Source organism: Ranitomeya imitator, chromosome 1 (genome assembly GCF_032444005.1).
Source record: "Ranitomeya imitator isolate aRanImi1 chromosome 1, aRanImi1.pri, whole genome shotgun sequence".
NCBI classification, from domain to species: domain Eukaryota; kingdom Metazoa; phylum Chordata; class Amphibia; order Anura; family Dendrobatidae; genus Ranitomeya; species Ranitomeya imitator.
Window position 1 is genome coordinate 630,775,947 of NC_091282.1, and position 72,089 is coordinate 630,848,035.

Genomic DNA, 72,089 nt, shown 5'->3' on the forward strand with positions numbered 1-72,089 from the left:
TTTTCAACTTTAACCCCTTAGCGACCGCCGATACGCCTTTTAACGGTGGCCGCTAAGGGTACTGAAAAAGTAAATAGCGCCCCCCAGAGTCGGATTTTCTCCGGGGTCTCGGCTGCCAGGGGTAGCCGAGACCCCAGAGAACATGATTCGGGGTTTTTTTTACCCACCCCGCATTTGCGATCGCCGGTAATTAACCGTTTACCGGCGATCGCAAAAAAAAAAAACGCGATCTCTTTTTAATTTCTCTGTCCTCCGATGTGATCGCACATCTGAGGACAGAGAAAAGGGGTCCCAGGTAGCCCCCCAATACTTACCTATCTCCCCCGGTGCTCCTCGTGGCTCCGGGTGGGCGCCGCCATCTTCAAAATGGCGGGCACATGCGCAGTGCGCCCGCCGGCCGGCCCCGCGAGAATCTTTGGGGTCTCGGCTGCCGGGGGTAGCCGAGACCCCAAAGAGCATGATCGGGGTCGGTTTTACCGACCCCTGTTTTGCGATCGCTGGTAATTAACTGTTTACCGGCGACCGCAAAAAAAAAAAAAGTAAAGTGTAATTCTCCGTCCTCTGATGTGATCGCACATCAGAGGACAGACAATTGGGGGATTCGGGGACCCTATTATACTCACCTGTGTCCCTGGATCCTCCTGCTGCTCCTTCTGGCCGCCTGCAAAAGAAAATGGCGGGCGCATGCGCAGTGCGCCCGCCATCTGTCTCCATCTGCTGGCCGGCAGGAGAACAGCAGTTGGGGCTAAAATTAGGGTTAGGGTTAGGGCTAGGGTTAGGGCTAAGGTTACGGTTAGGGTTAGGGCTAGGGTTAGGGCTAGGGTTAGGGTTAGGGCTAGGGCTAGGGTTAGGGCTAGGGTTAGGGCTAGAGTTAGGGCTAGGGTTAGGGCTAAGGTTAGGGTTAGGGCTAGGGTTAGGGCTAGGGCTAAGGCTAGGGTTAGGGCTAGGGCTAGGGCTAGGGTTAGGGCTAGGGTTAGGGCTAGGGTTAGGGTTAGGGCTAGGGTTAGGGTTAGGGCTAGGGTTAGGGCTAGGGCTAAGGCTAGGGTTAGGGCTAGGGTTAGGGCTAGGGTTAGGGTTAGGGCTAGGGTTGGGGCTAAATTTAGGGTTAGGGTTAGGGCTAAATTTAGGGTTAGGGTTGGGGCTAAATTTAGGGTTAGGCTTCTTTCACACTTACGTCGGTACAGGGCCGTCGCAATGCGTCGGCCCGACATACCGACGCACGTTGTGAAAATTGTGCACAACGTGGGCAGCGGCTGTAGTTTTTCAACGCATCTGCTGCCCAATCTATGTCCTGGGGAGGAGGGGGCGGAGTTACGGCCACGTATGTGTGGTCAGAAATGGCGGATGCGACGTACAAAAAAACGTTTCATTGAACGTTTTTTTGTGCTGACGGTCCGCCAAAACACAATTGATCCAGTGCACGACGGACGCGACGTGTGGCCATCCGTCACGATCCGTCGGCAATACAAGTCTATGGTATGGGCAAAAAACGCATCCTGCGGGCACATTTGCAGGATCCGTTTCTTGTCCAAAACGACGGATTGCGACGGATGCCAAACGACGCAAGTGTGAAAGTAGCCTTAGGGCTAGGGTTAGGGTTGGGGCTAAAGTTAGGGCTAGGGTTGGGGCTAAAGTTAGGGTTAGAGTTGGGATTAGGGTTAGGGTTTGGATTAGGGTTGGTATTAGGGTTAGGGTTGGCATTAGGGTTACGCTTGGGATTAGGGTTAGGTTTGGGATTAGGGTTAAGGTTAGGGTTGTGATTAGGGGTGTATTGGGATTAGGGTTAGGTTTGAGGTTAGAGTTGAGATTAGGATTAGGGGTGTGTTGGATTTAGGGTTTTGATTAGGGTTATGGTTAGGGTTGACATTAGGGTTGTTTTGGGGTAAGGGTTGTGATTATGGTTATGGTTAGTGATTAGGATTATGGATCAGGTTGGGATTAGGGTTAGGGGTGTGTTGGGGTTAGGGTTGGAGCTAGAATTGGGGGGTTTCCACTGTTTAGGTACATCAGGGGGTCTCCAAACACGACAGCCAATTTTGCCCTCAAAAAGTCAAATGGTGCTCCCTCCCTTCTGAGCTCTGCCGTGCGCCCAAACAGTGGGTTACCCCCACATATGGGGCGTCAGCGTACTCGGGATAAATTGGACAACAACTTCAGGGGTCCAATTTCTCTTGTTACCCTTGTGAAAATAAAAACTTGGGGGCTACAAAATCTTTTTTGTGGAAAAATATATATATATATTTTTTTTATGACTCTGCATTATAAACTTCTGTGAAGCACTTGGGCATTCAAAGTTCTCACCACACATCTATATAAGTTCCTTGGGGGGTCTAGTTTCCAAAACGGGTTCACTTGTGGGGGGTTACTACTGTTTAGGTACATCAGGGGCTCTGCAAACGCAACATAACGCCCACAGACCATTCTATCTAAGTCTGCATTCCAAAACGGCGCTCCTTCCCTTCTGAGCTCTGCCGTGCGCCCAAACAGTGGTTTACCCCCACATATGGGGCATCAGCATACTCAGGATAAATTGGACAACAACTTTAGTGGTCCAATTTCTCCTGTTACCCTTGTGAAAATAAAAACTTGGGGGCTACAATATCTTTTTTGTGAAAAAAAAAATATTTTTTATTTTCACGACTCTGCATTCTAAACTTCTGTGAAGCACTTGGGCATTCAAAGTTCTCACCACACATCTAGATAAGTTCCTTGGGGGGTCTAGTTTCCAAAATTGGGTCACTTGTGGGGGGTTACTACAGTTTAGGTACATCAGGGGCTCTGCAATCGCAACATAATGCCCACAGACCATTCTATCAAAGTCTGCATTCCAAAAAGGCGCTCCTTCCCTTCCGAGCTCTGCCGTGCGCCCAAACAGTGGTTTACCCCCACATATCGCGCATCAGCGTACTCGGGATAAATTGGACAACAACTATTGCAGTCCAATTTCTCCTGTTACCCTTGTGAAAATAAAAACTTGGGGGCTACAATATCTTTTTTGTGGAAAAAAAAATATTTTTTATTTTCACGACTCTGCATTCTAAACTTCTGTGAAGCACTTGGGCATTCAAAGTTCTCACCACACATCTAGATAAGTTCCTTGGGGGGTCTAGTTTCCAAAATAAGGTCACTTGTGGAGGGTTTCTACTGGTTAGGTACATCGGGGCTCTGCAAACGCAACATAATGACCGCAGACCATTCTAATAAAGTCTGCATTCCAAAACGGCGCTCCTTCCTTCCGAGCTCTGCCGTGCGCCCAAACAGTGGTTTACCTCCACATATGGGGTACCAGCATACTCAGCACAAATTGGACAGCAACTTTTGGGGTCCAATTTCTCTTGTTACCCTTGTGAAAATAAAAACTTGGGGGCTAAAAATCTTTTTTGTGGAAAAAAAAAATATTTTTTATTTTCACGACTCTGCATTACAAACTTCTGTGAAGCACTTGGGCATTCAAAGTTCTCACCACACATCTAGATAAGTTCCATGGGGGGTCTAGTTTCCAAAATGGGGTCACTTGTGAGGGATTTCTACTGTTTAGGCACATCAGGGGCTCTCCAAACGCGACATGGCGTCCGATCTCAATTCCAGTTAATTCTACATTGAAAAAGTAAAAACGCACTCTTTCTCTTCCAAGCTCTGCGGTGCGCCCAAACAGTGGTTTACCCCCACATATTGGGTATCGACGTACTCAGGAGAAATTGCACAACAACTTTAGTGGTCTAATTTCTCCTGTTACCCTTGTGAAAATAAAAATTTGTGGGCAAAAAGATCATTTTTGTAGAAAAAATTCGATTTTTTTTTTCACGGCTCTACGCTATAAACTTCTGTGAAGCACATGGGGGTTCAAAGTGCTCACCACACATCTAGATAAGTTCCTTAAGGGGTCTAGTTTCCAAAATTGGGTCACTTGTGGGGGGTTTCCACTGTTTAGGCACATCAGGGGCTCTCCAAACGCGACATGGTGTCCAATCTCAATTCCAGCCAATTCTACATTGAAAAAGTAAAACGGCACTCCTTCTCTTCCAAGCTCTGCGGTGCGCCCTAACAGTGGTTTACCCCCATATATTGGGTATCAGCGTACTCAGGAGAAATTGCACAACAACTTTTGTGGTCTAATTTCTCTTGTTACCCTTGTAAAAATAAAAATTTGTGGGCAAAAAGATCATTTTTGTAGAAAAAATGCGATTTTTTATTTTCACGGCTCAACGTTATAAACTTCTGTGAAGCACATGGGGGTTAAAAGTGCTCACCACACATCTAGATAAGTTCCTTAAGGGGTCTAGTTTCCAAAATTGGGTCACTTGTGGGGGGTTTCCACTGTTTAGGCACATCAGGGGCTCTCCAAACGCGACATGGCGTCCAATCTCAATTCCAGCCAATTCTACATTGAAAAAGTAAAACGGCGCTCCTTCACTTCCAAGCTCTGCGGTGCGCCCAAACAGTTGTTTACCCTCACATATGGGGTATCGACGTATTCAGGAGAAATCGCACAACAACTTTTGTGGTCTAATTTCTCCTGTTACCCTTGTGAAAATAAGAATTTGTGGGCGAAAAGATCATTTTTGTGTAAACAAAAGCGATTTTTTATTTTCACGGCTCAACGTTATAAACTTCTGTGAAGCACATGGGGGTTAAAAGTGCTCACCACACATCTAGATAAGTTCCTTAAGGGGTCTAGTTTACAAAATGGTGTCACTTGTGGGGAGTTTCCACTGTTTAGGCACATCAGGGGCTCTCTAAACGTGACATGGCGTCCGATCTCAATTCCAGCCAATTCTGCATTGAAAAAGTCAAACGGCGCTCCTTCACTTCTAAGTTCTGCGGTGCGCCCAAAAAGTGGTTTACCCCACATATGGGGTATTGGCGTATTCAGGAGAAACTGCATAACAAAATTTATGGTTACATTTCTGTTTTTACACTTGTGAAAATAAAAAAAATGGTTCTGAATTAAGATGTTTACAAAAAAAAGTTAAATGTTCATTTTTTCCTTCCACATTGTTTCAGTTCCTGTGAAGCACATAAAGGGTTAATAAACTTCTTGAATGTGGTTTTGAGAACCTTGAGGGGTGTAGTTTTTAGAATGGTGTCACACTTCATTATTTTCTATCATATAGACCCCTCAAAATGACTTCAAATTGATGTGGTCCCTAAAAAAAAATGGTGTTGTAAAAATGAGAAATTGCTGGTCAACTTTTAACCCTTATAACTCCCTAACAAAAAAAAATTTTGGTTCCAAAATTGTGCTGATGTAAAGTAGACATGTGAGAAATGTTATTTATTAACTATTTTTCATGACATATCTCTCTGATTTAAGGGCATAAAAATACAAAGTTTGAAAATTGCAAAATTTTAAAAATTTTCGCCATATTTCTGTTTTTTTCATAAATAATCGCAAGTAATATCGAAGAAATGTTACCACTAACATGAAGTACAATATGTCACGAAAAAACAATCTCAGAATCAGCGGGATCCGTTGAAGCGTTCCAGAGTTATAACCTCATAAAGTGACAGTGGTCAGAATTGCAAAAATTGGCTCGGTCATTAAGTACCAAATTGGCTCTGTCACTAAGGGGTTAACATTGCTTTCAACCACTACAAATGCATTCACTGGGAAATGTCATTGTAACATTTAACAACCCTAGCTGGCCATGTGGTGTGTGACACATAAGCAGAGCCATCTTGTTTCATTTATGAAGGAAGGACTCTTAAAGTCACAGAGCCTATTTTTACTGGCGCATCAGGCGGCATTAATCTTCTTAAAGGGCCATTATTAAACAGTGGGTCTCCTAAACTGTTGTAGCCTATGCTGCTGTGAGTGGATGGGCTGCCAAGAATTACGATGCACCACAATACCCCTTTCACAAGATGTCCAGGAGGGCCTCCTGAAAATGTGTTGCATTGAATGCAAGGCCTGCCCTGCTACCAATTCATATGAACCCCAATAAGCCTTTGAACCCACATACTGGATGGGCCCATGAAAATCCAGTTGTATTTTTTAATGGTATGATTATTATTATTAGTTATTGTTATAGCGGCATTTATTCCATGGCACTTTACATGTAAGGAGGGGTTTACATAATAAAAACAAGTACAATAATCTTAAACAATGCAAGTCATAACTGGTACAGGAGGAGAGAGGACCCTGCCCGCGAAGGCTCACAATCTACAAGGGATGGGTGAGAATACAGTAGGTGAGGGTAGAGATGGTCATGCAGCGGTTTGGTCGATCGGTGGTTACTGCAGTTTATAGGCTTGTCGGAAGAGGTAGGTCTTCAGGCTCTTTTTGAAGGTTTCGATGGTAGGCGAGAGTCTGATGTGTTGTGGTAGAGGGTTCCAGAGTAGGGTTGATACGCGAGAGAAATCTTGTATACGATTGTGGGAAGAGGAGATAAGAGTATGATGGTATGATGGTTCCCTCTTTGCAGAAATATTTACAGGAGAATTTGGCAATTTTATTTGCCATGTTTTTAACACTAAAGTTCATATATGGCTTTAAAGAAGGTTAATACTTGCAATACAACACAATTTTATTGCAAAGTACAAAATTCAAGGAATAGTATGATTGAATAGTATGTGTGCGTACACTTTTGTATATGTACTTAACATACAAAGGTTAATAAGTACATATAAGGATTATATACATATAATGATTACGTATATATAAAGATTAACTACATACAGTATACTTACATCATCAACACGAGGCTTTTAAACATCATCAGTCTGGAATATCAGAGAAGCAACACCAAGACAGAGAACCCCTGGGAGATTACCTACACTGCATGGGCGTCCCCCATTATGCAGGTATGAGCACACTGTCCATGTACAGGTACCCCAGTTTTGGCATCTGTCTTAGTCATGTTTCTCTGGTCTTATATAATGATTTACACTATGCAGTAACTCTAGTTTCACCCAGCCCTTCAAGTGGCCAGCTTTCAATGTTTTATGAAACTGAGATATCATGGAGTCATCAGACGAGGGGCCATAAAAGCCTCAAGGATTTACATCAAACCACCACAGGCAGAGTTTCAGTAAACCTTAATGTTTTACAATGACAAACAGCAAACATGTAGAGGCTTAGATTTGTTTGTGAAGTGAATAAACAAACATTTCTCAAGATTGTGTCTGTCACATTTGTAAATGTTTTACAAGAAATGCAGCTATGTAATTGTCTGAATGCATTCGCTATACAGTATTTTAATCTGGATTCCAAATCACTATTTGTATATTCGCCATTTGTACATTTGATGCAGCCAAGGTTATGGCTCTCAAGGAGAGAAACTAATATAGTGGACAAAGAAATATTTGTAATGAACTACTGAGCCATACTAACAGAATTATTTAATCAAATTTTTATGAAGTGTATTGTGTCCAATGTGAGCAACCAGGCAGCACAAAAAGGAGCTTTTCAAGTGAGCTCTTTAAGGTACACAAATGCTATGAAGTCTTTGCCAACAAGGATGTGGTTTCACCAATGGGGGGTACCTTTTTTAAAAACATACTATTGCCATCACAGCCCACCTTGCTCAAAATTGTGTGGCCTATAATAGCACAGAACACGTTCACCCAGTTCATGTCAGAGATAAGCAGTGTCGGATTTTTTCATTGTAGAGATAAGCAAGAGACATTGCAGGAAACCGAGTTAAGAAGTAAGCCCAATGAAGGGGTGTGGGTCTCTGAGACTTGTAATGGAGGGCATGAGCTGACAAACAATTCCCCAATGGGGGTGCCTTTTTTTAAAATATACTATTGCCATCACAGCCCATCTTGCCCAACGTTCACCGGCCTATATCAGTACAGAACACGTACACCCAGGTCATGTAGTTCGAGTTAAGGAAGAGACATTGCAGGAAACCTAGTTAAGAAGTAGGCCCAATGTAGGGGTGTGGGTTTCAGAGACTTGTAATGGAGGGCATGAGCTGACAAACAATTCCCCAATGGGGGTATCTTTTTTAATAAATAAACTAGTGCCATCACAACCCCCTTGCCCAAAATTCAGTGGCCTATAACAGTACAGATTGCGTTAACCCTGGTGATCTAGTGGCAGGTAAGGAAGAGACATTGCAGGTGACAGAGTTAAGAAGTAGGCCCAATGTAGGGATGTGTGTCTCTGAGACTTGTAATAGAGGGCATGAGCTGACAAACAATTCCCCAATGGGGGGGTCCTTTATTTAATAAATAAAATAGTGCCATCACAGCCCCCTTGCCCAAAATTCACCAGCCTATAACAGTACAGAGCACGTTCACCCTGGTCATCTATCTAGTGGCAGTTAAAGAAGAGACATTGCAGGAGACAGAGTTAAGAAGTAGGCCCAATGTAGGGGTGTGGGTCTCTGAGACTTGTAATGGAGGGCATGAGCTGACAAACAATTCCCCAATGGGGGGTCTTTTTTTATAAACTTAAATAGTACCATCACAGCCCCCTTGCCCAAAATTCACCAGCCTATAACAGTACAGAGCACATTCACCCTGGTCATCTAATGGTTCTGATGATGAGGAAGAGGATAAGGAGGATAAGAACAAACAGACCAAATCTCGAAGCGTATACCCATGTGTGGTTGTGAAGAGGTGAATGAGAATACATCTCCCCACAACAGAGAATGTATTTGAGGTTATGTTGCACTGTTTTCACTTGGTGGTATACAGAAGTCTTTTCCAATCCAGCCCTTGCTCATTTTTATAGGAGTCAGCCTGTCAGCATTTTCAGTTGACAGGCGGATGCGCTTATCTGTTATAATTCCAACAGCGGCACTGAAAACCCGCTCTGACAGAATGCTAGCAGCAGGGCTGGCCAGGACCTCCAAGGCATAGAGAACAGTTCATGCCACGTGTCCAGCTTGGATACCCAATAATTAAAAGGCACAGAGGAATCACGGAGGACGTTTGTACGATCTGCAAGGTACTCCCTCACCAGCTTCCCAAACATTGCACTTCTTGTGACAGCACCCCTTGCCTCTGTGCTGTCACGATGGGAGGGTCTGAAAAAACTGTCCCGGAACTTTGCCATTGTTCCTCTGCCTGAGCTGGATTGTACTTCTGTCTCTCTTGATTGATCTCCTTGGTTGTACAACAAACTCTGATGTCTGCTGCAAGCATTCTCACATGGGAATTTTCTAAGTAATTCCGTTACAAGGGCCCTCTGGTACTGCAACATTTTAGTACACCTCTCTGCCTCTGGCAGAAGAGATTGAAAGTTCTCCTTGTAGCATGGGTCTAGAAGTGTCACCAACCAGTAATGAGTGTCACCCAAAATTTTTATAATGCGAGGGTCACGTGAAACGCAGAGCAACATAAAGTCAGCCATGCATGCCAGACTGCTAACAGGCAAGACTTCCATGTCCTCACCAACAGGACAACTGACCATGCTGTCGTCCTCATCCTCATCCTCCTCTTCCCTGTCCTCAGACCATCCCCGCTGAACAGACAGTATGACAGCTGTGCTTGTAGTACCGTATACAGTGCAGGAAAGTAGCTCCTGTTCTTCCTCCTCATTACCTACCAATCCACATTGAGAAGAGATGAAGCTGTGCTGAGTGTAATCCCCCTGTATGGTTCCTTTCTCCATGTCTTTGTGCTCTGCCTACAGTGCATCCTCTTTAATTGTGAGCAGAAAGGTTTTCAGAATGCTGAGAAGCGGGTTGGTGACGCTAATTATGGCGTCATCGCCGCTCACCATCTTGGAGCAGTCCTTAAAGTTTTGGAGGATGGTACATATGTCTGACATCATTGTCCACTCCTGAGGTCTTATGTGTGGAGTCTGAACTGAATATCGATGGCCTTGTTGAAGTTGGTAGTCAACAACTGCCTCTTCTGCTCACAAATCCTTTCCAACATGTGCAGCGTAGAGTTCCAGCATTTGGGGGCATCACACACCAGTCAGTGAGCTGGAAGCTGCAAACGCTGCTGAAGCACCGCAAAGGCGGCTGAAGCTGTAGCTGACTTTCTAAAATGGGCAGAAAGATAGCAGATCCGGCAGCTCCAGGTAGCTTTTCAGAAAACGTTGAACCACGAGATTAAGCACATGGGACAAGCAAGGTACGTGTGTGAGCTCACCTTGCCTCAGAGCCGCCACCAGGTTACGGCCATTGTCACACATGACCATGCCTGGCTGTAGGTTCAGCGGAGTCATCCAAATATCTGACTGCTCTTACAGCACTGTCTACAACTCTTCTGCATTGTGCGGTTAGGGTGGTTTCACACTTGCGTTTTTGTCTGCAGCGTTTTTTTTCAAAAAAATGCTTGCGTTTTTTTTCCCTATCTTTAACATTGAAAACGCATGTGTTTTTTTGTGTACGCGTTTGGTCGCGTTTTTTGACGCATGCGTTTTTTTACTGCATGCGTTCATTTTCTGAAATGCTACTTGTAGTATTTTTAGAAGCGTTTTTTGGACCAAAAAAAAACGCATGCGTTTTCATGCGTTTTTTTGGGGTCAAAAAATACATTGGAGTCAATGGGGACGCATGGTTTTTTGGTGCATGCGTTTTTTGCGGTAAAAAACGCATGCGTTTTTTTATTAAAAAACCAGAAAACACACTGATATGCCACCCCCCAACATAAAGGTGATAAAGGGAACCTAACCCTACCCCTAACCCTACCCCTAACCCTAACCCTACCCCTAACCCTAAGGGATCCTAACTCTAACCCTACCCCTACCCCTAACCCTACCTCTAACCCTAACCCTAAGGGATCCTAACCCTAACCCTACCCCTAACCCTAACCCTACCCCTAACCCTAACCCTACCCCTAACCCTAAGGGATCCTAACCCTAACCCTAATCCCTTTATGGTTAGGGTTAGGGGTAGGGTTAGGGGTAGGGTTAGGGTTAGGATCCCTTAGGGTTAGGGTTAGGGGTAGGGTTAGGATCCCTTAGGGTTAGGGGTAGGGTTAGGGGTAGGATCCCTTTAGGGTTAGGGTTAGGGTTATGATCCCTACCCCTACCCCTAACCCTAACCCTAACTGTTTCTGTTTATAGTGGGTTTTTTACTTTTTTTTGATGATTGGCAGCTGTCACACATTTCTCAGCATGCATTTAAAAAACGCAAACGCATGTAAAAACGCATGTTAATGCGTCAAAACGCTGCGTTTTTTTCACCACATGCAAAAACGCATGCGTCAAAAAAATGCAGCGTTTACACGCGTTTACATGCGTTTTTTCACCATGCGTTTTTTTGCGTTTTTTACCGCGAAAACGCACCCCAAAAAACGCCAATGTGAAACCAGCCTTAGTCACCTATGTAGATTAGCTTCAGCACAGCCTGTTGCTGCTTTGCTGAGGCAGTGCTGCAGTGTTTCCAGCTTCTGACTTATATGTTGATTTCAGAGATGGAGGATGAAGAAGAAGAGGAGGTGCAGGAGCTGTAGGCTGTGGGGGCAACCCTGATTAATGTAGGGTCGGCAATCCTCAGTGTGAGGAGGATGTGTTCCATCCCAGCTTCCACTATGGGTCCCGACTGGGTCCCGGCTTGCACTATGTTAACCCAGTGTGCCGTCAGTGAGATGTACCGTCCCTGCCCACAAGCATTTGTCCACGTGTCCATTGTTAGGTGGACTTTCCTTGTAACAGCATTGTTGAGAGCACAGGTAATGTTGTGGGACACATGCTGGTGTAATGCCGGTATGGCACACCGTGAGAAATAGTGGTAACTGAGGACCGAGTACCTTGGGATGGCTGCCGCCATCAGGTTGCGGAAAGCTTCTGTCTCAATTAGACTAAAAGGCAACATTTCTAGTGCAAGCAGAAGAGAAATTATAGAATTTAGGATTGTGGCCTGTGGGGCATTGGCTGGGTATTTCCGCTTCCGTTCCAAAGGCTGGGGTATAGACAACTGAAGGCTGTGCTGGGTCAAGGACGTGGACGGGCTTGATGATGGTGCTGCTTGACTGTGGACAACAACAGGTGCAGGGCTAGAGGCATCTTCACATGCACGGTGTACTGGGGATTGGCTTCGCCTTCTACGCAAAACAGTTGAAGAAGCAGTGGTGTAACCCGCGGACAGTGTTCTTGGAGCCTAGGGTTTGGCCCACAAAGTCGGGTGCTTGCTGCCGTGTGCCTGATCATGCTGGTAGTGGTCAGGCTGGTTGTTTTGCTACCCTTGCTGATGCGGGCATGGCAGGTGCTGCAAATGGCCTGTTTGGGGTTATTGGCATAGTTTTTTAAAAAATATTTGGGAAGATCTAACTGTTGGAATGGCAACTTCCCTCATGTTGGTGTTACGGCGAACGGATGCACAACTTCTGTCTGTGGCCACCACACTGCTTCTTCCTGCCTGTTGGGGGATATGCCTCCTTCACCATGTGTGCTGCTGCCCTTGCTCTGCATGTCCTGCTGCCAGGTTGGGTCAGTCACTATGTCATTCACCACCTCGTCTTTCACATCCGCACCCTGCTCCTCCTCCTGACTTTCTGGCAATTGTGTCTCATCATTGTCCACCTCTTGTGACACTTTCCCACCATCGTGTGACTGTGGCTGTTCAAAGATTTGGGCATCGCTACATGCGATCTCATCTGGCCCCACTTCAAGTTGACCAGCCGAGAGTTCGGAATCTTGAAATGGAAAACTGAACAGCTCTTCAGAGTGTCCAAGTGTGGGATCAGTTGTCTCAGGGCACTTGACATGGTGGGAGGAAGGAGGATCAGGGTGATAAATATCTGGGCCACACTCACGGCTACTCAGACTTGACCGTGTGGAAGATATGATGGTGGTGGCTATGTGACTGGAAGCATTATCCGCTATCCAACCAACAACCGTTTCACACTGCTCTGGCTTCAATAGTGGTGTGCTCTGGTGTCCGAGAAACTGGGACAGGAAGTTTGAGCGAGAACATGTGGGTCTTTGTTGTGGCCCACTTTCACCTTGGCCACGGCCTCGTCCTCTGTATGCACCATCAGCATCACGTCCACTTCCCGACTCTTGCCTTGCAGATTTAAATGGACAACTGCACTATTTCTGAAGCTCAACACAAATGTATTTCTTTGGAGATAAATTATATCTGATCAGTATGCCTGCAAAGCTACGATTTTTCAAACACAGAAACACCAGGCCTCAGCCTGTCATAACATACTGTATTAAAATTTTGTTTGGGGTTTTGTAGAATTTTTTTAATGCAAAATAGTGCTGTATATAAGTAGAGTAACAGAGAGCAAAAAAAGTGGGAAACAGGCCTGCAATTCCCAAACTTAGAGCACGCAGATATATGAGGCCTGTCATGGAAATATCACACTGCCAAATATGTGGACTGTATTTTTTTAATGCAAAATAGTACTGTGTATAAGTAGAGTAACAGACAGCAAAAAACAATGGGAAACTGGCCTACAATGCCCAAACTTGGAGCACGCAGATATATGAGGCCTGTCACGGAAATATCACACTGCCAAATATGTGGCCTGTATTTTTTTTAATGCAAACTAGTGCTGTGTATAAGTAGAGTAACAGACAAAAAAAAAAGGTTGGAAAGCGGCCAAAAATGCCCAAACTTGGTGCATGCAGATTTATGAGGCCTGTCACGAAAATACAGCACTGCCAAATATGTGGCCTGTAGTTTTTGTAATGCATAATAGTGCTGTATATAAGTAGAGTAAGTGACAGCAAAAACAGTGGAAAACCAGCCAAAAATGTTCATACTTTGAGAACGTAAATATGTGAGGCCTGTCACAGAAATACCACACTGCCAAATATGTGGCCTGTATTTTTTTTATGCAAACTAGTGCTGTATGTAAGTAGAGTAGCAGACAGCAAAAAAGGTGGGAAACTGGCCTACAATGCCCAAACTTGGAGCATGCAGATATATGAGGCCTGTCATGGAAATACCACACTACCAAATATGTGGCCTGTATTTTTTAAATGAGGCCTTTTTTGTTTTTTGGTGAAGGCTACCACACAACTATGCTACTGGAGAAATGCGATTTAAAAAAAAAAACACCAGGACTGACAGAACAGAATGTATTAATTTTTGGGGGGGCTTTGGGTGAATTTATATCCACTATATAATTGTCTAAGGGTCACTTCCGTCTTTCTGTCTGTCTGTCTGTCTGTCTGTCTTTCTGTCACAGATATTCATTGGTCGCGGCCTCTGTCTGTCATGGAATCCAAGTCGCTGATTGGTCGTGGCAAAACGCCCACGACCATTGCCACGACCAATCAGCGACGCCCGCTGTCTGGCGGCAACATGGCCGCTCCTTCCTCCCCACAGTCAGTCAGTGCCCGTTCCATACTCCCCTCCAGTCAGCCCTCACACAGGGTTAATGCCAGCGTTACCGGACCGCGGTGTAACGCACTCCGGTTACGCAGCTATTAACCCTGTGTGACTAACTTTTTACTATTGATGCTGCTTATGCAGCATCAATAGTAAAACGATCTAATGTTAAAAATAATAATAATAATAAAAAAAACGTTATTCTCACCCTCCGTCGTCGCGTCCTGTCCTCTGCACTGCAAGCGGCAGGTTCCGCTTCCAAAGATGCTATGGGAGAAGTACCTTCCATGACATCACGGTCATGTGACCGCGACGTCATCACAGGTCCTGCGCTCATACCAATCCTGGGACCGGAAGCTGCCGCGTGCACCACACACATGCGCCTGGACTACAAGGGGCCCCTCGGAATGTGAGTATATGTTTATTTTTTATTTTAAGTCTTTTTTAAACTGTTACATACGTGTCTGGGCAATATACTATGTGACTGGGCAATATACTATGTGGCTGTGCAATATACTACGTGGCTGTGCAATATACTACGTGACTGGGCAATATAGTACGTGACTGGGCAATATACTACGTGTCTGTGCTATATACTACGTGGCTCTGTGCTGTACACTACGTCGCTGTACAATATACTACGTGACTGTGCAATATACTACGTGTGGGCAATATACTACGTGGCTCTGTGCTGTATACTATGTCGCTGTGCAATATACTACATGACTGGGCAATATACTACGTCGCTGGGCAATATACTACGTCGCTGTGCAATATACTACGTGACTGGGCAATATACTACGTGACTGGGCAATATACTACGTGGCTGGGCAATATACTACGTGACTGGGCAATATACTACGTGGCTGGGGAATATACTACGTGTGGGCAATATACTATGTCGCTGTGCAATATACTACGTGGCTCTGTGCTGTATACTACGTTGCTATGCAATATACTACGTGTGGGCAATATACTACGTGGCTCTGTGTTGTATACTACATCGCTGTGCAATATACTACGTGACTGGGCAATATACTACGTCGCTGGGCAATATACTACCTCGCTGTGCAATATACTACGTGACTGGGCAATATACAACGTGACTGGGCAATATACTACGTGACTGGGCAATATACTACGTGACTGGCCAATATACTACATGGGCTGTGCAATATACTACGTGGCTGGGCAATATACTACGTGGCTGGCCAATATAGTACGTGGCTGGCCAATATAGTATGTGGCTGGGCAATATAGTACGTGGCTGGGCAATATAGTACGTGGCTGGGCAATATACTACGGGGCTGGGCAATATACTACATGACTGGGCAATATACTACATAGCTGGGCAATATACTACGTGACTGGGCAATATACTACATGACTGGGCAATATACTACGTGGCTGGGCAATATAGTACGTGGCTGGCCAATATAGTACATGGCTGGCCAATATAGTACGTGGCTGGGCAATATAGTACATGGCTGGGCAATATAGTACGTGGCTGGGCAATATACTACGTGGCTGGGCAATATACTACGTGACTGGGCGATATACTACGTGGACATGCATATTCTAGAATACCCGATGCGTTAGAATCGGGCCACCATCTAGTAAAAAATAAAAATAGTAGAACAAGGCTAGCACACATATCTATGCTATGTATGCCTGACAAACTATGATTTTTCTACAGATGCACCAGGACTCAGTCTGACATAACAGACTGTATTTATTTTTGGGTGGGGGGTGAATTTTTGGAAAAAAAAATGAAAACTTCAACTAGGTATATAGTAAATAAACAGCAGCAGGCAGTTATGGAGCTTTGGGAGGGATGCAGTGGGAGCAATGGACGCACATACAGTGCCTGCAAGCCTTGCACTGATGTGGATATGCTGTGCCCTGTCTTCCTAGTGCAGCAATCTTGGGACCAAGGAATTATCCCTAAAAAGGACTGTTGTTTTCTCAGGAGTTGTGGAATTAACAGTTGCAGACCTACACTAACTATTAAAACCAGGATTCTGACCCTATCTCGGCAGCAGCTCTCCCTACACTAGCTAAGTCCGGAGCAGAATGTGGCGAGCAGGGCGGTGCCAGGTCTCTTATACTCGGGATGATGCTGTGCGGCCCAGCCAATCACTGCGCAACCACAACAAAGATGGCTGCGGCGTTCCATGGCCTGGCAGACAATCCCTGCAGCGTGATTGGGTCTCTAAAGTCCGCCAAAAATGCTGGCTGGAGACACCAATTACCGCCGAATAATCCCGGAAATGCTCGGTGCTCGCTGAGTACACCGAGTACACTGATACTTGGGTGAGTAACGAGTAGTGGCGAGCATGTTCACTCATCACTAATGGTTGCCTTTGTTACGGTGGTCCCAGCTCTATGCAACTCATTCACTAGGTCCCCCATGTGGCTATGGGATTTTTGCTCACTGTTCTTGTGATCATTTTGACCCTACGGGGTGAGATCTTGTGTTAATCCCCAGATCGAGGGAGATTATTAGTGGTCTTCCATTTTCTTATTGTTGCTCCCACAGTTGATTTCATCACACCAAGCTGCTTACCTATTGCAGAATCAGTCTTCCCAACCTGGTGCAGGGCTACAATTTTGTTTCTGGTGTCCTTCGACAGCTCTTTGGTCTTCACCACAGTGGAGTTTGGAGTGTAACTGTTTGAGGTTGTGGACAGGTGTCTTTTATACTGATAAGTAAACCTATAGGGAGGGCAAATAAAGTCAATACTCTGCCATAATGTATATATAAGAAAACCAATAAAGAATGGACACACGAGCTAAAATGAACAATTTTATTGAAGACAAAAATCTAAAAGGGTATATAAATACAACAATACAAACAACAATAAAACAGATGCAATGAAAAAAGAAAGGCAACACTAGTGCCACGCACAAGCAAAATGGTCAGGTAAGCCATACAAAGGATACATATATGTATATGCCTATAAATGACCAAAATAGGTGAGCTGATTACTCCACATGCATACAGATCCGGTTGAATAATTGTGCCAATAGCTAATAGAGCATAGGAGCAGCTATACCAACAATAGAAGGCTCCATGGCATACCACATCAATTAGGAGGTTCAGGGTATAGACATACAAGCAATTACTTTAATACAATCCTAGTACGATAAGGAAACCCATACAGACTATTGGAAATGGTATGTACCGATATTTTTCCGGGGACGTCCCATAAATGTATAGTAGGTAAGGCCAGAATAAATCCTTAATGGTAGCAAAGACTAGAGGTGGAGAGTAAGAAATAAAACTGAAAACAATGAACCAACCTGCTGCTTGTGCGTGGAAAGAGGGGCCCCGACGCGCGTTTCGCATACGTTGCTTCCTCGGGGGGCACCCCCCCGCCAATAGGCTGTATGGGTTTCCTTATAGTACTAGGATTGTATTAAAGTAATTGCTTGTATGTCTATACCCTGAACCTCCTAATTGATGTGGTACGCCATGGAGCCTTCTATTGTTGGTATAGCTGCTCCTATGCTCTATTAGCTATTGGCACAATTATTCAACCGGATCTGTATGCATGTGGAGTAATCAGCTCACCTATTTTGGTCATTTATAGGCATATACATATATGTATCCTTTGTATGGCTTACCTGACCATTTTGCTTGTGCGTGGCACTAGTGTTGCCTTTCTTTTTTCATTGCATCTGTTTTATTGTTGTTTGTATTGTTGTATTTATATACCCTTTTAGATTTTTGTCTTCAATAAAATTGTTCATTTTAGCTCGTGTGTCCATTCTTTATTGGTTTTCTTTTATACTGATAACAAGTTCAAATAGTTTCCATTACTACAGGTAAGGCCTCTTTCACACTTCCGTCATTTAGCTCCTGTTGAGATCCGTCGATTTTTTAAAAAACAGGATCCTGCAAATTTTTCTGCAGGATCTTGTTTTTTCTCATAGACTTGTATTAGCGATGGATTGTGACGGATGGCCATCCGTTTCATCCGTCGTGCACTGGATCCATCGAAAAATTGCTGCCCGTCGGGCGGAGAAAACGTTCAGAAGAACGTTTTTTCTGCATGTTGGAAAATCGGTCAGTGACGGGTCCTGCGCTGTCCGTCGTTGGCTATAATGGAAGCCTATGGACGCTTAATCCGTCGCTGACCATCAAAAACTGGAATCCAGCGATGTATCCCTTTTTTTATTCTGAGCATGTCAGGAAGGATTTTCTAGTCATGGGAATCTCTCTCTCTCTCTGCGCTACATTTGTTTTTCACAATTTTTATGACATCCGTCGATACGTCCCATTGACATATTCTGACGGCCGCCTACCGACGGAAGTGTGAAAGAAGCCTAATAAGTGAAGGGCAAAGGAGTCTCTTAAAGTTACAGGTCTGTGAGAGATAGAAGTCTTGCATGTTTTTAGGTGACCAAATACTTATGTTCCTCCACCATATTTTGCAAAATAAATATTGCCAAATCAGACAAGGTGATTTTCTGGATTTGTTTTCTCATTTTGACTCTCATAGTTGTGGTCTACCTATGATGTCAATTACAGGCCGTCAGTACCAGGTGTCAGTAGGAGAGAAGTAAAGCAGAACCTGGGGAGTGGAGCTGTGATTAAACCCAAGAGCTGAGCGCTAGGAACCAGATACCAGAGTCCGTGGTTGCGTGGGTACTGAAGTCCTGGCAGCTAAATTCGGAGAGTAGGGGAATGCAGGTCTCCTGGTCGATCTAATACCCGGCGCACAGTAGCAAACCAGAGACTGGAGCTGACACAAAGGAGCAGCACCTGTGATAGGCTCGAGCTGCCCTCCATGCAGGCAACAGTTAGTTTTTAAAAACAGAAAGAGACAGTTATTTAGGAGCAGGAAGGTGAGCTGTTGAGCAGAAAGACAAAAGGGAGGACGGTGCAGAAGGAAGGCGTCTGTACCTACCTGGCCAGGTGTATCCAAAAATTACTTCAAGGCTGCCCCGCTCTCCATTACGATCTGTTACCAGTCTGTGCTATTAACCATCAAGTAAAGGAAAAGAAAACTACAGCCCTTGTGTCACTCAGTGATCTCTTGCGCCATTAGTCCTGCACCACAAGGTACATGAAGCCTGACATAAACAGGTATCCCTGGGGCCCTGCTCCACCTGTGGGGAGAGGAACCATCCCAGCTGAATCACCATCAGCCCCAGCGGTTTCCTTTAGCAGCGTCGGACATCTGTTGCCGAACACCACAGGTGACGTCACGTTAAATCCCATATACATATTCCTCATTTTACGCCGCACCCAGGGCCACAGAGTCGGGTCACGGCCCTGTGACTTCCCCAAAGAAGTGTCCGACCTGGTTCTGACTACCCCACGGCCCTAGTGGGCATGTGATATGTATCTCAACCCGGCCTTCGTGGCAGTTTTGGTCTGTTTTATGAGGTTCTGGAGCACTGTAGCAAGTCCTACTGAGGACCTTGGAGCTGCTTGGTGATTGTCAGAAGACTTTGGCATCATGTGCACTTAGTAAAACCATCAACATCGCTTGGTCACTTCTTTACACCCCTTAAAATGACTATTACCAATAAATAAAGCTTTTAATGATAGGCTTAGTGCCAACCATTATTGTGGTAAATTGAATAGCATATTTGAATCTCCAGGTTCGATTTGGTGCTATTTGTAAGTGCATGAGTTATGAATGCAAATGATAGACTCGACCATAGATTGTTTTTTGTATTTTAGGACTGTAAACATTGCATTTGGCACCAGATATCCCTACACCCTTTCACAATGGATGCGGATGCCTGGCACGAGCAGTACAGAAGCTTTTAGGATGGCAGGAAGCAATAATTTAACATTTTCGTGATGCTCGTTAGATCAAAGAGCAGAACCCTGTTGACCATCAAATTGATATCATAAATAAAGTGAAACTCCAGTTTTGAACATACTTCAACTTCTTGGGGGCTCTCGGCTAATTTTTTTCAGAATATATTTTTATTGGGGTTGAAATTATTTGATATACAGGTTAAATGACATTGTTTTTGTTGTTGTGCAGAACATAAAGTCCAAGGGGTTGTCTCAGGAGAGAAATTTATGGCATAGTCATTGGATCTTTTGGCTACATGCAGGTATGTCCACAATGGTGGGTCCCCGATACCTCATTCCTGGTGGTTTCTGACCTCTAGTGAGTGGAGATGTGATGATGAATGTGACGGCTTTCTACATTCATTGCTTTGGGAGTTGCGAATAAAGCCAATAGTATTTGTTTAGCTGTGTTCAGAACTCCTCGATTTACATCACATTGACAGTGTGAGTAGAACATCCTTTATTTAACTGTTGATCAAGAACAGAAACCGTCTTGTGTGGCCGAAGAAGTTGTCCAAAAAGGAGGCCAGCTATGTCCTGTAGCCACGTCCAGGGCCCACGTTTCATACGGGTTCCCCTATATTGCTTTAAGGATAGTTAGTGAGATGGACACCCTGGTTCAGGATCTCACAACCTGTTGAACTTAAATGGAAGAAAAATGTTATTTAAAGTACTGTAAAATGGTGTTATAGTGATGTCATCTTTTGCGCTTTAATATTTTAAATGTAACGTTCAAGAAAAAGTACCTCCCATAAAGGGAAGAAGAGTTAATGCTTTACCTGTTTACCTGCTGAAGTGCATTTCACAAAATTTTTTGTATGTTGTTCACCTGTTTGTGCTTTGTTCCAGCCTGGGACGTGCTGTGTTTAACGGGGGGGGGGGGGATGTATGTGGCACCCCTGAGGGTCCAGTCGCCACAGTGATCCAGCACCTCAGCCAGAGGTGTGGTGCCCCAACTCTCTGGTAAGGATGGGACCCTATACGGAACCCTGACACTACCACCTATTACTAGACCTCTCCAGGCCAGGGAGGGATTAGGTAGAAGGTGTGGGTAGAGAAAGTGGAGAAGGGAACAGAGGAGAAGACAGTCTGAAGTGAAGAGAGAGAAGCTCCCAGAAGGAACGAAGGGGTCCTAGGGGCACAGGAAGTGTGGAAACCACCCATGGTGCCTGCATCCATGCTGACTGTCATCAGGTGGAGGGAGCAGGTCACAGTAGGGGACCGGCCCCGAAATAGTGCCAGAACTACAACTCCCAGCTAGAGATCCGGAGACTATCGTGTCTGCATGTGCGACAGCCAGATCCACACATATCACGCTAAAAAGGGAGCCATAAGAGGGTCAAGGGGACAGTGAGGACGTCACCCGACAGGACCCGCAGCGTCTGGCTTAGGACATTGTGTGTGAGGCGCAGGGCAGGAATGGTGGAAGCCATTGCAGTGAGTCGGCCAGTAAAGGAAACACAAAAAGGGGTCCTGGACAAGTGCCCCAAGCTACCGGAGAGTTGGCTGGACCACTGACCGGGAGGACACAGCACCCAGCTGAGTTCCGTACTCTGAGAACTGTGAGTAAAATGTGAAGACTGCACCCTATTGTGCCCTCTCAATTCTTTCCTGAGACACATGCCCTGCACTGCTACCATCCATCAGTGATCTTACTTAACACCTTTATTTGCCTTAGGGTCTAGCTCTATCCGTGGAGAGCTGTAACAACTCAGCTGTGTCACCATCTGCCCCAGTGGATCTGAACTGCAGTGTCGGCTATTCTTGGCCAAACATCACGGGTGGTGTCATGAACAATTCCCTTATCCCCTATAGACTTTAATCTCATACACAAATTTACCTTTAAATATTTCATTGCATGCCCAGGGCCACTGACCGAGTCACCGCTGCCATGACCACCCCTTTAAGAGTCCGTCCGACCCAGTTCTGAGTACCCCACGACCCTAGTGGGTGTTGCAGACCCATAGAAGTGAATGGAGGAGTGGTAACATCACCACTTTCATAAGACCAGAGAAATGTATAAAGTCATGGTCATGCATGCAAGATCAATGGAAGTGAACGGAGCATTGGTGGCATATACGCTCTATCACAGCATTCAATGAAGGAAACAAAAGGTCCATTTTTGGATAAAACAATGGTGCAGATTCCAGCATTCAGAAGAATCATTCAGTGCTCAGATATTATGGGAAAGTGATTAGTTTCACCAGTGACATACAACAATCATTTCACGCATCATCGTAACAGGAGAATCTGCACACAAATGCACCACAAAAGTCACACAGTACAGGCAAGAGAGGGCCTAAATTGACACAAACTAAAACAATTAACAGTGCCTTCTACGGTACTTGCAACAAAGTCCCTCTACAACATAAGCCTATAGCTGTTATATCCTCCAGCTGAGAAGAGGTACCAAAGGTTGGACCCCAGACCAATCATACATTTATCATCTGTTCTGAAAACAGCTTCTACCAAATTACCCTTCTGAAAATATCAGCCAATCACCTGTTGTGTGCACAACTGTTTTCTTGTGAGAGCTATTGATCTCCGATGACCCAGTAGTGTAGTGACCACCACTGTAAAAGTCATCATAATACTCTTGATAAACTGGTATGTAATGCCATACCTGCAGGGCATTAAGGAGAAGCCAGCTTGGTCGCACAAACTACTTTAGTCCCCTCTCTGACACTTCACCAGTGTAGGAAATGGTGCTGGTGAGTTTTTTTTTCCGCGCATTCTGAAACGAAGCGTTCAAATTAACATGGAACAATTAATTTCAGGAAATTTGACTCAAACATATCGAATTAACATGGAACAATTAATTTCAGGAAATTTGACTCAAAACATAATCCTCAATGGATTGTTTTGCTCAACTCTAGATGTATGGTTCAGTTTCACGTTAAAACTACTTTCCCCTGGGATGGTGGCTGCACGGCAGATGAATGGTTGGGCATAATTCCTCTGGAGGTGGTATATACATGGATTTTTGAGCATTTGATCCCCAGCTTATAGACGTCTGCAGACCTCTTGTAAGCAACAGCAGAACCCCCTTCTTTGGTTGTGTGTCACTTTCAAATTATAGCTGCTTTCCCCTGTGACACTGGCCAAAGTGCAGATCAACGGTTGGCCATCAATTCTGCAGTGGCAGTGTAATAGTTGGATTTTTGGGATTTGGATTCCCTACCTGCTGTGGGTTTTGCCTTGCTTACAGTTGGTGCAGTTCATTATTAACCATATGTTAGGGAATGATTCCATGATGAAATGTACATAGTGAAATCCCCTAATACATTAGCCAAAGTACCTCCAAATGTGAAGGTAGGCTTTAGATGAGACACATGAGGAGGGGGTAGAGTATTGCCTTTGGGGGTCAAAATCCATTCCTTCTGACTTGAGGATTCGTGTACCACCAGGCGGGGGTTGGTTTACGCATAGAAAACACACTTGGCCTCATGAAAGTAATGAAGAAATTAAAGACTAGTGACAGCATCTGCCATCAGCTCAATATTACAATACAAGTGGGATTCTACAGCAGCATATTTCATCTCTCGGTGCAGAGGAAACATTAGAAATAAACACACAGAAATGATGTGCCCGTGATACAGCCTGACTCTTAAAGCCGCTTCGCTCTGATCTTAAGATGCACCTCTAGGGCAATCACATTTTTCACCAATTTCTTTAGCGTTGGGAAGCTGAAGATGTGAAGACACAGGGAGGGGAATAGCTGTGTGACTGATATAACAGTACCACGCAGGCAGCCATTAGGCAAGATTGGAACTGTGTACACAGAACCATATCATTGTATCGTGCTGCAGAAGCGTGAGCCTCCAGACTGTACTGGGAGCAGACAGGACGTGCCCCTCTGATATAAATCAATATATCACACGGCTAATTCTTCACAACAATTTGTTGCTTTTTTGGTAAGCAGGGGAATACCTTTAGCCTTTTCCGACCGCACCGATGTTCTCATTTCTTTATAGCACCTCTACAGAAGAAGAGCTTTGAGCCTCGAAAACCAGAGGTTATTCAGCCGATAACAGCTACCACATTTGCGGGGGCACCGGTCCTGACCTGGCATATCATGGGTAAGCACATTTGGTGGTTAATGAACCGGGTCGCAGTCAGATGGTAGTGCGCACTATATATTATATCTGATTCATACTTGTCCTTGGACTTAATACCGATATACTACCCTGGGTTCTTTATTTACTTACGGCACTTAGCCTGTTTCCTTACCCATGTTGGCCGTTTTCCATCTTGTTTGTCAGGACTTCTGCCCTATATTTTCCCGATTCTAGTCTTGTATTTTATATTTGTTGATGTATATTTAATAAATTTGTAATTTTACTACTTTTGGACCTATCTCCATTTTTTCTAATGTGATATATATTTGATAGGGAGAGTCCTGTTGGTGCACTGATGTGAGACATGCGTACTGAAGTTGGTCTCGACAGCACCATTTCACCTATGGTACCTTATATGGTTTATGTTTATTCACATTTGACATTAGCAGGTGCTGGCACCGAACATGTTTGTGAGACTGGGAAACGGTCTCTGTCACGTAAAGCAACCACCGGCCATTGGTGTAATTTGAAGAGGTGGAGCTGGTTGGTCATTTACCTAGGGTACTCGGTACTGTTAAGAAGCTCTGTCAGTGGCCTCTTGCAGCTCTAGAAATGGCTACCAAAGACAGATCAGATCCCAGAAGTTGCCATTTTCTTCACTCTAACTTCTGAAGAGGGATCTGAACTTACTCATGGGGTCTCTGGGTTGGGTAAATGGAGTCAGCTGTTGGCTGATGGTGCAGACTGGCTGAAGTGGGGCTCAAGGTGCGTTTGCCCTAGATATGCAGTGCTTTAACTAGGCTCTGTCTGTGATTGTCTAACAAAAAAACAATGAAAAAAGGGTGAACTTACAAGCTGACTAACTGAAAAAAAAAACCCTTTAAAAATTAACTTTTATTCGGTAAGTATAAAATGTATACCCCACCGGTGTTGAAGGTGCACTTGTGCATAGTAACTATCTAAAATCAATCATAACCCAAGGAGTAAATGCTAACAGCGAGGGATCAATATAGTATCCCTCCCTCACTATTTTCCCCTGGAGTGATCCATAAATATTGATAACAATACTCCAAAAAATTTTTTATGGATGTGAAATACGTACTATCTACACTACTCCTCTCACATGTCTGCACAACTCCTCAAACAAAGCAATTTAAACAAGGTATAATATCTTTGAAGGTTATATACAAATGTATGCCAACTATAGTGATTCCTATAATCATGTTCAATAGACTTTGCATACAAGAACACACGATGTGCTGATATAGGTGCACTATCCCTTACTTATATAACTGTCTGATACTCTACCTATTTGCGGAGATTGACACCCTAACATGACGAGAAGTGGCGCCCCTGCTCATGCGATGGCTCTCCCTAAGCTCCTATTCCCACCCTGGCCGTCTACAATAGAAGAAACATAAAACCAGATTGGCGTGTGTTCAGTTTTCACTGTTGGGGTCTGGTAGCTTAGCAAGTTAATCTTCTGAAACCATACAAACAAGTATCTAATATGTCAAAAGAGGGGAGCTATTGCGTAAAAACTAGGGACAGTTTGAACAGTCACGCAGAAGAATCAGGCATACATTGCTATCAGATATCTGTGAGTGGGTAAAATGAAATCCCAAATATGCCAAGGACACAATCATGTGATAGGATACTGACAATCAATCACCATTCATGTTTGAATTGATATCACACATGTTGATCACTTTAGGTATAGCAACCTAATGAACGCACAGATAGATACTGATCAACCATTGTTTGATATAAACGATAGTATGCATCACATTAATTACTCAGAATATCACAGGTGCTGTCAGGTGCTAATTAGCTCATCAAGATGCCTGATGTGGCTATCCCAAAATAACAGTCATATCAATGATCATAAGTGCCTGGGCACCCCATGTCAAAAAAGATATACAAGCAGATATAGCAATGATATGCAGTCAAGATTGACTCAAACCAGGATAAATCTGCTTATCTTATTCATGGCGGTGTCCACTGTCGGCATAGCTATATCAAGCTCCACATACTCTCAACGCGTTTCTCCCTTCTGCAGGATCATCAGGAGAGGACAGATAACCAGCTTGTTGGCAATGATACAACATCCAAATAGATGAGGTTGCCTCCTTCAATAGAAACCCCCAATTTAAATACGTCAGCGTGCACATTTCCTTAATGTCCAGCTTCCTGTTGCAGACAATGAACAGCGTGTGTAAAGCTGTCCTCTATTTGTGTACTGCGCATGTGTTTGGATTTTTTAGAGGTAGGAATAGATAACCTCTCTCCACTGAGCACATGCTAGACAGAAACAAGCCATCGCGCAGGCGTTGAAGACACATACATATTTCAGATGATCAGCGCTTTCTCTGCAAATCACAAAGCAGAGCTGCATAGGCAAAGTACACTACATACGATGTGCACTCTATATAAGCACTCTGGACACCAACGATAGCCCGCGCCAAATGCACAGGCACAGGAATACTTAGATTATCGCAGATGATAGCGATGTCAAACATTGCACCAAAATCCATAGTATACTTAAAATAGAGATCACAAGATGTTAATTAGGTATAACGCCATAGGTAAAGTAGGAGATTGCAGATGGAAACAAACATAAAAAGATAATAATCTGATAATTTAGATAGCGGATTCCTGATTTAGACTGTATCAGGAAAGGCAAACAACCCCTTGATAAGGAACGACAGATTAAATAAAGCAGCACAAATTCTGCTACTCATTCAGGCCCAAGAGTTTGCAGTCTGAAAATCCATTGTCATTCCTTTAGTAAAAGAAGTCTGTTCCAGACACCACCCCGTGGATTGCGGTGTACTACCTCCAAGACACAGAATGATATAGATTTTTGATCATTATTATGAACATCCCTTACATGCCTGGCCAACATCCCTGCCGTGTCTTATCACCAAGATGTTCCCCCATATGTCTGCGTAGTTCTCTCTTGGTCTTTCCCACATAATTACATGGACATGTACACGTGGCCATGTATACAACACCTTCACTTTTACATTTGGCAAAGTCCCTCATAAGGTAGGTTCTATCTGAGGTCGTTCCTGTGAAGGTTTTACTCTTCCTGATCCATGGGCAGAATTTACAATCTCCACATTTGAATGTGCCGCAGGGCCTTTGTTGCAGAGGCCTTTGACAGAAACTATGGACCAAACCGTACTTAAGGGATCTCCCCTTTCTATATGTTACTTTTGGGGTGGCTGGTAAATATTCTTTTAGTTCTGCGTCCACTCTCAGGATTCCCCAGCATTTCTTAAAGATATTAAGAAGAGCCCCGGACTGGCTATCAAATGTACCAATTATTCTGGGTATATGTATATATTTTTCAGTCAGTCTGTCAGTGATTGCCAGCCAGCTCTAAAAATTACTACCACAGACAGATTTACCGCAAGTCACTTTATACCAGATTTCAGGGGTTGTTATTGTCTACATCCTTTAACCCCTTAGTGACGGAGCCAAATTTTTAAAATCTGACCAGCATACCTCCCAACTTTCGAGGAAGGGAAAGAGGGACAAAGCAAGCGGCGCGCATAGTGCGCCGCGGTGAATTTTAGGCCACACCTCTGACCACACCCATTTCACAACTAGCCACGCCCCAACCACACCCATTTAGCACTTCTGCTCACAATGTTTCGTAAACAATAATTATAAACAAAAAAATATGGCCAAACACGACGCTCCATACTATACAATGGCCCCACACGATGCTCCATACTGTACAATGGCCAAACACGACGCTCCATACTGTACAATGGCCACACACGATGCTCCATACTGTATAATGGCCACACACGACGCTCCATACTGTACAATGGCCAAACACGACGCTCCATACTGTACAATGGCCACACACGACGCTCCATACTGTACAATGGCCACACACGACGCTCCATACTGTACAATGGTCACACACGACGCTCCATACTGTACAATGGCCAAACACGACGCTCCATACTGGACAATGGCCACACACGACGCTCCATACTGGACAATGGCAACACACGACGCTCCATAGTGTACAATGGCCACACACGACGCTCCATATTGTACAATGGCCACACACGACGCTCCATACTGTACAATGGCCACACACGACGCTCCATAGTGTACAATGGCCACACACGACGCTCCATAGTGTACAATGGCCACACACGATGCTCCATAGTGTAAAATGGTCACACACGATGCTCCATAGTGTACAATGGCCACACACGACGCTCCATAGTGTACAATGGCCACACACGACGCTCCATAGTGTACAATGGCCACACAACGACGCTCCATAGTATACAATGGCCACACACGACGCTCCATAGTGTACAATGGCCACACACGACGCTCCATAGTGTACAATGGCCACACACGACGCTCCATACTGTATAATGGCCACACATGATGCTCCATACTGTATAATGGCCACACATCACGCTCCATACTGTACAATGGCCATTGACCACATTATGCTCCATACTGTATAACGGCCCCACATGATGCTGCGTACAGCATACTTGCCCCACGTGATGGTCCATACAGTATTATGACGCCACATTATGCTTTGTACAGTATAATGGCCCCACACGATGCTGGGTATAGAATAATGGCCACACATAATGCTGGGTACAGTATACTGGCCACACATGGTTACCCCACCCCCATCATTGCCTTCTCCATCACTACACACAGACACCTTTCACCGCGCTCCCTCGCAGCAGCCGGCATCTTCCACTCCCACGGTGCTGAATGGTGTCATCCAGCTGCGCCGCTGACTGCTCACGTCGCTGCAGCTGTGATATGCCACTGATAAAGACCTCCGTGTCTCCTGTGCCAGTCCGTGTCAGAGCGAGGAGCAATATCTGCTCCGATCTGACACAGCCAGCGTCCGCTCCGTACACATGCGACTCCGCTCCATACACCTCGTACACACACGACTCCGCTCCATACACCTTGCACATGCGGCTCCGCTCCGTACACACACGGCTCCGCTCCGTACACCTCATACATACGGCTCCTCCCCATACACCTTGTACACACACGGCTCCACTCCATACACTTCGTACACACACGGCTCCGCTCCATACACCTTATACACACACAGCTCCGCTCCGTACACCTCATACACACGGCTCCTCTCCATACATCTCGTACACACATGGCTCCGCTCAATACACCTTGCACATGCGGCTCTGCTCTGTACACCTCGTACACACATGACTGCGCTCCATTCACCTTGCACATGCGGCTCCGCTCCATACACCTCGTACACACACGGCTCCGCTCCATACACCTCACACACACACGGATCCACTCCATACATGTCGTACACACATGGCTCCGCTCCATACACCTCACACACACACGGATCCACTCCGTACACCTCGTACACACACGGCTCCGCTCCGTCCACATTGCACACGCTGCTCTGCTCAGTATACCTTGCACACACATGGCTCCACTTCGTACACCTCATACACATACGGCTCCTCTCCATACATCTCGTACACACACGGCATCACTCCGTACACCTCGTACACATGCGGCTCTGCTCCGTACACCTCGTACACATGTGGCTCTGCTCCGTACACCTCGTACACACACACGACTCCATTCCATACACCTTGCACATGCGGCTCTGCTCTGTACGCCTCATACACACACGGCTCCACTCCGTACACATTGCACACACACGGCTCAGCTCCATACACCTTATACACACACGGCTCCGCTCCATACACATTGCACACGCTGCTCCACTCCGTATACCTTGAACACACGGCTCCGTACACGTCTTACACACATGACTCTGCTCCATACACCTTTCACACGCTGCTCCGATTCATACACCTCGTACACACAGGGCTCTGCTACATTACAGTGTCAGACTGTCACAGGGGCTTTGGTTTAGCCATTTTTATGTGGGGGGGGAATAGCAGTCACAATAACGTTGTGTTGTCACCCTCTCCCAGGGAGACAGACCTGTCAGTGAGTCATCCATCTCACTCACACTGATCTGCAGATAACACAGCACTGAGGCAAACAGAGGAGGCTGTGAGTATGTCCGTCCCTCCGTGCTCAGCCCCACTCATTCCAAGCACCATTACACCAGCCAGGCATTAGAATTAGCAGCTCCAGTCCTCTCACACTGGTCTGCTGCTTACATTGCCGCCCGCACCCAGGCTGTGTTCGGCTGTTACCTCAAACTAGAAGTGTCCCCTCTCTCTCCCTCTCTGACCAGTGACGCTGGGAGACTCAGGAACATGGGGAAGGGGCGTGGCCTAACAAAAGGGGGCGTGACGGAGTTCTCCTGCTGTCTCCCGGGATCAGAGCGTCCTGCGCTGGACAGCGGGGCAAAGAGTCAAATCCGGGAAAGTCCCGCACAATGAGGGACGGTTGGGAGGTATGTGACCAGTGTCACTTTATGTGGTAATAACTCTGCAACGCTTCAACAAATCCCAGTGATTTTGATTTTTTTTTTCGTGACACATGATACTTTATGATAATGGTAAATTTAGGTCAATATGTTTTGTGTTTATTTATAAAAAATATCAAAAATGTGAGAAAAATGTTACAAAATTAGCAATTTTCAAAGTTTGAATGATTATCTCTTTAATCCAGATGATTATACCACAGCAAACCATTAATAAATAACATTTCCCACATGTCAGCTTTACATCAGGACCATTTGTAAAATGTTCTTTTATTTTGTTTGCATTTAAGGAGGTTTAAAAATGTAGCAGCAATTTTTCATTTTTTCAAGAAAATTTACAACATTTATTTTTTTAGGGAACTATCCATGTTTGAAGTGACTTTAGGGGTCTTGTATAATGGGAAACCCCCAAACGTGATAACATTTTAAAAACAGCACCCCCTGACATATTGAAAACTGCTGTCAGGTAGTTTATTAACCCTTCAGATGCTTTACAGGAATTAATGCAAAGTGGTATGAGAGAAATGAAAATGTGTATTTTTACCACCTAAATTTCAGTAACTTCTGAACAGGTTACAACAGCCGACAGACTCTAAGGCCACTATTTGGTCGTGAATTGCCATCGCAAACATCAGGACCACACAATCATGATCTGAGGGCACCATTTGGCATAAAGGCGAAGCCCTCACACTCTATTTACCATTTATAATGATGTAGTCACTATTGACAGCAGCATCTAAGGGGTTAAACAGATATGGACAGTGCCAACACTGATCGTGGCTGATGCAGCAAGTTGTCAGCTATAGTGTACAGCTGACAGCTACTGTATTGTCACCTGTATGGGGAGGCTGTTCTCTTATATCTCAGGTCAGTTAAAAGACGTATTAGCTGTCATTAAGGGGTTAAACTCTGCTCTGGACATACACAAGGGTCCCTTAGATGGGACCTTGGAGTCAGCTACTGACCAAAGGTGCTGGCTGACGGAAGTAGTCAGATAGTCAAGTCAGTACCAAGAGAGCAGTTGAGGTAAAAAATCAGAAGGCAAAGAATTGTCTGGAAATGGGTCTTCACGGTCAGACAAGTCTTCAAGTCTTCATGGACAGACATGTTTCACTGGCAGCCAGAGTCAGAGGATCATGAGTTTAAATAGAAGACAGCCCGGCCAGGACTCATAGAAAGGAGAAAAGTACGCTGCCAGCAATAAAGACATGACAAATGGGGAGGTTTCTGCTGCCACCAGTTTTCCTACAGACACACAAATGACTGTGAGGATTCAGCTCCTTAGAAAATTATTTGCCTATTTTTCTGCTTAAACTGCACTTTGAGATAAAATAGGATTAAAGAAAGTGTTAGATTGAGGAAGTAAGTGCTGACATAATTTAACTTTTTTTTGTTTTTTCTGTATTTAGCGTTCCTTTGTGGATGGTATATTTATGGAAACCTGAAACAAGATGGCCTCTTTATTCTCTTGCGTTTACTAGAACTAGAAGGTTGGGGGAGCTGTGTTTGTAATTAAGATATACAGCAAAAATGGGAATCCCATTAGACGAAAACCATTTCCTCTGTACACAGTCATGAAATTGAAGGTCAGCAAGTCAAAGATCATTGGCTTCAATAGGAAAAATTACATTTATTATTCATATAAAAGATAAACAGGTCGACATACCGACCAAAACAAAACCTGTCAGATACATCAAAGTCAATTGGTTACTCCAGAGGGGATACAAAGGTGACAAAACAATCAGCTGCCGACAGATGTCTCACATAATGTGTCTATAGTATTTCCCATTTATGGCTCTTTTGGGTCAGGTATGAAATGCTGCTTATAGAGGCAACAAAAATATATATTTTTTTTTCCTGCTCGTGTAAAGTGAACTTAGACCCTGTTCACATCACGTTTTTTGTGTTTAATGTAGTCTAAAAATACATTATGATTCTTTGATCTTTTGATTAATGCTTTGGAACACATTGGGGGTCTTTTCAAGGTCTCTAGGTGCCTCGGTTATGCACCCATATGTAATGTCCAGACAGAGACCATCATAAACACCAATGATGCCAGAGTTGATGTTGACTAGGGCATCTAAGGGATTAAGCTGTAGTGATTGGCCTACTTGGTATTTACAGCTCTGGCAAAAATTAAGAGACAGCTTCAAAATGTTCAGTTTGTCTGATTTTTCTCTTTATTGGTATATTTTTGAGCAAAATGTAAATACTTCTTTTATTCTATAAACTTCTTACAACATGTCTCTGAATTTCCAAGCAATAAATTTTGTATTTTTTTAAAAAGAAAAAATAGTCAAAATAAAAAAAAACAGTGCTATCAGACCTAAAATTGTGCAAAGAAAACAAGTTCATAATCATTTATAAACAACAATACTAATGTTTTAACTCAGGAAGAGTTCAGAAATCAATATTTTGCAGAATAACCATGATCAAATGGTGTTCAGCGAATATTGCAAAAACAACTTTTACTGCCGATTGTAATCGGGACCGAATTTTGAAAAATTCGCTCAATCTAAGTCATAGGCTTCCATTCTAAAAAAAAATACACCATGAAGTAGATTATATTTCTTCTATGTCTCTTTATTGAAAAGGGAATTTGGTTGTGCTATTCCACGCAGCTAAAAATATTATATGCCCAATTGATAGAACTCTGATTTACAGCACCAATATAGTAGAGCCCTTTACTTGGAAACAAGACATGTAACGGAATTATAGATTTGATATTTTGTGCTTTGTATCTATAGAAAGTGCATTTATTTCCAGCAATTTTTCACGGCTATCAGTTATGAGAAAGAATTACAAGTATGTTTGGAGTACAGATGTATAGCTTTCTTGGAAGGTGGTAAAAAAATCTTGTTTTTTTTATTTTCTTAGGCACGAAAACGACTGCACCTTCTCAGTTAACTCTGTTTTTAAGGCACTTGGAGCCCCGCTGAAAACCTCAGTTTCCAATCAATAGGAAATCCTTTTAGGTACGAACGGCTACACTTTCAGGAAGAGAATACAAGACCAACTGCGGGCTGCAGAAAGAACAGTCGGTGTGCTAAAATGTTTTCTGGAGAAGGGAAAGAAAAAGTACATAAACCAAGTGTCAGAGAAAAGAGTATGACACAAAAAGCTGTCGTTTTCGGAATCTTCTCGTACTGTTCAGATAATAAAGTGTAATGTCAACTTCCTAAATAAAAGGGGAGGTTAAGAGCAATATGAATGTTAGGGAACCAGGTGCAGCTGAGATCAATGAAGCATTAGTTCCTCTTTCCTGCAGTCTCTGTGCTGTTACAGAACAGCACTCCACCAGGACCGGCATGGTATTGCAAATAAAGTCATGCTACAATCATTGGGCACTGAAACATCATATTACTTTGGTTTCAAGGTGCTTGAAGATGAACACAGGTCTGCTACAAACACTGGACTTTGCTACATGGCAACAACCCGCCAAGTTTCTTCATGACATATTTATCTCTGCTTGCTCCCTAACTTGTACAGCTCAGTTGCTCTGTTCCACTCAGCTATATCTCTGGCCAGTACCATCTTAGACAAATCCCTTTATTCATTTCCTAAGATCTCTGCTGCATATTCAGTTTTTCTACCTTGCAGAGTCTTAATTGTCTTTCTGCTGAGCAGCAACTACTACAGCCAGATTTTTAGTTCGTCTACAGAATGTTACTCCTTTGGTTCAACCAGATGCACCAACAGCTACAAGGTTGCTGTGCATCCAGACCTACAGCTTTGAGAATCCACCTCACCAAATAAGCCTTAATAAACTATAACAGAATGGCTGATCTACAATGGAATTGCAGGAACCATGAGCGCATGAAGAACATTGAAACCTATCGAAGATACTAACTCGGTGGCATGCATGGCATGACGTCATGATGCCTCCCATACACCTGCACAGAATACTCCAGAGTCAGGCGCAGCGAGAGGTGACCGAATAGTCCAAAGTGAGCGGCAGCGTATCGGAACGTGGCAAGGACTGGACAGGTGGCAGTGAGACAGGGGTCGGAAAGGTAAGTAGTGAAGTGAAAATGAAGGCTTTTTTTCTGTTTTTTAACCCATTATGGTTCACAATGCGAATTGTAAAATTCAAGTATTATTCAACTCTATTCAAGTTTATTCACTCATCTCTAGTCTATCAATATCATGTTACAGTATACTCAGTGCCAGAAATGCCAAAGTTGCCGGGCTCTGGAAGATGCCAACATGTTGACCCAGTGAAGACCAGACCAGTGACCGGACTGAAATAGTTGATGGCCTGGGGAGAATTAGAATTTTCTTATTTTTAAATCCCTTTCGACCCTTTGGAATTAGGCAAATTTGCAGCCAGGGCATGAGTAGGAGACAAGCAAGCTGCTTTTATGAGAATCAAAATGCCAAAAATTTCAGATTCCCTAGAAATTGTATATTTTGTGTCATTTGAGACAAATTTGATTTACCTTGAAGCAATTTGCTCATCTATAACGCCGAGAGGTTCATGGCAAGAGGTTTGACGGTGACAAAATAACTGATAAAGGTCATCAATATGATTCTGGACATGTAGCGTGCGTTGTATGTGCGGTGCGTTTAGCACAGACCAACCACGTATGGTAATTCTAAGAAGCTTTTTGTCCTAGTCTTCCTATTTTAATCCTCTTCTGAAACAGGGAAATTATCGAATGCATTCGGTATAATAGCAGCAGAAAAATTACAGCTGTATTCTGAAATATGACATTAGCATAAACAGAATTCTGCAATTCCTACAAATTTATCACCTGCTTAATTTAGAAGTGATTGTGCTTCCTTCCTACTAATAGAACGGCACCTTTATGTAATCACAAATCCGCCGTCTGATCGCTCATTTCTCAACAATATTAATGGCCTTTACCACATAACAATTTTGTTACAGAGATATTTATACGGATATAATTCTCCGCTAACACGAGTCTGATATTGTTTATCTCGCCGAATCTGAGGCTGTCAAATCTCTGTGTACAGAAGAGGATTACTGACTATAGAGCGGAGATACGCGACATGACAATGGTGCTGAAACGCTAGAGTAAGCCAAGCGCAAACCCCAGTTTAGTACGGGAAATCCGACTCATTTATATTCAAATACATTATTTAACAATCAGATTTTTTATAGGTTTTTAAAAAAATATTTTTAATGTGTATATTTTTTACAGATAGATCAATAATTGTTATTGAGCAAACAACATTTTTTTTTCAAAATGTGTGAGATTTTGAAATAGGGAGTGAAAAAAATTTCATTCAAGTCTATTTTTTTTCGCGCTGGGTGCTGCAGTCGATCAGCAGCTTTAGGCTCCTGACATCTCCCAGGTAGATGATGAGGAGTTGATCACTACTTTCAAATATATTTCATAATGTGTAGAGAAATGAAAAAGATACTTGCCTACAGAAATGGCACTACTCCTCCTCACTGGGTACTGTGTCCCCTTTTGGTCTCCTTGCATCGACATCTGTCAGGAAGGTGTCACGAGACTGCTGCTGCCACTGATCAACTGCATCCTTCCAAGAGGAAAAAGTAGCCTTGAATGGATTTTTTTTTTATAAACCCCATTTTGTAATCTCATAAGTCACATTTAAAAATGTTGTCAAGAATACTCAATAGCTGAAAGAACAAACCATATCACAGCTAAAACTTGCAACCAATTATTGGTCGATCGGTAAAAAACAAAAAACAAACCCTTTTTATAGGATAAGCCCCTAGTATGCCACAGTTCCGACACTTGAAGGGGTTGACCACAACTTTCAAACATTTTCTTAATGTCCAGAGAAAGAAAAAAAAAAGATACTTGTCTACAGAAATATCACCACTCCTCCCCCCTGGGTACTGTGTCCTCCACCCATCTTTTTTCTTCAACATCTGGCAGGGGGATGTCAAGAGACTACTGCGGCTGCTGATCGACTGCAGTTTTTTGAGAGGAAGAAGTAAACTTGAATGGAATGTATTTTCCTGCCCCCTTTTGGAATCTCATAAATAACATTACAAAAACTTAATAAAGTATACGCTATGGCTGAAGGAACAAAACGCATCAGAGCTAAGACTTATAACATATTCATGGTCTATCTTTAAACCCCTCCCTTTTAATTGTTATGCCCAATTTCTGACACTTGAAGGGGTTGACCATTACTTTCAAACATTTTCTTAATGTGTAGAGAAATGAAAAAAGATACTTGTCTACAGAAATGGCACCACTCATCCTCACTGTACTGTGTCCCCCACCAGTCTCCTTGCATCTGGCAGGTGGTGTCAAGAGACTACTACAGCCACTGATCGACTGTAGCATTCCGAGTGGAAAAAGTAGGTTTGAATGGATTTTTTTCATGCACTTTTTTGGAATTGCATAGATGGCATTTAAGAAAGTTGGCAAATGTGCTTAATAGCTGAAACAATAATTCATATCACAACTAAAATTATAACCCATTATTGATTGATCTGTAAAAAAAAAAGAAAACTTTTTACTGGTTATGCCCCATACTATGCTACATCTCTGACACTAGAAGGGGTTGTCCACTGCTTTCCAACATTTTCTTAATATGCAAAGGGTTGAAAAAAAAAATGTTCTTGACTACAAGAATGGCACAACTTCTCCACATTTGGTGCTGTGTGCCCCTCCAGTCTCCTGACAACTACATCTGGCAAGGGGTGTCAAGAGTCCTCTGCAGCTAATCAGTGGCCACTGATGGAGGCGAAAAAATAGGCATGAGCAAATTGTTAAGGCTGCAGCCAATCATCAACTATGTTAGTCATGTTAAGCAACCTGCCAGACCATTTGTGAACACAGTACCGAGTGCAAAAGAGCTGTGTCGTTGTAGTAGATATACAGGTCCTTCTCAAAAAATTAGCATATAGTGTTAAATTTCATTATTTACCATAATGTAATGATTACAATTAAACTTTCATATATTATAGATTCATTATCCACCAACTGAAATTTGTCAGGTCTTTTATTGTTTTAATACTGATGATTTTGGCATACAACTCCTGATAACCCAAAAAACCTGTCTCAATAAATTAGCATATCAAGAAAAGGTTCTCTAAACGACCTATTACCCTAATCTTCTGAATCAACTAATTAACTCTAAACACATGCAAAAGATACCTGAGGCTTTTATAAACTCCCTGCCTGGTTCATTACTCAAAACCCCCATCATGGGTAAGACTAGCGACCTGACAGATGTCAAGAAGGCCATCATTGACACCCTCAAGCAAGAGGGTAAGACCCAGAAAGAAATTTCTCAACAAATAGGCTGTTCCCAGAGTGCTGTATCAAGGCACCTCAATGGTAAGTCTGTTGGAAGGAAACAATGTGGCAGAAAACGCTGTACAACGAGCAGAGGAGACCGGACCCTGAGGAAGATTGTGGAGAAGGACCGATTCCAGACCTTGGGGAACCTGAGGAAGCAGTGGACTGAGTCTGGTGTCGCATTCCCCAGGTAAAGCCACTTTTGAACCATAAACAGCGGCAGAGGCGCCTGACCTGGGCTACAGAGAAGCAGCACTGGACTGTTGCTAAGTGGTCCCAAGTACTTTTTTCTGATGAAAGCAAATTTTGCATGTCATTCGGAAATCAAGGTGCCAGAGTCTGGAGGAAGACTGGGGAGAAGGAAATGCCAAAATGCCTGAAGTCCCGTGTCAAGTACCCACAGTCAGTGATGGTGTGGGGTGCCATGTCAGCTGCTGGTGTTGGTCCACTGTGTTTCATCAAGGGCAGGGTCAATGCAGCTAGCTATCAGGAGATTTTGGAGCACTTCATGCTTCCATCGGCTGAAATGCTTTATGGAGATGAAAATTTCATTTTTCAGCACAACCTGGCACCTGCTCACAGTGCCAAAACCACTGGTAAATGGTTTACTGACCATGGTATTACTGTGCTCAATTGGCCTGCCAACTCTCCTGACCTGAACCCCATAGAGAATCTGTGGGATATTGTGAAGAGAAAGTTGAGAGACGCAAGACCCAACACTCTGGATGAGCTTAAGGCCGCTATTGAAGCATCCTGGGCCTCCATAACATCTCAGCAGTGTCACAGGCTGATTGCCTCCATGCCACGCCGCATTGAAGCAGTCATTTCTGCCAAAGGATTCCCGACCAAGTATTGAGTGCATAACTGAACATTATTATTTGTTGGTTTTTTTGTTTGTTATTAAAAAACACTTTTATTTGATTGGATGGGTGAAATATGCTAATGTGACGCCCAAGAGACCGGGATACCCAGCACCGGACCAATGGGGTCTGTCTCTTGAGGGGGATGTCACGGGTGGCTTGACCCAGTGCTGTGGCCTCAGGCAATGCACAGTGTAAGGGGTATCGTGAGGGGACAGGCACTTACTTGATCAGCAGCAGGTTCTCCCAGCGGCGATGATCCCGATCCTGGATAGATGGCTATTGTCCAAATGAAAGACTGAGGCACTGAAACGTTTAACCAGTTTACTTTAACATAAAAGGATTTACAACCAGTCCTGTCACCGGAGTCTGTATGGGAACTCTGAGTTACTTTGACCCTGCCGGGGTCTTCGCCTCTTATTGTGCGCAATTTCTGTGTGGCCCTGCTGCTGTATGTGAACTGGCTGCCGGCCCAATCTGTCCCCTCCGGGTCCTGGTTCGATGGGCAACCCGAGTCCTTTTATCGGCTTACCCCCTCCGGGAGTACCGCTGAACCCTGTGTCTGTTGCTGCGTCCGGCCCTAGTGAAGCTGATATCACCTCACGTTTTTCCGGTTGCTGTATTATATATAATGAATACAGCCACGGATCCGGTATCCGTCTTTGCGCCTCTTCTGGGTAGTCATTAATGCTACCCGGTCCTCACAATGTCCCTTTTCTCTGTCCCTCTTCTCCTCAGGCCGGTGATTTGGGCCTGGAAACCGTCATAGGGCTGTTAGAAATTCAGCTGTATGACCTCTCACTATCAGCTCCTTAGCCCAACTGCCATTTCTTCTCTCAGACCAGAATGGATTAAGGGGAGTCTCTGGAGCTCCCCCTTCTGGCCGGAGGTGGTAGTGCAGTTTTGCTATTTTAGTATTTGTGTCTAGTGTCAGTAACTATTTTTGTGGCAAATACCCCTAGGGGTGCCACATTCCCCCTTAGTTAAGAACAGTACTCCGGGACTGTGGGACGATAACATTTTGAAATAACAATTAATATGTACAGAGTCTTAAAAATGAAAAGTTAAAAAAACCACTCAAGGAAACAAAAATAGAGTTCTGTAAAAAGTCACTTCAAATAGCGTCCATTAATACAGTTCTACCCTTGAAGGTACTCAATATAAAGTCTAAAGAAAGTTCAAAAAGAGCAAAAAGCAAAGTTCAAAAAGCAGTCTTTCCGGAGCTTTGATTTAGTGCCTCCGGGCTGATAACAAGTTCAAGAATATGCAAGAAGTTCATACAGACAAGTCTCTGTAGGTACTGGGCTTAAACGTTGCAGACTGATAACAATGACTATACTACATTTTCTGTTTAACTATATACGGCATAACATATATACAATTCACATTATGAGCTTTATAGTTGGTAATCTGCATACCTGGCCGGTAATTGACCCTGGGTACTATGCTGTGATCTACGTAATAGCGGTATCTCTTCATGTGGAGTACTACTGTCTACTGCGGATGTAGTATCTGCCCGCTCTGCTAAAGATAATTCCATAACTATGGAGTTGGCAAGTCCACCGTGAATGGGATTACTCTTTTCAGGAATCTGTTCTTCCTGGCCTGGAACCTCCTGTAGTACGGGGTCAGCCTCTTCCTGTCTTGGGACTTCTGGTATTGGGTTCGGTGTTGGATAAAAGGCCACCATGGGAACCACTACTGCACCATGGTATGTTAGTAGGGTTTTGGGAAAGTCTCCTATACAGGTGTGATACACTTCCTCTTCTTTTTCCTTTACTGGTTGAACCTGTATGGGTTGAATAACTTCTGGTTCTGGCTGGACAACGTCTGGCTCTTTCAATGCTTCCGGACATAATTTAAGATTGTCTCTTGACACTAGTACAGATGTTAAGCCTCCGTTTTTGCTAATGAGACACATTTTAGGATTATCCACTCTTGTTGGTAAAACTGTGTAGGGTACGGCTTCCCACTGATTGTCCAGTTTATTGGTTCGACGATTTCTCTTGAGCACTTGGTCACCCGGTCTTAATGGGGTCGCTAGAGCATTCTGGTTGAAAGTTCGCTCTTGTCTTTCTCTAGTTTGCTGAAGGCTTCTTTCCACACTCTCTTGCACTTGGCGATACTGCTTTTGCCGTATGATATCCCAATTGGAGTCTTGAACTTCTGCGTCTGGTTTCAGAATTCCCATTTCTAGATCGATTGGAAATTGGCCGGGTCTTGCACGCATAAGATAAGCTGGGGTGCAGTTGGTGGAGCTCACCGGGACATGATTATACAGATCCACCAAGTCAGGCAATTTCTCTGGCCATTGATTCCTTTCTGTCTCAGGTAAAGTCTTTAGTAGGTCTATTACAATATGGTTCATCTTCTCGCATAAGCCGTTTGTTTGTGGATGATAGGCCGTCGTCCTGATCTTTTTGCAACCATACATATTACAGAATTCTCTGAAGATCTCTGATTCAAAGGCTGTACCTTGGTCGGTGAGAACCTGTTCCGGATATCCATGGGGTCTACAAAAGTACGTTTGGAACGCTTTGGCTGCTGTTTTTGCTGTCAGATCTTTTACGGGTACTACTACTAAGAAGCGTGAATAATGGTCCACGATGGTCAAGGCATAGACATAGCCGGACCGGCTTGGTATTAACTTCACGTGGTCTATGGCTACAAGTTCAAGTGGTTGTTTGGTGATTATGGGCTGCAGTGGTGCTCTTTGGTTCTTTTGATCGTTTCTTCTGAGGTTGCATGGGCCACAATTTCTGCACCACTGTTCGATTGATTTTCTCATCCCGACCCAATAAAATCTTTCTCTTAGAAGTACTTCTAACTTTTTCCAACCAAAGTGACCAGCACCATTATGGTAAGCTTCGAGGACCATCTTGACATCTTGTTTAGGCACGATAATCTGCCAAACCAATTCATGTGTTTTCGGATTGGTGTACCTTCTACAGAGCATCCCTTGATACAGGAACATTTTGCCTCTCTCTTTCCAGAGTTGATGCGTCTCTTCTGGGGCATCCTCATCGGGATATGCACTTTGCTCAGTTAACAGTTCCTTCACCAACTTCACAGCCGGATTGCTGTCTTGGGTGTCAGCCCATCTATGGTGTGCTAACGGATTAAAATTCACCTCTTGTTGTTTCTGATAGGTACTTGACTGATGATGTTTTGCCTTGGGATGATGGAAGGCTGGTAGTTCAATTTCTTCAAGCTCCCCCGTTTCTACTTCTACATCTCTCCTGTGTGGCATCCGGGATAGAGCATCGGCATTTCCATTCTTGCGACCTGCTCGATACTTGATCTTGAAGTTGTAATTAGATAACGGGCTATCCATCGCTGTTCTAACGCACCTAATTTGGCTGGGTCCAGGTGGGTCAACGGATTGTTGTCAGTATAGACAATAAATTCTGCAGCGGCCAGATAGTGTTTGAAACGTTCCGTCACAGCCCAAACTACTGCCAGTAGTTCCAATTTGAAGGAGCTATAATTTTCTGGATTTCTTTCAGTAGGCCGGAGCTTTCTACTTGCAAAGGCGATGACTTTCTCCCGACCTTCTTGCTTTTGTGACAGCACCGCTCCTAGTCCCACATTACTGGCATCGGTGTAGAGGATGAAAGGTTGATGGTAATCTGGGTATGCCAGAACCTCTTCTCCGGTTAGTGCCTTCTTTAGTTGTTCAAAGGAGTCTTCCCTTTCGTCGTTCCACTGGAAAGGAGGGTTTCGGTTTGAAGGTTTCTTCGTCTGCCCTACCAAGGCGTCTTGCAAGGGTGCTGCCAACTTGGTAAATCCTTTTATAAATCTGCGATAGTAACCCACCAATCCCAGGAATTGCCTCACTTCTTTTGCGCTGGTAGGTCTCGGCCAATCCCTTATGGCGGTTATTTTCTCGGTATCCGGTGCTACTCCCTCCGAACTCACGATGTGTCCCAGGTACTGTACCTTTGGCTTGAGAAGGTGACATTTGGATGGCTTGATTTTCATGCCATACCTGGATAAGGCTTCGAACACTTCTGCCAAGTCTTTTAAGTGTTGTTCGTAAGTCTTTGAGTAGACGATCACATCATCTAGGTACAGGAGGATGGTCTCGAAGTTCTTGTGTCCGAGGCAGCATTCCATCAGCCGCTGGAAGGTACCGGATACATTGCAGAGTCCGAACGGCATGCGATTAAATTCACTTAGACCCATTGGTGTGGTGAATGCCGTCTTTTCCTTATCTGTCTCAGCCACAGGGACTTGCCAATACCCGCTTGTTAAGTCTAAGGTGGAAAAATAATTAGCAGATTTCAAAGCAGTCAATGACTCTTCTATCCTAGGCAAAGGGTAGGCATCTTTATGGGTGATGTTATTAATCTGCCGGTAGTCTACGCACATTCTCATAGTTCCATCTTTTTTTTTGACAATCACTAGAGGGGCCGCCCAGGGGCTACAGCTGTCTCTTATTACCCCGGCCTGTTTCATTTCCCTCAGCATATCTTTTGCACATTGATAGTGAGCGGGCGGTATGGGTCTATATCTTTCTTTTATTGGGGGATGGTCACCTGTGGGGATTGTGTGTTCTACCCCTTCTATCCGTCCGAAGTCCAATGGGTGTTTACTGAAGACTTGTTCATATTCCGTCACTAGCCTATACACCCCTTGTTTTTGATGGGTAGGTGTTGAATTTATGCCCACGTGTAGCTGTTGGCACCAATCCTCCATTTCTCCATCTGAGCCATTGCCTTCCACCTGACAGGTTGGTTCTAAGGGCTCAATGGTTGTGATGGCATTGTTGTCAACAGTATATAGCTTTGCCATTGTAGCATACCTTGGCAAAGTGACCTCTTCCTCTCCACAGTTCAAAAGTCGTACCGGCACTCGTACCCGGTGTACCTCGACTATCCCTCGTGCTGTGAGTATAGTGGGCCTGCTGTCGGTGTACACTGGTTCTATTAAGGCTTGATAATCTCGTCCCTTAGTACCAATGGCTGCTCTACACCATACCAGCATTTCTGTTTTTGGTGGGATTACAATAGACGTTGAATCACTTACCCTCACACTGCCGATTTCTCCACCTGCAACTTCTACCTGTTGCCTTAACATCAATACTTTTATTTCCCTCCGGAGAACTCTCTGCTGGCAGGATTGGGCAGTTTCAGCAATTTGCTGTAAGACAGAAATGACTTCGGAAAAGCAGTTCTCTAACACATTCATTCCTATCAATACAGTTGGTTCACAGTTCCGCCGGTCAACATCAACAACAATTATACCCTGTTTCTTCAATTCTACTTTACCAATCTTTATGGTCATCTCCCTGAATCCTAGTTTTGGTACCAACTTACCATTACTGGCCCATATATCTAGTTCAACATCAGAGGGCCCTTTATCAATATCTGCATCAGCCCAGTACCTCTTATAAAGGATATACGGTATAGATGAAATCTGGGAACCTGTGTCCAGCAAAGCGTTGAGGGGCATTCCGTCCAGCACGATAGGGATAATGGGTCGTCCTCTGATGTACCTGTCGTGCCAGGGTGTTGGGCCTTGAAAGTTCATTCCTGCGAAGCGGCCCGCATTCACAGGGGATTCCCGTTTAAATCACAATCTCGTGCAAAGTGGCCTGGCTGCTGGCAACGGCGGCAAATGGGCTGTCCATCCGGTTGGTAGCGGTCGCGGGGTCGTCCTCTCCATGTCGGGTATCTCCGGGGTCTCATCCATGGAACACCTTCTCTACGGTTTGACAACTCCATCTTGGGTCCTCTCATCTCCTGCATGGTTTTAGCCATTGAAGCAACAACATCAGTTAAAGAGTCAAGCTTTTGTTGAAGAGCCTCATTAGTACTGGGCCCCAGGGGCTTAGCAATGGCCTCGGACATAGCTGATGTCACTGGTACTCCATGTTGTTGAGGAGCCTCTGCCATGAGTTGTGCAGGCTCCTGATCCCGAGGTGCCTCTGCCAGCTGGAGACGTATAACGCTCTCCTTTAATTGGGCAAATGTCAATTCAGGGTTCTTAAAAACAAGCATGCTCACATGCCCCCGGTGAGAAGGGGTGTAGAGTCCCTCAATAAATTGATCTCTTAGCAGTTTATCCGCTCCGGTGTTAAAAATGGGTTCAGCCAGTGTAAGTGATTTAAGGGCTTCCTGCAGGTTTAAGGCAAAGTCTCTCACGCCCTCATTAACTTTTTGTTTGCAATTAAAGAATCGTACTTTAGCTTTGCTGCTGGCAGTGGTTTCAAATGTAGCTTTTAATCTAGCAAATATGCGTTCAACAGTGCCTTTTAGATCAGCTGCCCATGCTGTGACTTCTCGCTTAGCATGGCCACTTAACTGCATCATCAGGAGACTAACACGCTGGACTTCACCCACAGGGAACATGTCAAAATGGGCCAGCATCTTTTCTCTGAAATCGTCAAGGGTATTAGGCTCACCTTCATACATTGGAAGCCATGGGCCACCTGGGGTATATGGCATCAGCACCGGCATGATGGGCGCCACTCCTTGCACCGCTGCGCTACCGGACTCTCTATCGACACTCTATCTTTCAGCTGCATTAGCATCGCCGGGTGCTGCGGCGTCTCCGTGCTGCGACATACTGTGCCCCCTTAGTTAATCCGGACCCTTCCGGTCCTCCGCTTCCGTCGGGATAGTGTAGATTCGTTCCGCTGTGCAGCAGGATCGATTTTCCCCTTGCTCTGATGTCAGAGCGCTCAGCTTGGTGCCGCCCACAATGACACGCCCCCTGCTGCTCTCACCCACCGCGCTCTGTAATGGCGGATTCTTAAGTTTTTCAGTTAGACTGGGGCTCAGGTGATGGCGTAGCTCAATTAACAGTCTCGTGCCTAACGGTTATGAAGTGATTACCTCAGGGGATGGCGGCCATCTTTACTCCATTATAACCAATGGGGAAAAGTCAATTTCAATAGTTTTCAATGGGGAATGGATTTTTCTTTAATAAAGTCAATTTTCAAGATTTTTCATCCAAGTTTTCACAGTTTTGGGCTCCAATCACGGCACACAATACCCAGTATACGGGCTGGCTACATCCTGTTCGTGACGCCAATTGTGACGCCCAAGAGACCGGGATACCCAGCACCGGACCAATGGGGTCTGTCTCTTGAGGGGGATGTCACGGGTGGCTTGACCCAGTGCTGTGGCCTCAGGCAATGCACAGTGTAAGGGGTATCGTGAGGGGACAGGCACTTACTTGATCAGCAGCAGGTTCTCCCAGCGGCGATGATCCCGATCCTGGATAGATGGCTATTGTCCAAATGAAAGACTGAGGCACTGAAACGTTTAACCAGTTTACTTTAACATAAAAGGATTTACAACCAGTCCTGTCACCGGAGTCTGTATGGGAACTCTGAGTTACTTTGACCCTGCCGGGGTCTTCGCCTCTTATTGTGCGCAATTTCTGTGTGGCCCTGCTGCTGTATGTGAACTGGCTGCCGGCCCAATCTGTCCCCTCCGGGTCCTGGTTCGACGGGCAACCCGAGTCCTTTTATCGGCTTACCCCCTCCGGGAGTACCGCTGAACCCTGTGTCTGTTGCTGCGTCCGGCCCTAGTGAAGCTGATATCACCTCACGTTTTTCCGGTTGCTGTATTATATATAATGAATACAGCCACGGATCCGGTATCCGTCTTTGCGCCTCTTCTGGGTAGTCATTAATGCTACCCGGTTCTCACAATGTCCCTTTTCTCTGTCCCTCTTCTCCTCAGGCCGGTGATTTGGGCCTGGAAACCGTCATAGGGCTGTTAGAAATTCAGCTGTATGACCTCTCACTATCAGCTCCTTAGCCCAACTGCCATTTCTTCTCTCAGACCAGAATGGATTAAGGGGAGTCTCTGGAGCTCCCCCTTCTGGCCGGAGGTGGTAGTGCAGTTTTGCTATTTTAGTATTTGTGTCTAGTGTCAGTAACTATTTTTGTGGCAAATACCCCTAGGGGTGCCACACTAAATTATTGAGACAGGTTTTTTGGGTTATCAGGAGTTGTATGCCAAAATCATCAGTATTAAAACAATAAAAGACCTGACAAATTTCAGTTGGTGGATAATGAATCTATAATATATGAAAGTTTAATTGTAATCATTACATTATGGTAAATAATGAAATTTAACACTATATGCTAATTTTTTGAGAAGGACCTGTATATCAACGAAGTGGAAATTATCCACATTGATCTCCAGTCTTCAAACCAAAATAATTGTGCAAAATGGTAGACAACATCAATGTTTAATATGTTCTCTTGGGCTAAGAAAAGGTCCAGAAGATTTGTTACCCACTTCGCTACCTTGGAATTTTCCATTTTTTGCTTTTTAATTTTTTGCTTCCCTTCTTCCTAGAGCCATAACTTTTTTGTTTTTGTACAATATTTCCACGTGAGGGCTTGTTTTTTACAGGAAAAGTTTTCCTTTTCAAAGAAACCATTGATTTTACCATATAGTGTATCCAAAAATGGGAAAAATTTTCAAGTGAGGTCAAAATGCAAAAAAAGGTATAATTCCTCAATAGTTTTTTTTTTACCATGTTCACTAAATACTAAATACTAAAACTGACCTGCCGTTATGATTTTGCAATGACCAAAAAAAACGTAATTCTGGCATTTTGATGTTTTTTTTTTACTCGCTGCACAGTTTACGATCAGATTAATTACTTTTATATTTTGATAGCTCGGGCGATACTATATATGTGTTTTGTTTTTTTAAACATTTATTTTTTGAATATTTTTAAAAACTTTTCACTTGCTTCAATAGTCTCCATAGAAGACCTGAAGCTGTGCAGCAGAATTGATCACCTGCTGTCAACACTTGCCACGGGGCGGTGCTCATTGCAAATTAGCAATGACAACCAAAGGGATCTATGCATACCCCTGGTTGTCATGAAGACCCATGGGCTCTCCTCAATCATATCATACGGGCATCATTGGGCGGAGCTAGTGGCGCATATCTGGTTTGCAGAGATTGTTAACACCCGTGGCTGTTAGGGGCACATGACAGATGAGCTCCAGAGCCCTCACCAAATGCCAGGACTCGCCCTATGACATACCTATACATCATAGGTCGTGAAGGGGTTAACCAGGAAACCTTCAACTCTCAAGGCTCATAATGATGAGGTAAGATCTCTAAGTCAGTCATCAGAGACTAAACTTTTCCATGCTTGAACCTTGTGTTGAAGTTTCATTGCAATGGAAGGCAGCTGAAGGCTGCTATTAAAGCAACCTGGGCTTCCATAACACCTCAGCAGTGCCACAGACTGATCACCTCTATACCACACCGCATTGATGCAATAATTGATGTAAAAGGAGCCCCAACCAAGTATTGAGTGCATTTACTGAACATACATTTCAGTAGGCCAACATTTCGGATTTTAAAATCATTTTTCAAGTTGGTGTTATAAAGTATTTTAATTTACTGAGAAAATGATGTTTGGGTTTTCATTGGCTGTAAGCCATAATAATCTACATTAAAAGAAATAAACATTTGAAATAGATCACTGTGTTTGTAATGACTCTATATAATATGTGAGTTTTTATATTGAAGAACTGAAATAAATTAACTTTTTGATGATATTTTAATTTTGTGAGATGCACCTGTGTAAGAAGATTATTTGGTGCCAATATGCAATGAGATATACATCTCTTCTTAAGCTCATCTAGTCAAGAAACTTGTAACGCCCGCATCTCTGCCTGCAGCCCCTCTCTTCCTGTAGAGACACCAGCGCCGAGGCACGCATCCTGCTCCGTCCAGGTCTGCTGCTGCCTGGGGTGCATGCACTCCTACAAGTCTCTAAGCACTGTGCTTTAGTTGCACACGTGCGCGCACACTTCATGTTTCTTAAAGGGGCCGTGCACGTTCTTCTAAAGTTTCCCCAGCCAATAGCTGGAGGTCAGTTACTATTTAAACCACCTCCTCCAACATGAAAGCACCTGTGCAATGCTGTGAGTTTCTTTCTAACACGCTTGTCAGTTGTCAGGTCCCTGTACTTGCATCTCAGCCTGCTGTACCTGCCACTACTTCCTTCAATGGTAGCTGAATCTGCAGCACCCACCAGTGCTTCTGTCAATTGTAGCCAAGTCTACTGCACCCGCCAGTGCTTCCTTCAATGTTAGCCGAGTCTGCTGCACCCACCAGTGCTTCCTTCAATGTTAGCTGAGTCTGCTGCACTCGCCAGTGCTTTCCTCAGCGACAGCTGAGCCAACTGCACCTGCCAGTGCTCACCTCAGTGGCAGCAGAGCCAGATGCACCCGCCAGTGCTCATCTCTTCGTCAGACAGTCCAATATGCACCTGCAGTTTCTGTCATCTTCTCTGCCCTCCTGCATCTGTTAGACATTCCCCTGGGCCATCCCAGCTACCCGTTCCTAGTGGTCAGCCACATCTACCCAAGGTCAGTCCAGGAGTTGCACCTGGATCACCTCCCATGTCTCCCTAAGGACCGTGGTGTCGTTAGCTGCTGCGTGTCTGTGGTCAGGTTGGGTGAGGCTCCTAGTCACACCCCTCCAGTTCTTCCTTGGGATTTGGCACAGTGGTTCCACCACCCAGCCCGTTACAAAACTATATTCCAGTCAAGAAACAGAGAACTTGCTTAGGAGAATGCTTAGTAGAAATGTGATGGAGATAATAGTGAGCACAGAGCTCGGAACCACGGGCAACCACGGAAGACTAAGTGACAGCTGAACTGGGCCACTGTTGTACAAATGTGTTTCAAGAGAACTGTAAAGGAAGTAGTCAAGTGGTGCTAAATGAGTTCATAGGCCCAGAATGAGTGGTTAAGAATTCTCTCTCTAGTGACCATGAAACTGAGACATAGGAGCCACTACAAAGTTGACCAAGTCAGCAGGGGCTATCATGCTAGCAATTGTATTGTTGATCATCAGAGAAGCTGGTCTACTTCGAAGGACTTTACAAGACCCGAAGTATCAACATTTTTTTTCTGGCTTTACAACATATCCTACACATCTCCAACTGTAACAAAAGTTGCACTTACACTTTTAGCATTTTTTTTGTCACCAATCTACCCCATTAGCATAACATTTTAAATTTCAATCTTTTTCTCAGCGCCTTTAGAGCATTATTTTATAGCTTGGCAGCATAAATCAAAAAAGGCTGCTCATGCAGCTCCGATTATGTATCGGAATAGAACATATAACAGGCTTTTCTTTTGGAGAAATAAGCTGGCATTGTCACTGCCCGGACTGATCTTTAATTCTGCTGATGAATGAAAGCTGTGGCAGAGTCTGGCACACATTGCACATGCTGCATGTGAAGGGAAGCCCAGCAGAAATGTGTGCATGGAAGGGGGGCTTGGCTCCGTTACAGACATACTGTATGGGTTACGTTTGTAGAATAATGATTAGTCGGGGTACTATAGAATGGCAGGATGTGGATTTCAAGGACGTAGCTGAAAATAATGTCAGTAAAAAATTGGAAAAAAATATTTTCGAGGCATTGACTCTAGAATGTACTGACAGTGAAGGGTGTCTGCTCCTTACTGTAATGATCCCCCTCCTTATGCAAAAATATGCAAATGTTAATACATTACACCTATACAAGTACAGTCATGGCCAAAAGGGTTGACACTCTTGACATTGTTCCAAAAAATTAAGTATTTCTTCTCAAAAATTACTGCAATTACACATGTTTTGCTAAACACATGTTTATTTTCTTTGTGTGTATTGAAGCAACCCCCCCAAAAACGGAAAAAAGTGAAATTTGATATAATTTAACACAAACCCCCAGAATGGGTCACACAAAATTGATGTCGCTTTCCAAAATTGTGGGTAAACAACTTTGTTTCAAGCATCTGATGCTCGTTCAAACTCACCTGTGGCAAGTAACAGGTATGGGCAATATGAAAATCACACCAGAAACCAGATAAAAACTGGAGAAGTTGACTCAACCTTTCATTGTATGTCTGTGTGCCACACTAAGCATGAAGAACAAAAAGAGAACTGTCCGAGGACTTGTGGACCACAATTAAATATCAACTTTTTAAAAAAAACTAAAGAAAATAGGCAAAATAAGGTAAAAAAAAATCAAGAAAAAACAAAAAGAACCTTATATCATAGTGATATTGTAGATAAAACTTAGCATTTTATTAATCACTTTAAAACCATGAAGTAGACACAATCAACATACAGACAACCGTGTTGAACTAACATAACCCTCACACTTTAACCTGCTTCAAAATGCCTATCAGCGGAGGTTGGCACCCTACAGATAGCACAATATAGGCGGACCCGCTCCTCAACGGCTGTCCCTGAATCTCCTATGTGTCACCTGAAAATTGGTGTATCAGATAAACCACCATTTAGACACAACAGGAAAATGGAAAAGGACAGGGATTTGCCAATGGAGAAACAATGAATGGCAGTAATTAAACAGTGTGACAAAGGTTGAATGACATAATAACAAAAGGTGCAAAAGAGAAATCCCTAGAAATTAACTGATAATTTGATAGGGTACGATGCATTGGGCCCAATCAGTGGCCATGTTGGCTAGCTTATGGCAGACTAGGTTCAAAGGAGGCAAGCAAACACAGTACAGATAAAGGACTGGTGCCACATATTACATCATAATGATAACAGTGAAAAAGGAGAGGTACTCATCATATCATATGTCTAAAACATGCCTCAACATCTTTCACCAAATAGGATCATCAAGAGGCTGAGATATATGGATGCTGCATGGTGACCACTAAATATATAGACATAGATGACCTCTGCGCCAATAAGGAGGTACTTCCTCGAAATGGTAGAGGTGAAAGTTGATATACGCTGAAGAAAGGGGCCAAATCAATTGCTCCATGTCATATATTCTGTACATTTTATCTCCTATAATTTCCATGTGCTGGCACCTTTCAGGCACAGCGATTACTCATTGGTGGAGGGTTTGTATAGACATACATGTATCAATTGGTAGACCGGAAGATATAGTGCACTGGCCGGCAAAGGGCACAAGCCTCACCACTGCAGATAGTACCACATAGAGGACAGTGACAAACATGAAAGGGACAAGGAATGAATACAACACTTAGCTTCCAGATACCGCTGCCAAGCTCCACACCGCAGATGACACAGAAACAGGACTCCAAACACCAGAAGTAGCTGACACCAGAGAGCTGCAACTCCACAACTGGTCTCCATAGATAAACTCTATCACCAACCGTCAGCTGATGCATCAGGTGACCATTTAAAGGATGGTGAGAGTGGTCACCACCTACATCAGCTGACCCAGCAACTCTGCAGTTGCAGCAGATTGCCAGCGGGGGAAAAACTGACATTAAGCCTTGCTTGTCCTGAAAGGAAAAAAGCTACATTTAAAACAGAGTCAAGCCACAGCTGCCACGAATCCAAAAATGGTTCGTGACAGTACCCCCCTTTCAATTGTGGGCCTTTGGACCCTCAACACCAGACCTCACCATTAACAACATACAGTGAGGATGCCTGGATCCACTAGAGTTCACCTCTGCAGGCACCTGATCCTCAGGTTTATGGCAAACGCAGCCCAAAGGAGGTGGCAATAACATAGGCTCTGGAGGCGCCACAAATCTCCAGAGTGCCAACCTGTGAAATACGTTGTGTACGTGCATTACTGGGGGTAACTCCAGCTGCAAATTCCCCAGACTGAGAATGGCCATCACCCTATACAGCCCAATAACCCTAGAACTCCAGGTCCCAGAAGCATACTTCCACTTGATGTTTTTGTTTGACACCCACACGTATTCATTCACACACAGGTCTGGACCTGAACATTTATTTCCATGCATGCATTTGCCACAGGATAGTGAACTCTTTGAGGAACCGACAGCAGAGGCATCCCCCTGTGTTACGAAGCTGACTACTTCCCTGGACCGTCAATTTATGACCGCATTGTATTTCTTCAACCAAGGGAGGCCTAAGACGATGGGAGTTGGCATGCTGTCGAAGATGTAGCATGACAGCGACTCTTCATGACACGTCCCTATACGCAGGTTTATATTATCTATGACTTGGGTCACACTCCCCTGGCTGAGTGGGACAGAGTCACTTGCCTAAACACTAAGGGGTCTCGCCAGTGTCCTACCTGTCAGACCATGGGTCTGCATAAAGCGAGAATGCACCAAATTGACCCCAGCTTCGCTGTCCACAAGCACCGGTATACTCTCAGTTTACCCCGCCAACCACCACTTCAGCAGGGATGGTGCACTGAGATGAAAAGATGGAGGAAATATACACACCCTGGTCACCACCCTCCACACGACCTGAAGGATGCGGCTTTTGAGATGGTGAAGGTACTTTGGTGCGAGTTGGGCATACATTGATGAAATGACCAGTCTGCCTACAGTAGAAACATGCCCCCATACCACAGCGAACTGCAAGCAGCTCTGTTTGCGAATAGACTCCCCCCACCTGCATGGGTTTGTCCGTCTGAACCAATGTGTCCTCCTCCCTAGAAAGAACAACAGGGGAAGATTCAGTGTATGTCTCTCCCTGAGGCATCTATCCACCCAGATAGCAAGGGTCATATCGGCTTCCAACAACCCAGGAGTAACATATTGCACCAGAGTATCCTGTAGTCTAGCTGACAGACCCTGACAGAAATGACTCCTCAGACCAAGGTCATTCGACTGCGTGTCAGTGGCCCATCTCCTAAACTCTGAGCAGTACTCCTCAGCCGGCCAACCCATCTACTAGATTTTTTGGAGTCTACAGTTGTGGCCAAAAGTATTGACACCCCTGCAATTCTGTCAGATAATACTCAGTTTCTTCCTGAAAATGATTGCAATCACAAATTCTTTGGTATTATTATCTTCATTTAATTTGTCTTAAATGAAAAAACACAAAAGAGAATGAAGCAAAAAGCAAAACATTGATCATTTCACACAAAACTCCAAAAATAGGCCAGACAAAAGTATTGGCACCCTCAGCCTAATACTTGGTTGCACAACCTTTATACAAAATAACTGCGACCAACCGCTTCCGGTAACCATCAATGAGTTTCTTTCAATGCTCTGCTGGAATTTTAGACCATTCTTCTTTGGCAAACTGCTCCAGCTCCCTGATATTTGAAGGGTGCCTTCTCCAAACTGCCATTTTTAGATCTCTCCACAGGCGTTCTATAGGATTCAGGTCTGGACTCATTGCTGGCCACCTTAGAAGTCTCCAGTGCTTTCTCTCAAACCATATTCTAGTGCTTTTTGAAGTGTGTTTTGGGTCATTGTCCTGCTGAAAGACCCATGACCTCTGAGGGAGACCCAGCTTTCTCAAACTGGGCCCTACATTATGCCGGAAAATTTGTTGGTAGTCTTCAGACTTCATAATGCCATGCACACGGTCAAGCAGTGCAGTGCCAGAGGCAGCAAAGCAACCCCAAAAATTCAGGGAACCTCCGCTATGTTTGACTGTAGGGACCGTGTTCTTTTCTTTGAATTCCTCTTTTTTTCTTCTGTAAACTCTATGTTGATGCCTTTGCCCAAAAAGCTCTACTTTTGTCTCATCTGACCAGAGAACATTCTTCCAAAACGTTTTAGGCTTTTTCAGGTAAGTTTTGGCAAACTCCAGCCTGGCTTTTTTATGTAAGAAGTAGGGTCTTCCTGGGTCTCCTACCATACAGTCCCTTTTCATTCAGACACCAACGGATAGTACGGGTTGACACTGTTGTACCCTCGGACTGCAGGGCAGCTTGAACTTGTTTGGATGTTAGTCAAGGTTCTTTATCCAACATCCGCACAATCTTGCGTTGAAATCTCTTGTCAATTTTTCTTTTCCCTCCACATCTAGGGAGGTTAGCCACAGTGCCATGGGCTTTAAAATTCTTGATGACACTGCGCACGGTAGACACAGGAACATTCAGGTCTTTGGAAATGGACTTGAAGCATTGAGATTGCTCATGCTTCCTCACAATTTGGTTTCTCAAGTCCTCAGGAAGTTCTTTGGCCTTCTTTCTTTTCTCCATCCTCAATGTGGTACACACAAGGACACAGGACAGAGGTTTAGTCAACTTTAATCCATGTCAACTGGCCGCAAGTGTGATTTAGTTATTGTGAACAGCTGTTAGGTGCCACAGGTAAGTTACAGGTGCTGTAAATAACACAAATTAGAGAAGCATCACATGATTTTTCGAACAGTGCCAATACTTTTGACCACCCCCTTTTTTATGTTTGGGGTGGAATTATATCCAATTTGGCTTTAGGACAATTCTTTTAGTGTTTTTTCATTTAAGACAAATTAAATGAAGATAATAATGACAAAGGATTTGTGTTTGCAATCATTTTCAGGAAGAAACTGAGTATTATCTGAAAGAATTGCAGGGGTGTCAATACTTTTGGCCACAACTGTAGATTCAGCCAGGGAGACACCATCAGGATCCCCATACACCAGCGCCAATGCCACAAAAAACTCATCCACCAACCGCAGAGATGGTGAATCGGTCAGCAGGGAGAAGGCCCTGAATTGGGGATCACCCTTGAGAAGGGAAACTATAATCCCCACTTGCTGATCCTCACTCCCTGAAGAATGAGGGCAGAGCCTGAAATATAGTTTACAGGCCTCCTTAAATACCAAAAATGTATCTCTCCCTCCAGAAAACCTGTCAGGGAGTGAAATCTTGGGTTCTGGTTGAGACTGCACATGAGCCAAGAGCCAGAACCCCAACACCTGCTGGAGCTGCTGCACCACCTGACACCGCAGCGTTTTAACCCCATCTGTGAGGGTCTGGATCAGCTGAGCAAAAGTCTGAGCTTGAGCCATGGGTTCACCGGAAAAAATGTAGGGTTAGTGATAATGTCACGGAATATATAATGACCCCACGGGGGGTCAGTCAGCGGATGGAGCAACACACACAATGGGATGGAAATGGGGAGAAGAAGGCCCTACTGATAGGGAAATGGGGGATGGTCACCACTTGAGCCTGTCCCTGCACTCCCCTAATGCCCTAAGTGGGTTCTTCCCTCCCCCACCATCAGGAATCTTGTCCCTCGCTGTCACCTAGCCCTGGCTAGTGCACTGGCCAGCAAAGGGCGCTTGCCTCACCAATGCAGATAGCCCCATACAGGGAATAGTGACATAAAAGGGACAAGGAATAAACACAACACTTAGCTTCCAGACACCGCTGCCAAGCTCCACACCGCAGATGACACAGAAGCAGGACTCCAAATACCAGAAGCAGCTGACACCAGAGAGCTGCAACTGCACAGCTGGTCTCCATAGAGAAACTCTATCACCAACCATCAGCTGATGCATCAGGCGACCATTTAAAGGATGGTGGGAGTTGTCACCACCCACATCAGCTGACCCATCAACTCTGCAGTTACAGCAGATTGCCTGTGGGGAAAAACTGACATTAACCCTCGCTGGTCCTGAAAGGAAAAAAGCTAAATTTAAAACAGAGTAGAACCAGAGCTGCCACAAATCCAAAAATGGATCATGACAATACAGTATGGCTTACTGCCACCAAGTGGTAAATCCAGTAGAATAATTAGACAGCAAGGTAGAGCGCATACACAGATACACAGCGTCACAAGAAAACTGAACACATTCTTCATCATAAGACACAGGTATGTTTGTTACTAGGCCTTAAATAGGCCTACGGAGAATATGTCATTTACATATGCTGAGCAATATATAAATCCTGACGTGGAGCACAACAGAGGGCAGCAGACCCAGAGAAGGTAGTGGAGCGCAGGATACCAGGGACAGATGCGTAACTAGTAACATCTCAAAAGGCACAAATTCTAAACAGTACTGTAGTTTCAACCACCTGAGAAGATGGTGGAGACCAAACCTTAGCCATGAGATTGCACCGTGTATTTGTCTTAAATTGGACCAAACCATGATATAGAATAAAAACAGTGCCCATATCTCTTCATTTATGTGAGACCTAGATTTAAAAAAAATGAAAATCCACAAAAAATCTCATTTTAATCTAGGAAGAGCTTTTTTTCCATCATTCAACGATGTTTACGATTGCTACTTGAAGATGGTCCAATATGTTTGTTGTCATGCACAACATAAAGACTACTGGAGCCAATGTATAGAAGAAAAATTTAGTTTTGTTTCTAAACAATAAAAGTGATGAATTTGTGGACCGAGATTGAGTCCAATTCTGTACAATGAATTTTTCTACTTTCTACACATTTGCTGTTTGTACACATTTTTATTTCTAACTGATTTAGATTTCTAAATTATATATAAATACAATCCCTTTATCAAATTGAGCTGCCAAGTCCGATTGCTGCTTGAACAAGAGGATGTTTAGTCAGTCCAAATGGGACCTTTGAGGCTCATGTTCAAAGCTATTTTGTGCACTGGCTAATGTAGAAAAACATTCAAAATCAGCAGAATATGACCATACTCTGGAATAAATGACTGCACCATTGGGGCTTTATTACTATTAACCCCTTAGCGACCGCCGATACGCCTTTTAACGGCGGCCGCTAAGGGTACTTAAACCACAGCGCCGTTAATTAACGGTGCTGTGGAAAAAGTGAATAGCGCCCCCCAGAGTCGGATTTTTTCCGGGGTCTCGGCTACCTGGGGTAGCCAAGACCCCAGAGAACATGATTCGGGGGGGTTTTAACCGACCCCGCATTTGCGATCGCCGGTAATTAACCGTTTACCGGCGATCGCAAAAAAAAAAAAACGCGATCTCTTTTTAATTTCTCTGTCCTCCGATGTGATCGCACATCGGAGGACAGAGAAAAGGGGTCCCAGGTAGCCCCCCAATACTCACCTATCTCCCCCGATGCTCCTCATGTCTCCCGGTGGGCGCCGCCATCTTCAAAATGCGCCCGCCGGCCGGCACCGGGAGAATCTTTGGGGTCTCGGCTGCCGGGGGTAGCCGAGACCCCAAAGAACATGATCGGGGTCGGTTTTACCGACCCCTGTTTTGCGATCGCCGGTAATTAACTGTTTACCGGCGACCGCAAAAAAAAAAAACCAATTAAAGTGTAATTCTCTGTCCACTGATGTGATCGCACATCAGAGGACAGAGAAATAGGGGGATTCGGGGACCCTAGCATACTCACCTGTGTCCCTGGGTCCTCCTGCTGCTCCTCCTGGCTGCCGGGGAAAAGAAAATGGCGGGCGCATGCGCAGTGCGCCCGCCATCTGTCTCCATCTGCTGGTCGGCGGGAGAACAGCAGTTGGGGCTAAAATTAGGGTTAGGGGTAGGGGTAGGGTCAGGGTTAGGGCTAGGGTTAGGGTTAGGGGTAGGGTTAGGGGTAGGGTTAGGGGTAGGGCTAGGGTTAGGGCTAGGGTTAGGGCTAGGGGTAGGGTTAGGGTTAGGGGTAGGGTTAGGGCTAGGGTTAGGGTTAGGGCTAGGGTTAGGGTTAGGGTTAGGGGTAGGGTTAGGGCTAGGGGTAGGGTTAGGGCTAGGGTTAGGGGTAGGGTTAGGGTTAGGGGTTGGGTTAGGGCTAGGGTTAGGGTTAGGGTTAGGGGTAGGGTTAGGGCTAGGGTTAGGGCTAGGGGTAGGGTTTGGGGTAGGGCTAGGGTTAGGGCTAGGGTTAGGGCTAGGGTTAGGGCTAGGGTTAGGAGTAGGGTTAGGGCTAGGGGTAGGGTTAGGGCTAGGGTTAGGGCTAGGGGTAGGGCTAGGGGTAGGGTTAGGGGTAGGGTTAGGGGTAGGGCTAGGGTTAGGGGTTGGGTTAGGGCTAGGGTTAGGGTTAGGGGTAGGGTTAGGGCTAGGGTTAGGGCTAGGGTTAGGGTTGGGGCTAAATTTAGGGTTAGGCTTCTTTCACACTTACGTCGGTACGGGGCCGTCGCAATGCGTCAGCCCGACATACCGACACACGTTGTGAAAATTGTGCACAACGTGGGCAGCGGATGTAGTTTTTCAACGCAGCCGCTGCCCAATTTATGTCCTGGGGAGGAGAGGGCGGAGTTACGGCAACGCATGCGCGGTCAGAAATGGCGGATGCGACGTACAAAAAACGTTTCATTGGACTTTTTTTGTGCCGACAGTCCGCCAAAACACAACTGATCCAGTGCACGACGGACGCGACGTGTGGCCATCCGTCACGATCCGTCGGCAATACAAGTCTATGGGCAAAAAACGCATCCTGCGGGCACATTTGCAGGATCCGTTTCTTGTCCAAAACTACGGATTGCGACGGATGCCAAACGACGCAAGTGTGAAAGTAGCCTTAGGGCTAGGGTTAGGGTTGGGGCTAAAGTTAGGGCTAGGGTTGGGGCTAAAGTTAGGGTTAGAGTTGGGATTAGGGTTAGGGTTTGGATTAGGGTTGGTATTAGGGTTAGGGTTGGCATTAGGGTTACGCTTGGGATTAGGGTTAGGTTTGGGATTAGGGTTAAGGTTAGGGTTGTGATTAGGGGTGTATTGGGATTAGGGTTAGGTTTGAGGTTAGGGTTGAGATTAGGATTAGGGGTGTGTTGGATTTAGGGTTTTGATTAGGGTTATGGTTAGCGTTGACATTAGGGTTGTTTTGGGGTAAGGGTTGTGATTATCGTTAGGGTTAGTGATTAGGATTATGGATCAGGTTGGGATTAGGGTTAGGGGTGTTTTGGAGTTGGGTTGGAGCTAGAATTGGGGGGTTTCCACTGTTTAGGTACATCAGGGGGTCTCCAAACACGACAGCCAATTTTGCGCTCAAAAAGTCAAATGGTGCTCCCTCCCTTCTGAGCTCTGCCGTGCACCCAAACAGTGGATTACCCCCACATATGGGGCATCAGCATACTCGGGATAAATTGGAAAACAACTTCTGGGGTCCAATTTCTCTTGTTACCCTTGTGAAAATAAAAACTTGGGGGCTACAAAATCTTTTTTGTGGAAAAATATATATATATATTTTTTTATGACTCTGCATTATAAACTTCTGTGAAGCACTTGGGCATTCAAAGTTCTCACCACACATCTATATAAGTTCCTTGGGGGGTCTAGTTTTTAAAACGGGGTAACTTGTGGGGGGTTACTACTGTTTAGGTACATCACGGGCTCTGCAAACGCAACATAACGCCCACAGACCATTCTATCAAAGTCTGCATTCCAAAACGGCGCTCCTTCCCTTCCGAGCTCTGCCTTGCGCCCAAACAGTGGTTTACCCCCACATATGGCGCATCAGCGTACTCGGGATAAATTGGACAACAACTATTGCAGTCCAATTTCTCCTGTTACCTTTGTGAAAATAAAAACTTGGGGGCTACAATATCTTTTTTGTGAAAAAAAAAATATTTTTTATTTTCACGACTGCATTCTAAACTTCTGTGAAGCACTTGGGCATTCAAAGTTCTCACCACACATCTAGATAAGTTCCTTGGGGGGTCTAGTTTCCAAAATGGGGTCACTTATGGAGGGTTTCTACTGGTTAGGTACATCAGGGGCTCTGCAAACGCAACATAATGCTCGCAGACCATTCTATCAAAGTCTGCATTCCAAAACGGCGCTCCTTCCTTCCGAGCTCTGCCGTGCGCCTAAACAGTGGTTTACCCCCACATATGGGGTACCATCATACTCAGGACAAATTGGACAACAACTTTTGGGGTCCAATTTTTCTTGTTAACCTTGTGAAAATAAAAACTTGGGTGCTAAAATATCTTTTTTGTGGACAAAAAAATATTTTTTATTTTCACGACTCTGCATTATAAACTTCTGTTAAGCACTTGGGCATTCAAAGTTCTCATCATACATCTAGATAAGTTCCATGGGGGGTCTAGTTTCCAAAATGGGGTCACTTGTGGGGTATTTCTACTGTTTAGGCACATCAGGGGCTCTCCAAACGCGACATGGCGTCCGATCTTAATTCCAGCCAATTCTACATTGAAAAAGTAAAACGGCACTCTTTCTCTTCCAAGCTCTGCGGTGCGCCCAAACAGTGGTTTACCCCCACATATTGGGTATCGACGTACTCAGGAGAAATTGCACAACAACTTTAGTGGTCTAATTTTTCCTGTTACCCTTGTGAAAATAAAAAATTGTGGGCAAAAATTCATATTTGTAGACAAAATGCGATTTTTTTTTTCAGCGCTCTACGTTATAAACTTCTGTGAAGCACATGGGGGTTCAAAGTGCTCACCACACATCTAGATAAGTTCCTTAAGGGGTCTAGTTTCCAAAATGGTGTCACTTGTAGGGGGTTTCCACTGTTTAGGCACATCAGGGGCTCTCCAAACACGACATGGCGTCCAATCTCAATTCCAGCCAATTCTACATTGAAAAAGTAAAACGGCGCTCCTTCACTTCCAAGCTCTGCGGTGCGCCCAAACAGTGGTTTACCCTCACATATGGGGTAGAGACGTATTCAGGAGAAATTGCACTACAACTTTTGTGGTCTAATTTCTCCTGTTACCCTTGTGAAAATAAGAATTTGTGGGCGAAAAGATCATTTTTGTGTAAACAAAAGCGATTTTTGATTTTCACGGCTCTACGTTATAAACTTCTGTGAAGCACTTGGGGGTTCAAAGTGCTCACCACACATCTAGATAAGTTCCTTAAGGGGTCTAGTTTCCAAAATGGTGTCACTTGAGGGGTTTCCACTGTTTAGGCACATCAGGGGCTCTCTAAACGTGACATGGCGTCCCATCTCAATTCCAGCCAATTCTGCATTGAAAAAGTCAAACGGCGCTCCTTCACTTCTAAGTTTTGCGGTGCGTCCAAAAAGTGGTTTACCCCCACATATGGGGTATTGGCGTATTCAGGAGAAATTGCATAACAAAATTTATGGTTACATTTCTGTTTTTACACTTGTGAAAATAAAAAAAATGGTTCTGAATTAAAATGTTTGCAAAAAAAAGTTAAATGTTCATTTTTTCCTTCCACATTGTTTCAGTTCCTGTGAAGCATGTAAAGGGTTAATAAACTTCTTGAATGTGGTTTTGAGAACCTTGAGGGGTGTAGTTTTAAGAATGGTGTCACACTTGGGTATTTTCTACCATATAGATCCCTCAAAATGACTTCAAATATGATGTGGTCCCTAAAAAAAAATGGTGTTGTAAAAATGAGAAATTGCTGGTCAACTTTTAACCCTTATAACTCCCTAACAAAAAAAAATTTTGGTTCCAAAATTGTGCTGATGTAAAGTAGACATGTGGGAAATGTTATTTATTAACTATTTTTCGTGACATATCTCTCTGATTTAAGGGCATAAAAATACAAATTTTGAAAATTGCAAAATTTTGAAAATTTTCGCCATATTTCCGTTTTTTTCATAAATAAGAAATGTTACCACTAACATGAAGTAAAATATGTCACGAAAAAACAATCTCAGAATCAGCGAGATCCGTTGAAGCGTTCCAGAGTTATAATCTCATAAAGTGACAGTGGTCAGAATTGCAAAAATTGGCTCGGTCATTAAGTACCAAATTGGCTCTGTCACTAAGGGGTTAAAGAAGCCATGTGCGAATATCTGCTTTATTTTTGACCTTTCAGACTGATGATATAATATGACTTAAAGAGAAGCTATCATCATAAAGTAAACTATTGTTTAAATCAGGTGTTTGTGTGAAATTTATTTTTTTTCCAAATTTTTGCCATATTATTTCTTTCAAATAACAATCCTTATTGAACATTAGAAGTCTTGCAATTTTCACCTTGGCCACTAAGGCTTTTTAAGACTTTAATTACCTCTTGTTTCAGGAAATGCACATGTACTTTAGCCAAGGGGCAAGTGTGGAAACTTCACAACGTAGGATATATATCCATGAAGTTACAAGACGGTAATATATATATATATATATATATCTATATATACGGTATATATATATATATCTACATCATCATACAAGATAGGGCTGTAATATAAAGTGCAGGAAAACTCATATACATAAAGAAAACCCATAGATAATGCCTGTAAAAGAGCCCCGCTTACTAATAAGATACCTATAAAGGGTAGCTAAAGAAGGGTAATGAAAGTCAGGCCAACGTCCCCTCACCTCGACGCGCGTTTTACCACCTGTTTCTTCCTAATTACAGAGTAACCCACTATTGAGATTATTTCACTTTAATTAGTGGCTGTAGTTAGTTTATGTGAAGTGCCATTTACCTGGACATTGTGGACATTGTGATTAATAAGTGTAATACTGACCTAATACGACCCAACCTACACTTTAGGGAACGCTTCTAATACGCTGATAGACAAAGAATATCAATTGTAGCATCACTTCTTCCATTCTTCCTACCAAAAAGAAAATGGTACCATATCAGGCTAGTCATAAGGGAAAGAGGCTGAAAATGTACCAAAAAGCAAAATGTACCTGCACAATGCTTCCTTTTGTCTCATTTACAACAAACCTAGTTGAAACTCATGGACTTCAATGTAAAATCTCCAGCAAGGCACCCAAATATCACAGTCAAGAAATAGTCTTCTTATACGGGCCAAAGGGGCCTTTTGGGTCTCTTTGTTTTTGGGTACAACTGCAACCTAAGCACCCACTATATTGGTTATACTCCTGTTAGCAAGGTAGAGGTGACGGACAAGGGAGTTTATCCTCTTATGAGAGAGTGGAGCCATGTGGATAAAGGCAATAGTCTTGTTTTAGGGTATTTTATTTGATTTGGTACCACGAAATGGAGAAGGCTCATTTGAATGTAGTCTTTTATTATGCGGTGCTGGTGGTCATGTTAACAGACATTCGACAACATCAAGGCAAAGGGTGATCCATGTTGGCCTAATGGTCTACAGTACATAATTCAGTGTAGCAGAATTTGAAATGAACCTTCATTCACTTGCATAATGTAATGCTAATTGCTGGCGCCTGTGCATGGTTCCTTCCCCCCTCCATGCAAGGACGTTTGTATACGCACCATACCTGTGGTCCCCGGCATGCTCCCTTTCTCCTGTTGTATGCATGATTCAGTTTCCAGCAATGCATCTTCACTCGCTGGCTAATCAAATCTTCTGCAAACTCCACTGTGATTAACCATTTTTCTGCTGTAAGCATTACAAACTCTTATATCTTAATACTGATGCTATTCTCAGTGTGAAATGTCTTCTGCAAGCAATTATCCAGTTTGTTCACCACTGTAGCTTGTGCTTAAATATTTGTCTACTGGTTGCATATATCTCTGCCACTGACCATCTCTTTGTTTATAGCATGTAACTCTACCTTTAGCCGTTTGGCTGCTCCAAGTTCTGGACTGACTATTCAAATTTAATACCAGAGTATAGCCACACTTCTAGCGCTGTGTCATACTGTGTTTCTGCCCCGTCTATCTGCTTGCTATCGGTCATACCCTGCTGATCCGTCTGCTGTCTAGCTCTGTTCTTCAATCACCTTTGCTTCGTGTTGCTCACCCCGACCTAAGGCTTAAAGATTCAATTTTATCAGGTGAGTCCTTGAGGATGCATTACATGTAAGTTTGTTTAGGAGGTAGTGGTGAGGCAGTAGCTCCAGTAGTGGTGAGGAGGCAGCGGGGTCATTGCAGGCTGTAGGCTTCCCTGAAGAGGTGGATTTTCAGGTTCTGTCTGAAGGATCTGAATGTGGTTGATAGTCGGACGTGTTGGTGATAGTCGGATGGTTGACACATCAAAGTCAACCACCACTTTTTTCCTTTTGATAGTCATAGGTGACTTGGATTAGCAATAGTGAATTCCTCTTCAATAGATGCTCTGTGAATTCTGCTAGTGTCAGCCATGATATTACCTCTCTTAATGAAGGTCTTTGATTCCAATAACCACCTTTTTACTTGTATCCTGTTTCTCTATGATAGTGCTGTATACAATGTTTGTGTTTGCTAGTTTGTCAATACGTCTGCTAAATAATTAATGACTGAATAACTAGTTATTTACCTCTCTGACTTGGCTTATCCTTCATTAGAAAACTGTTTTGCATTGAATAACTTAAGCCCGGTCTTAATAGTCTCTGCTAAAAAATAGTTTCTGCTAAAAAAACTGCAGAAACCAGATGTATTTAAAGGACTATTTTGCTTCATAAAAATAAAGCTTAATAATAATATAAATAAATAATCTTTTTTTATTAATCTATTTTAAATAATCTATTTTTATATAGCGCTAACATATTCCGCAGCGCTTTACAGTTTGCACACATTATCATCACTGTCCCCGATGGGGGCTCACAATCTATATTCCCTATCAGTATGTCTTTGGAATGTGGGAGGAAACCGGAGTGCCCGGAGGAAACCCACACAAACACGGAGAGAACATACAAACTCTTTGCAGATGTTGTCCTGGGTGGGATTCGAACCCAGGACCCCAGCGCTGCAAGGCTGCTGTGCTAACCACTGCGCCACCGTGCTGCCCATAAAGATTATTAATACTGTTAAATGGAACCTGTCACCCCCAAAATTGAAGGTGAGCTAAGGCCACCAGCATCAGGGGCTTATCTACAGCATTCTGTAATGCTATAGATAAGCCCCCGATGTATCCTGAAAGATGAGAAAAAGAGGTTATATTATACTTACCCAGGGGCGGTCCTGGTTCTGTTCTGGTCTGATGGGCGTTACAGGGAAAGGTGAGAGAGGCCCGTTGTCTGCGCACTGCATTACATTGCCCTGCCCTCAACAGGGCAGACAAAGTACGCCTGCACCGGAGCCACAGCCTGAAGACAAGAGGACGTCATCGTAAGAAGATGGGAGCCCCTGGACCGGACCGCGACGCCTATCGGACCAGAACAGAACCGGGACCGCCCCTGGGTGAGTATAATCTAACCTCTTTTTCTCATCTTTCAGGATACATCGGGGCTTATTTGCAGCATTACATAATGCTGTAGATAAGCCTCTGATGCCGGTGGACTTAGCTCACCTTTGATTTTGGCGGTAACAGGTTCCCTTTAAAGAATTCTAAACCTTTCAAAACCTTTGTTATGGTCAGCTATGCTATGTGATTCCCAATCTGACTACCAGTCCAGTATATACTTCTCTGCGTAGACGGGAGGTCAGTTGCCAACTTCCAATGACCTGCAGGGTGACAATCACTTTTCATATCCTTTCTGACAGTTCAGAGGAACCCAGCCTTCAGCCAACTCTACCCTCTGAATGCCACTCTCCCGATGCAGCTAAATGTATCTTGCTTTATATAAGAAAGCTGTGATATACAGTGACAACTTAGGGCACCCCTGGTCAAAATTACAGTTTTTATGAACAGTCAAAGATGAAATTATCTCTAAAATGGCCTAAAGTTAAAGATAACACATTTCCTTTTGCACTTTAGGCCTCTATATTATAATGCACTCCCAATAGGCAGACTCTACATAGTATAATGCACTCCCCATGGGCCTCTATATAGTATAATGTACTATCCACAGTCAGACTCTATATAGTATGATGTACTTCCGATAGACAGACTCTATATAGTATAATGCACTCTCCAAAGGCAGACTTTATAGAGTATAATATACGCCCCATAGGCAGACTTTATATAGTATAATGCACCCCCCAGCAGACTCTATATCGTATAAATTCGGGCAAACAACCGCACTCAGACAATTTTTTTGCATCAGAGATGTGAAGTATTTATTGAGTAACACCACAGTGGTCAATAGAGTTCTGAGGTAACGTTTCGACCCGAAAGGTCTTTCTCAAACCTCACTTAGTGAATAGTGATGGAGGAAAGAGGAGGAGGACGATACTTGTCCGATAGATGGAGACAGAGGCTCCACAAATGGTCCAGAGAACAGGAGTACGAAGGTCCGGAACGGCACGGACAGGGCGAAGTGTCCTTAAAAGCACTGTGGGTCCAGCAGGGAGGGAGGAGGCGGTATATCGTATAATGCACTCACCATAGCCAGACTCTATATTCTATTATGAACCTCCATAAGCAGACTCTACATTGTATAATGCACCCCCAAAGGCAGACTTTATGTTGTATAATGCACTCCCCATAGGCAGACTTTATATTGAATAATGCACTCCCCATAGGCAGACTTTACATTGTACAATGCACCCCTATAGGCCTCTGTGGTATAATGCACTCCTCATAGGCCTCCATATAGTATAATGCACTCCACATAGGCCTCAATATAGTATAATGCACTCTCCATAGGCAGACTCTACAGTATAATGCACTCACCATAGGCAGATTCTATATAGTATAATGCACTCCCCATAGGTATAATCTATAGTATAATACACTTCATAAAAAAATAATAAATGCAATACTCATCTCTCTTCCTCATTCCCCCGCTGCTCTGAGCATCCACACATCTCAGGATAGCGGGCGCCAAGTAATGAAATCATTGCGTCCACTGTCAGTGTCTTCGTCAGTGACGTCAGACTCAGAGGGGGATTGATAGGAAAAGAAGCATGACTCTCACTGTCTCATCAATGTAGTCAACTGTATCAGCATACAGGCAATACAATTGAACTTGCGATGATGGGCAGCAACGACAGCCCCCTCCAGGTCACGGGCCCCATAGCGGCCGGGTGGCAGAGGAGGAAGATCGAATCTCCCTGCTGTACTACAAAGAGTAACTGTAACATAGATACAGTCACAGTAGCGTAGCTTTGGGTGGGCCCCTCAGAAAGCGGGGCCCCTGCCCCCTCTTCCCCCCGGTAGCTATGCTACTGGCCCTCACAGTCCCCTGATCTGAGCATCATTGAAAATCTGCAGCTAGACCTCAGAATAGCAGAACATGCAAGATGACCCAGGAATCTCACAGATCATTCTCCTCCTCATCCCATGCTTTTTAATGTGTGTACTCCACTTTACCTTGCTCTTGGAATTCAGATGCCTCATCATACAAGTGATGTTCAGGTTCATAACATTTTTCCCTTGCTTCAGAGTCTGATGGCACAGAGAAAAAAAACACCTGTCGCTTGTTGTCTGCACATTCCCTGAAAAATGACACTCCAGGGAAGTCGAATGATCATGGTCGTCAGTTGGAAACTCTGCACTTGACCGCGTATGGCCAATAAAGGATCCTTTCCGTAAAGCATCCCCCACCCCCAACTACCTTGCCCCTCTTAACCCCTCCATCTATTACCCAGGAAAACACACCACCACGTTAATTTCTTTTTGGATAATTTGGCCACAGCGGCCATTTTATTAACAAACAAATACATAAATAACAACATGTAAACAGTAAATATATAAAACCTCGAGGGGGGGGCTCTTGGAGCTAAAAAATCTGGCTCATAATAGGCAGAGAGCCTACCCAAAATTTTTACAAAAAACACGTATTTACCCTCAGCCGTAACCACCAGCTCGAGGGCACCATGTAACCCATTTCGGGCAAACCAACCACAAAGCTCCCGAGGTAAACACCCCGTCCAGAGCCCGTACCAAAAGCCAGATCAACCCTATCAGCATCATCACCAACTCCAAGAACCCCACCCCCCGCCAACGCCACTGTGACAATAATACAGAATGCTTGCCTTCAATAAATCAACAGAAAAGAAATATAATTCAAAAGACCCCTTTTTTTTTTTTTTTTTTTTACCTTAAGAATTGACGAACTCGCCGATCTTGCCTAAAGCTACGTTGCCTCATAGAACCGCTAAAACAGGGAGGGTGGGAGGGACTCACTTCGCCCGTCTAAGGTAACTGATCTCCCCTTTTCCCGCACTTTCCCAAGCCCCCACCTCCCTTTTTGCATAAATCCCCACCCCAAATCCTACTCTTCCAATCCCCGGGCTCCTTTACTCAATAACACCTTTATTTTTTAAAAGAAAACCTACTGCACTGCTCCCATGGCAACGCAGTCATGTGGGGGCCTCCTTTTAGCTGCGCCCCATACAGCCCCCCCTCTTGACCGCGTATGGCCAATAAAGGATCCTTTCCGTAAAGCATCCCCCACCCCCAACTACCTTGCCCCTCTTAACCCCTCCATCTATTACCCAGGAAAACACACCACCACGTTAATTTCTTTTTGGATAATTTGGCCACAGCGGCCATTTTATTAACAAACAAATACATAAATAACAACATGTAAACAGTAAATATATAAAACCTCGAGGGGGGGGCTCTTGGAGCTAAAAAATCTGGCTCATAATAGGCAGAGAGCCTACCCAAAATTTTTACAAAAAACACGTATTTACCCTCAGCCGTAACCACCAGCTCGAGGGCACCATGTAACCCATTTCGGGCAAACCAACCACAAAGCTCCCGAGGTAAACACCCCGTCCAGAGCCCGTACCAACAGCCAGATCAACCCTATCAGCATCATCACCAACTCCAAGAACCCCACCCCCCGCCACACACGAACAGCCCTGACCACCTCAGGCTCGTGAGTGCCCCACCACCACCAAAGCTCTTTCAACTCCTTCCTGTAGACCGAGCGCCCATAAATCCATCCCGATCTCGTTAAGATGCACTCCATCATCCCTCCAAAAATTACCGACCCCGGCCTCCAGCTCGAAATGCCTCACGGCAATACCCCCATTCCGGGACACAAAACTCGCCACCATCCTGTTCAATTTTACCCTGGCTCTGTTAATCCCTTTATGGGAACGGGCCTCCCGCCACGTCTTCCGCGGCACAATGTCTGACCACACAGTCAGCATACCGGGAAAAGATACCCACAGCCTCAACAAGTCATAACGGATATCCCGAATGAGTTCCCTCACGGGTTTTGCCCCCAAATCATTACCCCCCAAGTGAACCACTAAAATATCCGGAGGGCGATCCAGACGGGCGGCGCGGGAGAATTCCGGCAAAAAACTACGCCACGACATACCACGAGTCCCCATCCAACGGATGATCACTGCCTCTCGGCCGAAACCCAGTTGCCTACCATTCGCGCGCGCATCGGCCCGGAGGGCGCCCCAATAAACGAAAGAGTGTCCGACAATCCACGCCAAAAGAGGGGTACGACCTGAAAAACACAACCATAATTAACAATCCGCAAAGACGTCCCTCTTCACCCCGCATTGTTGATTTAATGCCGCACATAAGACAGGTAACGATTAGAACTCCATCTGCCTATTTTCTTGATCACCTCCGGCCCAAGGCCCAAACCATCGGCCTCAGATGCGGCCCCAATCCTAAAAGAATGCGAGCCGAAATTTTCCGGGTTAACACCCAGCAAACCCAAACCCTTCTTCAAAATGGCTACAAACTGGAAACGTGACAAGAAATCCCCTTCTTGGTGTTGCAACAGAGGGCCTGACCTGACTGATGACAAATTCCAATATGCCTCTAAGCAGCGTTGCGGACACATCCCGCTACCCGCCACCCTTCCTAGCACTACTTTCTTTCCCCTACCTAGCTGATCCGTCTTTGAACGCCTTATCCAAAAGGCAACTCCCCCTTCCCAAAAAACCACATCTTCCGCCAAAAGACCACCTGACCTGTCCTTGCTCGGGGAAACCAATTCACCCAGACGCAAAGCACCAAAAAACGCTAGAGAAAAGGCCAATTGAAACAGTACCACCTCAAACTGAGATGAACAAATTACGCCCAAGGCCTCCCCTAACCGCTGCAACAACCCAAAAGAAATGGGCCTGCGCTTATCAAAAGTCGAATTACCCTTACGAAAACCTTTCAACGCCTGCCGTATAACAAAGTCCTTTGTGACGTCCCTCAATCCTTGCAACTGACAACCAAAAGCCAAACCTGCTATAAACTTGTTTAACCTAGACACGGACCAACCCCACTCCACGACCTTACCTACCAGTGCCAATAACGCCATTGCCCTGTCGCTATCTGACTCAGCCGAGCCGCATTGAAACAACCAACTTTCCCACATGGCCCATGACGCCGCATAATCTGACCATGTCCTGTTTGACACCGAGGCTTGGATCAATCGGCCTCCCCTTCCGTAACCACCTGCCACAGATGCAAAGGACATGCTGCTCCTGCCGCCTCCGAATCTGGAGCCAAATCCCGGAATCGGTCCCACTGCAAACGAGACAAAGCATCAGCTATATTGTTCTGAACTCCTGGCACGTGCACCGCCGTAATCCATGCATTCAACTCCAAGCATCTCAGTACCAACTCCCTGACCAACCTAATTACTGGAGGGGAAGAAGAAGATAAGCTGTTAATCAAGGCCACCACGCTCGAGTTATCGCAATGGAAACGTACTCGCCGATCCCGAAAGCTGTCACCCCAAACAAACACTGACACCACAATCGGGAACAACTCCAACAATGCCAAATTCTTGGTGAGCCCCTTCTTTCGCCAATCCTCTGGCCACACCCCGACGCTCCATTTTCCTCCACAGTAGGCCCCATAACCAACTCCACCTGCTGCGTCTGTGTAGATCTCGCAATCAAAAGCATTCAGATCCTCCTGCTGAATAAGCGACCTGCCATTATAGCCTTCCAAAAAACGTTGCCAAACAAGAAGGTCCTCCTTATGCTCTCTACCCAAACGAATAAAATGATGAGCCGACCGAACTCCAGCCGTCGCCCTGGACAATCTGCGGCAAAATATCCTGCCCATTGGCATAATACGACAAGCAAAATTCAGGCGGCCCAGCAGCGACTGCAACTCCTTCAATGAAGTCTTCCGCAATTTTCCAATCCGACTCACCTCTCGCTTAAGCAACTCCAACTTATCATCAGGCAACCTACACTCCATTTTCTCAGAATCAATGAGAATCCCTAAGAAACTCAAGACCGTGCAGGGGCCCTCCGTTTTTCCCTGTGCTAAAGGAACACCAAACTGTCCGGCCACCCATTCCATGGTCCCAAGTAAATGACAGCACACTGCTGAATCCGGTGGACCGACAAACAAAAAATCATCCAAATAGTGAATGACAGAAGGAACGGCCGATACATCTCTCACTACCCACTCTAAAAAGGTACTGAAAGTCTCAAACAATGCACAGGAAATAGAACATCCCATAGGCAAACACCTATCCAAGTAAAAACCACCCTCCCACCAACAACCTAACAAAGGAATGCTCTGCGGGTGCACCGGCAAGAGCCTAAATGCCGACTCGATGTCCGTTTTTGCCAGCAATGCTCCAGGCCCGTACATTCGCACCCACCGAACAGCCGCATCAAACGATGTGTAAACAACGGAGCACAACTCCTCCGCAATCCCGTCATTAACCGAGGATCCTTTGGGATATGAAAGATGCTGAATTAGCCGGAACTTGTTCGGCTCCTTCTTGGGCACCACCCCAAGCGGGGAAACAATTACACCCGCCATGGGCAACGAACTAAAAGGCCCCGCCATTCTTCCCAGCTCAACCTCTTTTGCCAATTTAGCCGAAACCACCTCCGCATGCAAGCCAGCTGATCTCAAATTTTTTGTAGAAAAAGGAACAACATGCATCGGGTGAGGGATCTTAAACCCCTCAAGAAAACCGTCCCTAATAACCTCCGCCTTTTTAACATCCGGGTATCTACTTAGATAGGGGGCCATCTTTTGAACCCTCACCGGAGTCACCCCCTTGACCGCCACCCACTGATGGCTTACCACGTGATTTCTTGAAACACTTAGCGGCTCCGTGAGAGGCCCCGTTGCAATGGGAGCACACGTGTTTAAATTTACAAGTGGTGCCATACTTGCACTGGCCCTCATTAAACTGCCAGCATGTCCCAGATTTTTCCTTTGAACCCTGAGACCCGTGTCCTCCACTTTGTCCTGACTGCTGACTGCTACCCCCCCCTCCCCCCTGAAAGGACTGCCCATAACGCACCGGAGCCATCACCT